This window comes from Mixophyes fleayi, chromosome 4 (genome assembly GCF_038048845.1).
Source record: "Mixophyes fleayi isolate aMixFle1 chromosome 4, aMixFle1.hap1, whole genome shotgun sequence".
Taxonomy (NCBI): Eukaryota; Metazoa; Chordata; class Amphibia; order Anura; family Limnodynastidae; genus Mixophyes; species Mixophyes fleayi.
Window position 1 is genome coordinate 43,337,517 of NC_134405.1, and position 72,089 is coordinate 43,409,605.

General features: G+C 42.9%; 2 protein-coding genes across 3 annotated transcripts; one reads left to right on the forward strand and one right to left on the reverse strand.

The window, feature by feature from the left end:
- Positions 1-3,362: 3,362 nt before the first annotated feature.
- On the reverse strand, positions 3,363-18,946 carry SPC24 (SPC24 component of NDC80 kinetochore complex). The gene is made up of 6 exons (XM_075206823.1): positions 18,762-18,946; positions 9,631-9,840; positions 9,393-9,537; positions 8,728-8,832; positions 5,305-5,381; positions 3,363-3,599 (listed from the first exon to the last, which is right to left on the reverse strand). Exons 2-6 carry the CDS (start codon positions 9,794-9,796, stop codon positions 3,493-3,495), a joined length of 600 nt encoding a protein of 199 aa, XP_075062924.1. The 5' UTR covers positions 9,797-9,840; positions 18,762-18,946; the 3' UTR covers positions 3,363-3,492.
- Positions 18,947-38,761: 19,815 nt separating this feature from the next.
- KEAP1 (kelch like ECH associated protein 1) lies at positions 38,762-54,926 on the forward strand. Of its 2 annotated transcripts, none has more exons than XM_075206824.1 (6): positions 38,762-38,867; positions 42,652-43,662; positions 47,876-48,561; positions 50,826-51,031; positions 51,660-51,836; positions 52,158-54,926. In XM_075206824.1, exons 2-6 carry the CDS (start codon positions 43,120-43,122, stop codon positions 52,385-52,387), a joined length of 1,842 nt encoding a protein of 613 aa, XP_075062925.1. In that variant the 5' UTR covers positions 38,762-38,867; positions 42,652-43,119; the 3' UTR covers positions 52,388-54,926. The 2 variants fall into 2 exon arrangements, with proteins under 2 accessions (XP_075062925.1, XP_075062926.1); XM_075206825.1 differs by having other exon boundaries at positions 38,763-38,867; positions 43,092-43,662.
- Positions 54,927-72,089: the final 17,163 nt, after the last annotated feature.

A 72,089-nucleotide genomic window follows, 5' to 3' on the forward strand; every position in this document is an offset into this window, starting at 1 on the left:
ACGTCATCACGGATCTTTGCACCAGGGTTCAAGCCCGAAAACAGGTGTATCTGGAGGTGTGGCCTACTGACTACTGAGTATAGGCCGAAATACCAGCATGCTCTTATTGTACCTTAGCTTGCCCCCTCCCCATTCCACCTCTCCAGGTGTTGGGGGTCACAAATGCAAATTATTTGAAACTCTGCATCCTACATTGTTTTACTGCGCCTGAGCAGTAAAAAAACAATTAATTTTACTACCCGAATGATGGACATACATCAAACTCTACATAAGCCACAGAATGTCTTTCAAATGAACATTCAGTCCTGAACAACACACCTGCCTGGGGCTTGAATGTGAAAGATATGCCAGATCTTACCTGTTATTGTACTTCCTTTATTAACACACCTTATGGAATACAATATAGGACAATCATGTCCAATAACCACACTGAACTTCCAGAACAGAGGAACTGATCATATATAAGTAAGGTCTTCTTTCACGCTGTGCAGTGGTATACAGTTCGTAAAACTGGACATCTAGTGGGCAGGACATCTTGTATGGCAACATTTTAGGCTGCTTCTTGAGCATGGATTTAAATCTGAACCCATTCTGCATACTAGCGCACGATTAAACCCTAAAATTGGGCTCAGCAGACATTTTGTTATATCCAGTGGTTCTTAAATCACTTCAGACCCAGGCTAGATTTTACTGGATCTCAGCCGTCCAGTGACAGCGTACACAGCCGCCTAAGGCCTGGCCCAGGTGTGACACACGGCAATCGGTGCCTAACAACTGCTTACCCCTTAGATCAGGGCCTGGCCAACCTGTGGCTCTCCAAGTGTTTGTGAAACTACAAGTCCCAGCATGCCCTGCCAGCTATAGACTGGCTTTCTACTGGCAAAGCATGCTGGGGTTTGTAGTTTTACAACACCCAGAGAGCCACCAGTTGGCCAGGCCTGCCTTAGATCAACGGACTTAAATACCAGCTGTAGAGGCTGTACTAGAGCGCACCAATGATTCCACAGATTGTTCTCAGGGAAGGAGATACTCTTATCTGCCATCCATGCTCCTGGTGTACCTACCATGAGACTGGAACGGACATAGCTGTAGGTGCAGGTAGCTGGACTCAATGTCTCCCATGCACTAATGTCATCGGGCGGAGCAGGGGCAAACGTAGGATTTGTAGAGGGAGGTTTCCACACCACGCCGCCAGTGGGCGTGACCAGCATGCATAGGGGTGTGGCTATAATTTTAGACAGTGTTTGGCTGCTCTCCAACTCTTCCTAGCCCCATAATATACACAGGCAATGCTGCGTGCACTACTATTAAGTGCACGCAGCTCTCCCTTTTCAAGCAGAGTCGTGTGAAGCGGGGGCAGGGTCCAGACACCTCAATTATACAGTGCCCCAGGCTTGGAGGGGGGTTTCCAGGCACTAGGAAATTCCCCTTGGTTTGCCTATAGGGAGGGGGGAGGGGAAGCTAAACTCTCCTGGCTTCAAAAAGACAAAGTACACCTTTAATTTTGAAGCAACACATCAGTACAAAGAACCCGACTACATATTAAAGAGGCGAGACACCCTAACTTCATGAGTGGCTTCTCCAGAGAGAAAATGTTGTGACTGTCTCACAAACAGTGACATGTCAGAGGATCCCTAATCTGCTGCTAGAGCTGAGGGGGTCACTCCTCCTCACAGCTCAGCCATTGGGGCTACATTGGTATGAGGACTCACAATGACCTACACTAATTACCTGGCAAATTTCAACATCTTACACCACTGCTTGAGCGGTCCTACACACCAGCCAATCCTAGTCATACACCTTTAGTTTACATCTACCTGGATTGTAAGTCAGGTAAGTGGAGCATGGGCTGGCTACAGAGACTTTGGCTCTGTGAGGAGTGGTGGTGGTGAGACTGCTTATTAGTTCTACTGCGAGCAGTCCTATGGCTCTCATATTCATTGAGGGATCTTTACCCTGTCTCCAAACAAACTCTGGATCACTGCATTCCACATGCGTCAATTAATTCTGCTTACTTGAGGTTCCCATACAGTTGTTCCTACATCAAGTGGCCATATCCCAATAACAGCAGGGAGAGAAGCAGGAGGCACATATATTTCCAATCAGGTCAGTCACCACCACAGGAGCTGCCTGCTCAAGCCGCTCGTCAAGGTGGGGCAGTATCTCCCTGAACAACATATTATTTGCCCGAGACAGACTTCCAACAGATCTGGAGATTGAATAAATATGTAACTCCTGAACAAGTCTACGACGCACATCAAAACGGGAAACACGTAACAGAGCAGTGTTCCAGTGACCCCGGGACCTACCTGGCTTGAGAAAAAAAGAAAAGAAAATCTTATCAATATAGGGCCACATGTTCGACAGTCACATGATCGACATTTATGTGGCTGAAACCATAATATAGACAGGGTTGGAAAGTCAACAATAATGACACTAACATTACAAGGTCAACAATTGAAATGTAGACCGTATTATTAGGCCAACAATATCCCTAACCCTAGAATACCGTCAACATTTGAATTGTCAACCTAATAATACTGTCTACATTTCAATTGTCAACCAAAATGAATGTCTAGCAATCAACCGCATAGACCAAAATATTGATGTGCTGGAACTTTCAGTAACTTAACAGTGAACCATACCCAGGACCAAGGGGTATATTTACTAATCTGCGGGTGTGAAAAAGTGGAGATGTTGCCTATAGCAACCATATTCTAGCTGTCATTTTGTATAATGTACTAAATAACTAGAATATGATTGGTTGCTATAGGCAACATCTCCACTTTTTCAAACCTGCAGTTTAGTAAATATACCCTAAAGTTTTTTGAAACATGGGAAAGTTCTATTAAAATCTTATCCAGAGCAAAGAAAACCTAGGTTCACGACATACCACCTGGTAAGATCTTCCAAACCTGGTGAATAAGCCCCTGGATCCTACTGTGAAGAATGATCCCTCAATGATTAGGGTGTGTGTGTGGGAGACTTCCTGGGTGGTCTTCCTAATCCTTGTCAGTAGTATGGTACGGTCATACTTCATGTCTGTGAACTCATTAAACACTTGTATCTAATAGATAGCCCTTCCTACCCAATATCTTTACCCTCTTCTACCTACCCTATCACCACCTAAACCCTCCCTCCTCTGCCACCCACTCAGCCAGCAAAACTTATTGTCCCCTTTGCTCCTATAGTCTCTACCTCTCCTTAAGAATGTAAGCTCTCACGGGCAGTGCCCTATATTATATCTTCCTGTCTGTCCAGTCTCCATCATCCTTGCTGTTCATGTCTTATGCGGATTTTTTTTTTTTCTGTATGAAAATTATGATGATGGTCGTTGTGTTAAGGAAAACACGCTATTCATCTTTTGTAAAAAAGTGGCATATTTTATTTGTTATATGACTGAACAACATCCTGTACATATTACATATAACACAATGCTTAAGCACCAATAAAAATAAAATAAAACAAAAACACACACAACTGGAGACTGTGTCACCACTCCGTGGACAAGAGGCTCCATAGGTAATCGCATATGAAAATTTGGGAGTGTTGGGTGCTGTCAATGCAGATGGGCTGAGCAATCTCTCCTCCGTAGTGGACTGAAATTTTAGTTCCCGTTAAGGAAATAGTATAGAATACAAAGTAAATGAAAGGTATGCATTATTGCTATTGTACTGTATTTTTGATTTACAGATAAATTTCCCTCACGTCTCCAATCTATGCTGTTTGGAACCCTGCTCCTTCCACTATCCAACTCTCACTCTGTGCTTCTGGAATTCCTCTGTTGCTTCCTCCCATCAGGACATGGTCCCTGTCATATGCAGCCATGTCCTCCGACAGGGTCAGCTCACTCCTCTATTGAAATACTCTGTACTGCTGTGAACATTTTGATGATCTGGGGCCTGATTCATTAAGAATATTAAATGAAGAGGATTCTTATTTCAGTCTCCTGGACAAAACCATGTTACAATGCAAGGGGTGCAAATTAGTATTCTGTTTTGCACATAAGTTAAATACTGACTGTTTTTTCATGTAGCACACAAATATCAACTTTAAATTTCAGTGTACAAATAAGCTATCAAGTATTTGTGTGCTACATGAAAAAACAGTCAGTGTTTGAGGAGAACTGTACTGGTTCTGTGGCTGCTCTATTTTGCTTCTGGTTAAAGTGTGGTTTGATTGCAAATAACACACAGCGTGACTATATGAACATGGTAACATTTTGTAAGCTGCTTTGAAAAGTGGAAACTTCATAGAGACTCCGGGGTATATTTACCAAGCTCTGAGTTTCCGGTGGGTTTGAAAAGTAGAGTTGTTGCCTATAGCAACCAATCAGATTCTAGCTATCATTTATTTAGTACATTCTACAAAATAACTAGAATCGGATTGGTTGCTATAGGCAACATCTCCACATTTTAAACCCGCTGTAAACTTGCAGCCTGATACATTTAACCCTTAACTTCAAATAGGAGCACAATTACAATCACCACATATCTCCTTACCCTCTCTAATCTCTTTCAGAGGTGCAGCGACACTACAAATCCAGGTATATCCCATTTCTTCACAGTTATGTCGCTTTCTGGAAATGCGGTTGTGTTTAATTCCTCATTTATGAATAATAACCTTACTCAGGGCTGATTTTCAGGGGGGGCAGTACCTTTGAGGACATAAATTCACCCCTAACATTATTAAGTATAATCAAAACGTTTGGTTAGCGCCTCACATCTGTTGGTAATAAGCATTAGTGTTCATTAATGCATTTGGATGACGACCGCAGATGGCCCCTTTATGCATGTGTGTTCATCTTCCAATGACAAAGGAAGCAATTCAGCCACACTGACCAAATGACTGGATCTCAGTCAATATAGCAATCTGTGTATGGCCAAATTGGACATGACTCCCGTCACACAGCACTCACCTTGAGAGGCGGGATTGGCCTCGCTTTATAACTGCAGACCCAGAATTATTTCCCAGATTTGAAAAGAAATCCACCAACTTGTTGTAGGAAGTGTCTCTAACATTTAGTGATTTGTCTTCACAAACCTGGTTCTATAATTCCCTGCGGAATAGTGTGAACACGGATAATGTCATAGGTGTGACTTGGACCTGTTGAACAAGTGAGAATACATCCATCTTCCCTCTGCCAGAGACTAACAGCACCTCGATGGTTACATCCATTCACCACACCCAAGTGTAGGGGAATGGGAGCCACAATGTCAATGCGTATGTAACCTATATATTGACGGACAGACAGAAAGACAACTCAGACAGACAATAGATGACCTGAGCCCAAGGAAAGGATACTGCCTTTGATGAGGGTTGAGTCACAATTGTAGTCCCAGTCTATCTTTGTTACAGAGTGGAAAAGTTTTGCCATATACCTGCAGAGAAAAACAGTTATTGTAGAACTACTCTCTTACGTGTATTTATTTAATGTATTATTAGTAGGAGTGATATCAATAACGTAAGTCACAAATTCGGTTTCTGTTTTGTTTGGGGTTTGTTTTTTTTGCTGTAAGTATTAAGACATTTTCTTCTTACAGCCTACCAGAGTCTACTGAACAGATTTAAATGCTCTCCGTACACAGCAATAATAACAGCGCTACCTAGAGGCTGCAAGAATGAACTGCTCCACATCAAGTTGCCTTTTGCATATTTTCTGCTTAACTGAAGGGAAGCTCATCTGTATTCCTATGGAAATAATACAGGACATATAGATGTATTTAATTAACAAACATCTTTTTTTTTTTTCTTAATCATTTACATCCTTAATAATCCAGTACCCCTCAGGTCAAGTATACCATATGGAAGATGGAAGAGTATGTCTGCACGCCAACTGTATCTCCCATCATTGAGATCAGCTACAGATCGCCAGAGAACATGGGACTCTGGCAGAGCATGCTGGCACTTATAGTGCCACTATTTGGAGAACCAATGGTTTACTTACTCTGATGCATACAGTGGGATACAGATCATTAGGCACGCAGTGTACTGTACACAATGAATGGACATAGAGTTGTTCCACAACAGCTGGAGAGTACACAGCAGACGGAACACATCAGTCGCCCTCCAATTGTTGTGGAACTCTAAGACCCAGCATTGCATGCCAACAGCTGGAAAGTATACAAAGGATAAGTGAGAGGGACGCTCAGTACGTAGGTGCAGACAGTAATGCACTATGGTACAATAAAATGCTAAACACGCTTTTTATCATATTATCAAACAAGTTAACCCGTGCATGATACTCATGCATTCTAGTCAAATAAAGCTACTTAAGGTGTTAAAAAGGTTCTTGTCATGCATTTTGGCCCTAGCCCAGGCCTCCTCAGGGGAAGAGCGTTACTTCCCGACGCAAGCGCCCTTTTTTAACGTGGTTTTGTCCACATGTCACCACCTCATCATTCTTCTCCATCACCTCATCCTTCATTTTCATCGCCACATCTATCCAGATGTCTATCCAGACACAGGGATCTCTCTCAGCGGTCCTGAGTATCACACTCCTCTCGCTCTGTCACCCCCGGCAACCACCAACCACTCCCCACTGTCACCCCCGGCAACCACCAACCACTCCCAACTGTCACTTCTCCTTCAAGAAATATATATTTATTTATTTTTAAATCTTTAAACACTTTTAACAATTAACAAATTAAATAAACAAATTAAAAACATCTTAGTATACCAAATTTCAGCCCTTTCTGAGTTTTTTTTTTCCACACACACACTAAGAATTTAGTAGGTCAGTGTATAACTCCGCCCAGCAGGTGGCGCTGCAGCTTGGGGTTTTTTTTCCACACACATACACACACATACACACACACACACACACACACAGACAGACTAACACACGCCACTAGGCATTTATATTATAGATACAACCAAACTGTGTGCCAGATATGCTGGTAAGAACAAAAGGAGAAAGTCAAATATTGTTCTCCAAGGAAGAGGCAGTTGCTGATGAAACTACATATAAGAAATATAGACTGACCCAATCATGAGAATATAAAGGCATATATAAGAAAGTAAAAAAATTAATAAAAAATGAACACACACTAAAACATGCTAAAGAAAAAGAAATTATTGCACAGTCATTAAAAAGTGTAAAAACAGGCTGGTGGTTATGTTGAAGGCCTATATAGAACTTTTTACTCTGTATTTAGTATTGGCAATACTTAGTCTGTTTTGTTTAATGTATTCAATAGTGATATTATGTGTGGCCTACAAGGGGAAGGTGTGCCTTTTGGAAGACGATACAAAGATTTCTATCAGGATTTGATTTCCAGCAAAGGGTAAAACGAACGTGTTATGATTTAGCGAAAGTATTGGAGTGGACTAAAATGTGGAATCTCAAACAGAATTCCTCAAAGTGTAAAATAACGAGAGCCACAAACATCTGAGAGCAGAATACAGAATGAATGGCGAGGTAGTGTCAGCATCAGAGGAACCTTGGAGATAAGAACGTAGTAGTGGCAAGCAGTGGTAAAGCCAGTAGAATACAGAATGAATGGCGAGGTAGTGTCAGCAGCAGCGGAACCTTGGAGATAAGAACGTAGTAGAGGCAAGCAGTGGTAAAGCCAGTAGAATACAGAATGAATGGCGAGGTAGTGTCAGCATCAGAGGAACCTTGGAGATAAGAACGTAGTAGAGGCAAGCAGTGGTAAAGCCAGTAGAATACAGAATGAATGGCGAGGTAGTGTCAGCAGCAGAGGAACCTTGGAGATAAGAACGTAGTAGAGGCAAGCAGTGGTAAAGCCAGTTGAATACTTGGTTGCATAGATAATTGAAGGATAACACAAGGAAGGTTTTCTGAGATTCTTTTTTGCTACGGGCCAAGGCTTTATTTTGTATTTCACCTCTTTAATCTACCTGAAATTTCTGTTCCCCATTTTAAATTCAACAAATTTTTGTGCAAGATCTTGGCAATTAATGACATTTAGTAGCCTTTAATAACCCCTCCTTGTGGGTATCATGGCTTACGTTTGACTAATAACCAAGTTACTCATCAAAACCCTTATTATTGCAGCTCTCATCTTAGAGGGGTTATTCACTTATGGATCTCCTTATGTACCCCCGTCCTCCCCATCCTCTGGGGGACCACACATGTGAAGGCAATGGTGAAAGAGGAGTCACAGGGACAAGGGAAGAGTAATATTAGTCCAAAAGTAGACAATAACTCTCAACAATTTTCCACTGACAAATCAATACCGCGGGTATACTCACAGTACAAAATAAAATCTCCCAGTTACATCAGCAATGTGTCCTCCCTTTTCTTCCTACTGACGTGTGTAAAGTCATTATATTCAATCTCCGCAGAGAACAGGGCTCTGTTTGTTCCCACTACACAGTAGACACGGCCAATGTGATGGGCTAAAATGACATTCCTGTGAATACAGCCTTATCAACGCATTAGTGAATGGCTCTGGTCTATACTGTACACTAAGCGTTACTTCCGGGCCTGTATTATACAATAACTAGGAGAGCAAGGTCTGTATTGTATACTAGCTACCAAACTGGTGTTTGGCTTGTATACTTGCCACCACAATGAGCTCTGCTAAATAAACCATAGAGAAAAATCACATTTTAAAATTAGCTTTATGACAAGAACTTTTTTTTCCTTTAATACTTTAATGACCATAGTGCATGGATGCCCTCTCATGAATATTGGCTTAGCTCAGAAAGCAGCTGACTCCACCGTGTGTAGAAGATAGATGCCAGAATAATCATACTCACAGTGCTGAGGGAATGACTACAGTGGTGTCCTCCCGAACTTCTTTCTCCAACTCAGCAATTTCCTCCTCCATGTTCTTCACCTCTTCTAGTTCCTTTTTTAGGAACGTGCTGATGTTCAGGAAAAAAAACTACATAACTACAAAAAAGCTTATATGGAAAGCAGAAAGAAACAATGACAAATCAAAAGTAGGACTTAAGATTTTAAAGGGATTATTCCATCTGTAACTACCACATGACATGCAGGTATGATCTTTTGACAGTCATGTTGAACACCAGATTAGTCTGTTTTTAGTCCGCTTAATATGAGTCGCCCAGATCTGGTTGTTCAACCGTTGGACCAAATGATTGGATTAAAGGAGGCCCCATGCAGTCAGCTGATGATGGCACACACACACATACACACAAGGCCACCAGATTTTTCAGCAAGGCAACTTAAAATCCAATGAGTACCAATAAGATTATGAATGGGCACGATTATTTTGTGGGCACGCGGAACATTAAACTATGCATATATGTGGCCAGATTCATTGAGACAATACAATACTGGCGTGCTGCTCTCTAGTTGACTTATTTTGAAATTCCGCCAACTGTAGTATTCGCTGAACCTTATTTAATTGAAAATAACAAACATTGCTCTGTGTATAATGGTAGTTGATAAAGGATATTTAATGCTAGTTTCTAAGGACTCATTCTTCTGGCATACATCCTGCAGCTCCAGCTCAATCTGCCTTAGTTTAGATGATGATTTCTGCATGGTTTCTTCTGTTTCGAGAAGTTTTTCTGCTACTTCTTCTTCCACAGACAGGATATCTAAAGATGAAAAAGAAATGCTAGGATTGATATTCACATAAAAAATAATGCTGTTTCAAGGAAAAGCACAACTGGGGGTCATAGAATAAGCACCTCTGACGAGATCTGCAGCCTGGTTTTCAGTCTCTGTAAGAGAGTCGATCACGGTCTCTTGCCAGTCCAGGCTCTTCTTCAGTGCGGCAGCGGCATTGTCCGACATTATGACCTTGACGATCTCCCGGCTCACCTCCACATACTCTTGCATCTGCTCCCGAAACATTTTATCTTGTAGGCGACTAAGATGATGGAATGGAATAAAATGGCCTAGAAAAAAACGAAACCAAAATGAACTTTAGTAACAACTTTAAACAGAACGATTACATGACAAAACAAATTTGTAGTAATGTACTTCAGAAACATAGCAATAAAATAGCAATAAAATAAAATAGCGATAAACAAAATGCAAAGTACATATTTTTGTGCAACAAAATCATTTTTCCATACTAAAGTCACTATAATGAACTCAACAACTGGAAAAGCTCTTAATTCCAGAAAGAGAAATTCTGCTTGAAATTGGCATTTGATAATTCAGGCACACACTGTTGCTGCCATTTGACAGAACGGTTGTGAATGCCTGAATTTCACTAGAAAACAAACCTTCAAGTGCAGTGATTGTTTCCATTGTTACAAATACTATTAAGGAAGGTCAGTTATTTACTGCCAATCTGTCAAATAGCAGAAAGTGTGTGCCCAAGTTATCAACAGCCAATTTCAGGCTTGAAGTCCTATTTCAAGTATATGGAGTTATTATAAAGTAAGATGCAGTACCCAGCATAATGATTTTAATTAGACAACATTATTCTTGAGTATAGCTAACCTTAAACAGTTTGCTTACAAGGCATGACTACAAACAGGGAATCCATTTACGTAAGGAAGGTAGAATATTAAACTAAAACAAAAAATGTTAAATCTCATATTAAATTTAAAATCTATTTATAAAATTATGCTAACAAATAAGTCACATATTGACTTCAATGAGTTCTAAAATTTCATAAATGGAAAGCTACCATTGTATTCTCTATCAAGCTAGTGGTAATGTCTAGCATACCTACCAAATTGCAATTGGCAGCAGGACAGGTGCATGGCCACCCGGTGAAGAGGTGCTGCCCATAATGATATCTCATACCCCCTACCATTCCCAACCATGGGACAAACTTGTCCGTGGACGGAACAGAGCCCTAAATTCGGGACTGTCCCGCTGAAATTGTGATGGTTGCGAGGTACGGCATAGTGAAATATTAGTCGAGAAAATTCTATGATAATCTTCTGCGTAAATTGTTATTACAAGATGCAGACAGTACAAAATAGTTATAAAGACATTAGTAGTCATGTATGTTAACTTTAAAAAAGCAATAAGAACACTGTTGATAACTGGGGGTGTAGTCATTATGATGGATGTTCTATAAAACATGTAAAATAAGTGGCAAGGACACAGACTCCGCACCAGAAAATGAAAGCAAAAAAAGACTGTCACCCAACCTGATGAAGGCGCATTCAATGACCACAAAGATTGCCAGTACATATTGTCACCTTTCAAAGCCCTTGATGGACAAGGAACACAGATTTTTCTATTTCTGTTTAGGCATTTGGAAAAGCAGCATATTAACAACATGTTAGTTATAGGGAACAATGATACTTAACCTAACAGAAATGTACTATTGAGCCACATGTCCTCCCTACTTAGCTCAGCTGTACCCTTTTCCCATCTGATTGTGAGCTCTTTCTTGTGAGCAGGGCCGTCCCTACCCTTTTATTTTTATATCTTCTTTTATTTTGTGTACCTTTTATGTCCATGTCTTACGTATGTCCTGCTTTCCCCACTGTCCAGCTCCGTGGTGCACCGTGGCGCCTTACAAATCAACAAGTGTAATAATGCTACGGTCACCAAGCACGTATTTACAAGTATGTACTTGTGCAGCGCCACATCTGGGGCTAGATTTACTCAACTGCGGGTTTGAAAAAGTGGAGATGTTGCCTATAGCAACCAATCAGATTCTAGTTGTCATTTATTTAGTACATTCTACAAAATGACAGCTAGAATCCGATTGGTTGTTATAGGCAACATCTCCACTTTCTCAAACCCGCAGTTTAGTAAATATACCCCCTGATCTTTAAAATCTTAAAGAGAGCCTGTCATCAGGTCACCCTGCTTTATTGTCAGATTTGTTAGCTATAGCTTGTAACACATATTTAAAATGCCTGTTGATGTGTTATTACAGATAGGTGCCTCTTTATTTGATTAAACGTAGGCTGGAAGGCTGTGTCAGCCAGTATCTATGTATGTAGCCAGTGTGGATTTGTTCTAAATATGGATTTCAGTGTTTCCCCCAGAAAATTTTACCAGCCTAGTGGCATCAACAAGAAGCTGGGTGGGGGCCTTTGCAATAATTAAATGTTGAAAACCTGTTACATGTTCTAAGTTGCAGCTAATCTGCATGCAGTCCAAGGACTGCATGCATGTAAATGGCCTCTACTCAAGTCTGCATGCGTAACATGTATATTACTTTTTTCCTGCACTGAAAAAAAAACAAGGACATGAACTGTTTAAAGAGGATTTAATATGTTTTAGCCTAAACACATGATCACACGTGATATATATTACAGAGTCCTCTGGATATAATCAGATCTGGTATACAATCTGATTTGAGTTGCTTTGCATTTCTGTATTACTCAAGTCTAGAAGCAAGCAGGCGCAAACAGCAATATGCACTGTGATGGGGACATATAAACACAGATGGAGAGGTCAGGAAGCATGCATTAAATACCTGTACATATATGATAGATGTAAACATACCAAGGGGAGGGAGCTGGGGGATAGGGGTGGCGTCAGGTCCCCATTGATGGGGACCAATCGGAGCTGTCGATCTCCCTTCACCTGTGTCACCTGGCCATGGCCTTGGTCACGCAGCAGCCGAAAGTCGCACTGACAGTTCCATATGGAACGCAAGCGCAGCGTGACTTTCCGCCGCGACACAGTGCCAGGCAGCAGGGGATATTTGCTGGGTGGAGCGGCCGACAAATAAAGTGTTGGGTGAACACTGAATTTGTTACAAGTGTATAGACAAATTTATATAGCATGGTAAGAGTTATGTTCTACATCAGACAAGAGTGTACAAGAATTTACTAATATCTTCCTCCTCTGTTTCATCTACAGATAAATATTTCACACTACCCCTGCACCAGCTATCTTTAAGGGATTAGATGCGCAATTTTGTCATTTAGATATATGATATACTTACTATCTATTTTTTAAAGAACTTTATTACTATCTTTGTAGTGATTAGTGGGGTTAATTCAAAGACAGTGATCACATGTCTCAGTGACCCTGCTTAACCAGACAGAGGCTGTATCAGCCAGTGCTTATGTATTTAGCCAGTGTGTATTTGCTACAAGTATATCAGATAGCATAGTAAGAGTAACACAAGAGGGGGACATTCTACCTGGAAACACTGCTACATGAGGACAACATTCAACAATCATCTGTGACCTCTGATATCCTCCACCTCATGCACAGGCCTTGTGCACTGCCCGGACACTACCTGCTAAACTGTTCGTCAACCTTGATTCTTGCAGCTGCAGTTATATTATGACTTGGTTTCATTTATGCAGTTGCTTGTATTCCCACCTTCAAACCACACTTGCTTCTCCGCTTACTCTGAATCTTTAACTGGCACCCCAGCTCCCCCATGCCCAGTTATCATACAGAGTCACATCAGTGCACCTTCTACTATGCCTTATGTTGTTTGCCTAATGTTAGGCCCTCTCCACTCCTGCCAATGTCACTGTCAAATATAACTATGTTTACTCACCCATCGCTCATCCGTCAGCGTGCGCCTCCTGATTTCAGGAGGCGCACGCTGTACAATGTTTTTTTTTTTTTTTTTACAAACCCTTTTACATTCTACAGCGTGTGCCTCCTTAAATCAACACCTTAATAGCAGCTATCAGTGTCACCCTGCAAACTGATGTCATTTTGGCAGGACGGGATGTTCATTTGTCGCCAACTTTTGAAGTCTGATTTTCAAGCAGTCGCCATTACAAGTCTGTCGGTAAGGCCAGTTTTGCTGTTATCAAGCGGTGCTATTTGGTGCCGGGGTTGTGGTAGTCGGTGTCACCGCTCTAACCAACATCTACTCTCTTTCAGCATCTCCCTACACCTCCCACCTTTCCCAGCTCCTAAAGTTACTTTCACCAGGCGCAACCTTGACATCATTGATCCTACCACATTCTCCTCCTCCATGGTCTCGCTCCTCTCCCCCTTCATCACTCTTTCTTGCCCCAATGTGGCCTTCACCTTCTATAATCATACCCTTGCCACTGCTCGATTCTGCCACCCCAGAAATCACCATCAAGCTGTGCCCCTCCCTGCCTCAACTGTGGTACTCCAAACTTACCTGCTAGCTTCAAAATTGCTAGAGTAGTGCAGAACGGCGCTGGAGATAGTCACACACTCCTGCTGACTTTTCATTTCAAATTCATACTCGCCTCTCACAGTTCTGCCCTATCACTCTCAAAACAATCCTTCTTTAAGGCTCTCATTTCCTCCCAATCCTCCAACCCCCATCGCCTTTTTGCCACATTCAACTCCCTCCTCTTCCCTCCCCCTCATCGCTCTCTGCTGTCGTCTTTGCTACCCATTTCAGCTCGAAAATATGTCATGACATCTCCTCCCATCAGTCCCTTCTTCCCCTCTCTCTCTCCCTACTTTGTCCCTCCTCCCCCCTTCCTAACCCACCCTTCTTTTCCTTCACTTTGGTATCTGCAGAAGAAGTCTGCACCCTTCTCTCCTCCTCACCCCCCTCCAACTGCCCACATGACCCCATCCCCTCTCTCTTGAGGCCTGCTCCCACCTCCTCTCCTCCAGAACTATACCATCCTCCTTGATCCACTCCAATCCAGTTTTCGCTACCTCCACTCAAACTGCTTCCACTAAGGTCACTAATGAACTCCTCTTCGCTAAATCTAAAGGTCACTACTCCCTTCTTATCCTTCTCGACCCTCTGCTGCCTTCGCTACCATTGACCACTTCCTCCTTTCACAAACTATTAAATCTATAGGCCTCTGTAATACTGTCCTGGTTTTCCTCTTACCTTACCAACAGCTCCTTTTCAGTCTCTACACATGACTCCACATCCCCCCTTCCCATACCTGTCGAAAGTTCCCCAAGAACCGTTCTTGGACCCCCTGCTCTTCTCTCTTTACACCTCCTCTCTTGGTGATCTCATCCACTCTTTTGAACTCCAGTACCACCTCTATGCTGATGAATCTATCTTACATCTCCCTGACCTCTCCACTTCCCTTATGTCTCATGTCTCCTGGCCATGTCATCTTGGATGTTCAGACTCTTTTTTAAACTCAATATTTCCAAGACTGATCTAATAGTCTTCCCCCCCCCTGCCAGGGCTCTCCCACCTCCACGCTCTTTATTTCTGTTAATACTACACTCCTTTCTGTTCTTCAAGTCCGATGCCTTGGTGTCACACATTCTGTCACTCTCAAAATCCTGCTACATCCACCTTCAACATATATCCAAAATATGGCCCTCTCTCACCACGGAAGCCAACAAAACGCTTATTCACTCGCCTGAAATCGCTCACCTTGATTACTGTAATATCTTTCTCTTTGACCTACCTGACTCTAACCTTGCCCCTCTTAAGTCTATCCTCAATTCTGCTGCACACCTTATTTTTCTCTCCCGCCACTCTGTCTCTGCTGTCCCTCTCTGCAAGTCACTACCTACTTTGTCCCCCCCTCCCCCATGGGGCCTACAGAATTACATTTTAATTCCTCACCTTCAAAGCTCTCAATCAGTCCCTCCCCCACATCTCTAAGCTCATCGCTATCTACAGTTCTTGCTGCCCACTCCGCCCTGCCAATTATCACCGCCTCACTACTTCATTGATTATCCCTTCTCACTCCTGCCTCCAGGGCTTTGTCTGGGCCACTCTCCAGCTGTAGAACAATTCCCCATCAGGTTAACCTCTAATCTCCAAGGCTTCAAGCATACCCTTAAGACTAATTTCTTTATTTAAGACTATCAGCCTTCCTCCTAATGCCTTTGTATCGACAATCACCCCCATTCCCCCAGTCGGTACCACCCTATTTGTGTGTCTCCCTTTCCTTTAGGATGTAAGCTCTCATGAATAGGGTGAGAAATGTAACTCTTTCTTTATCAGAAAACTCCACTCCAGCCACACGCCCCTGACTGAGATACGGGATAAGCCCGGCATTCCCAGAAAGGGAAAAGAGGGCGTCATGGGAGTCGTCATGAACTACTACAGCAATCTCTACCCCCTTTAAGACCATCAACACAGAAGCGGCTAAAACATTCCTGTCAGGTATCACTAACACTATTGATCCTGCAGGTATAGAAGCAATGGACACCCCCCTGGCGTTGGGGTAGCTGCACTCTGCTGCTAGATCCATTAGGCCCGGTAGAACCCCGGACAGTGATGGTCTCCTAGCGGAGTTTTACGTAGCGCTATGGGACCTCATTGACCCGGACCTGCTAGAGGAGGAGATGGTGGTGGAGGGCAGAATGCAAACCGATCACAATCCTGTATAGGTGCAAGGGGGAGAGATGCGACCTTAAGAATTGGCGGCCCTTTTCTCTCCTGAGCGTGGGCTACAAAATCCTCGCCAAGGTACTAGTCAACAGGCTAAAGGTTGTCATTGGGCAGATTGTTCATCTGAATCAGACTTGTGGCATTTCAGGTCGCAGGATTGCAGACAGTCTTGCGCTGCTGAGGGACACGTCAATTACATCAAAGATCGCCATGCACATGTGGCCCTGGTCAGTCTTGATCAGGAGAAGGTCTTTAAACGTGTTTTTCATGATTTAATGAGTAGGGTTTTGTGCAGGTTTGGATTGGCGATATGTTTTGTTCTTATGTTAACCTGATGTACCTTGACATTTACAGCTTGGTGATGGTGAACAGCTGGAAGACTGACCCCTTTTCCGTAATGTCTGGGGTCAGAGGCTGTCCTCTTTCACCTCTTCTTTGATTTTGTTGTATAGAGCTCTTCGCAATGTGCCCAAACTTGGCCACCTCTTGATGCTGTCTGCAAAACCATCATGAGGACAGTCTTCCACTTGATCTGGGGCTCCAAGATGTACAGAGTGAAGCGGTCGGTTATGTACAAGGAGCCCCTCAAAGGTGGGAAAGGGATCCCGGATATCCCCACCATGCTGCGAGCCTTCTTTGTTTGTAACTGCATCCGCAGAACTCTTATTGAAAAGAACATTTGTTCTGCTGGGATGTCCATGTCTCGCTTTTTCCTCCTGCCTCTTTGGAGGACCCTTGGTTGGGACAAGTGGGACAGGTCCTTCCCTTACAACTGGACTACACCTTGGTTTTACCTGGATGTTAGACAATTTGTGAGGGAGCACCATCTGGAGAGAATTAAACCAGACTTGTGGAAGTCAAAAACTGTCCACAAGCTCATAAGAGCGAAATACATTATGGAGTCTGTTCTAGGGCTCCCTGTTGCTACAGCCAAGCATGTGTGGGAGAATGTGACCTCTAAGAGGCTGACTAATAGACACAAAGACATTGCATGGATGACTATCCAGGGGGGTCTGCCTCTCAGGACATTCATGCACTCCCGGAACCTGTGCAGATATGTTCACTGCCCCTTCTGCATCATCAGAAGGGAAACAGCACAGCATATCTTTTGGGACTGCCCCACTGCACAGGCACTGTTGGATGCCTTGGAACATGAACTTAAGGACAGTGTGCCCAGAACTTGCCTTTCATATCATTCTGTATTTTATGGATTATTTCCTGGGATCCACACCATGGGGCAATCCAGGAGTCTTATGAACTGTTTTAAGGATGCTATGTGGCTTGCCAGGAATCGCCTTATTTTGAAGCGGGAGAAGATGACCAGGACTGTCGCAGGCTGATCCACATCCTGCTAAGAGACTATAACACCATAGACAGTCCTGAGGAGAAAGACGATTAACTTTTTGTCTCCGTCTTCTCTCCCACCCTATGTGTGTTTTTCATCATTACAACCTTTGGCGTGTGCTTCCCTTCCCCCTCTAACCCATTCCCTATCACTGTTTTAAGTGTTATTGAATGTCATGCCTTATTTATGCACCCTTCCCATATTTGTGTCTGTCCTGAATAAAGCTTCGGGCTTATGACTTCCCTACCGCTCTCATCTACCGTCCCCTCACATCCATTGTTTACTTGAAACGTTATATCGTTTAAGTTTGCATGGTTAGTGTAGTACTTGCTGTATAGTTTAGGATGTCATATCATGTACTTTATGCCTTGTATTATACTAAATGTATTAATGATTATGTTTTACGGTGTACTGCGTACACTTGAATGCAATGTATTGTGTGCTCTTTGTTTTTTTGTACCTTTATACAAATAAAGTTACTTTTTCAATCAAAAAATGTGTTTTGGATCACTGCTTTCTGTAGCATATGTCATATGGCGCTGCGGACCTTTTGGGGCTCCTTTTAAATAATAATAATAATTATATATATATATATATATATATATATATATATATAGAGAGAGAGAGAGAGTTTATTTTTTTTACTTCTTACTGAGATGAAGGATATTTGCAGCATCTCAGGTTGCACCACCCCCCTGTCATAGCACATAAACAGCCTATTACAATCACATTTATTGCTAACCACTTGGTGCACAAGTAAAGTGGGGGTTATAACCAACACAGTGGAGGCAGTGTATGGCTACACCAACACACAGCCTAAATTCACAAAGTGCTACAGACATCACTGTGGCAAAGAGCATTGCCATAATGATACCATTAAGTGCTTACTGAAATGTTAAGCTCATTATTGGTCCTTTGTATAGACAACGTCAAACTGTGTTAGTACTTCCCAATCTATATAACTGATCAATGTGCATTTTGTTTTCTATTACAAATCCCTAAACAAAACAAATATAACACAACAGCAGCCATCCCGCCCATCCACCGACAGCTTAGATCCGCCCCTTTATCAGTGACAGACACTCTCTCTACAATGCGTCAGCCAATCACCACTTTACTCCTCGCATCCTGGTACCCATGGTAACCGCATTCTACTTACTATCCAATCACACCGCAGCTATAGCTCCAGTTTGGGATTTGAATTATCCCGCCGAATGCTCGCGCTAGTAAGACCGTTATAAACGCTACGCTAAGCGGCGCTACCTCTCCGTTACCTTATTCTCCTTTACCGAATCGGGGGGGGTGGCTGGTAAATACACGGACAGTGAACGGTATGTAGTCAGCTGAAGTCAGCGTGTCTCTCCAACCTGGAAGCCCGCCTTCGCCTGAGAGGAGGAGGGAGCAGGCACCGCCTCCCCCTCTGTACCAGGGCTGGACTACGCGTCCGGAACCAATAACGTCGGAGTGTGAGGGTAGACTGACGACGGCCCGACGTAACTAGCTTCGCGAATAACGGTTTTGGCTCGAATAACTGTCAGTTCCTGACATAATATACTGGCTGATATCACAGAAATATAAAACCCAACATTTATGCCTATACAAGCCGCAAATGATAAATACGACAGGTTGAATGACATGCTGGCAGCAGCTGAATACGTCTATATAAAAGAGCAACACATATTCGTCGAAAATATTAATAATTGGGGCCAATATTTATTTTTTTAATTTTATTTTGTTTTAAACGTCCAAAAATCAGTGATAGGCAATTTTATACACATCAGCATGGATGGACGTCTATCCCCCAAAAAGAGCAGCACATTACCCTTTCAGTAATAAGTTAAAACAAAACATTTTAATCAAAGAGAGAGTCCCCTATCTGTGATAACATATGAGCAGGCATTTTCAACAAGTGCTACAAGATACAACAAACACATCTGACACAGTAGGGGCCACAGGTGCTGGTTTTTGCACATACGTGCCATTCCGGGAGACTCCCACATTTCGGGTGAGTCTCATGGAGAATACGGCAATCTCCCACGTCTAGTGAAGTGGGCACAATTAGGGCCGAAATGCTGTGATTCTCCGGACAGCGTGACAGAGGGCAGAGGAGGGGGACCAGCGTGACAGAGGAGGGGGACAGTGTGAGAGGGGGCACAGAAGGGGGGCAGAGGAGGGGGACAGAGGGCAGAGGAGGGGGACAGCGTGACAGAGGAGGGGGACAGTGTGAGAGGGGGCACAGAAGGGGGGCAGAGGAGGGGGACAGAGGGCAGAGGAGGGGGACAGCGTGATGGAGGGGAACAGTGTGAGAGGGGGCACAGGAGGGGGACAGAGGGCAGAGGAGGGGGACAGCGTGACAGAGGAGGGGGACAGCGTGACGGAGGGGAACAGTGTGAGAGGGGGCACAGAAGGGGGACAGAGGGCAGAGGAGGGGGACAGCGTGACAGAGGGCAGAGGAGGGGGACAGCGTGACAGAGGAGGGGGACAGCGTGACGGAGGGGAACAGTGTGAGAGGGGGGACAGCGTGGCAGAGGAGGGGGACAGCGTGACAGAGGGCAGAGGAGGGGGACAGCGTGACCGAGGGCAGAGGAGGGGGACAGCGTGACAGAGGGCAGAGGAGGGGGAACAGCGTGACAGCAGGCAGAGGAGGGGGAACAGCGTGGCAGAGGAGGGGGACCAGCGTGGCAGAGGAGGGGGACAGCGTGACAGGGCAGAGGAGGGGGACAGCGTGGCAGAGGAGGTGGAACAGCGTGGCAGAGGAGGGGGACAGTGTGGCAGAGGGCAGAGGAGGGGACAGCGTGAGAGAGGGCAGAGTATCTGGATGCAGAGGGGGCAGAGTGAGAGAGGGCAGAGTATCTGGATGCAGAGGGGGCAGTGTGTCTGGATGCAGAGGGGGCAGAGTGAGAGAGGGCAGTGTGTCTGGGTGCAGAGGGGAAGAGTGTCTGGATGCAGAAGGGTATTTTTGCATACAACTAAATAAGTATGTCTGTCCTGACCTAAATACTTATTACATTTTTTTGACCCAACTACTTCTAAAACAGGACTGCTCGGTAATTAATTTGAAGGGGTGCCTTGAAAAAATTATGGAGACTCTAAGGGTGCCGCAAACTGCAAAAGTTTGGGAACCACTGCCTTACTGCAATCAAAATGTTGTCAAAAAGATTGCACTACAAAGCCACATTGAAGCAAAAAGTTATTATGTATGCAGAAGAACATGGAAATAGAGCTGCAAGTCGATATTTTGACATTAGTGAGGTAAATGTTCATTGTTGGAGAAATTATCTCAATTCTATCTAATCAAAGGTTTTTTTTCTGTTGGTACTGAAATTAGTAATCACCTAAGAATCGATGGCGTCTTCGAACCGATGGAATGCGGTATTTAAATATCTGACAGCTGTGGATCACCAGGAATTGGAGCAGGGTGTGATATGAGAGGGGTGTGCCTAGCGCTGTTGAATCATCCATTTATCACCATTGCTATACAAAACTGGTGAAATGGAGATACCTTCCGACTTCCTGACTCAAGAGACAGTTGGGAGTTTTTGCATTTGCGATGCAAACGTTTAAATAAAATCGGAGAGAAAACAAAATTCAGACACTTATGAAATATACATGCTGAATGTTATAAGGAATGCCTAACTATAAACATTTCACTGACAAATATTATTGACATGTTTATAATAATGCAAAAATGTCCTGAAAAGTAATTGTAAGGAGGTTCAGGAAAACTATGAATTATTTGTTTTAAATAAGATACCTCCCAACTTTTTAAGTTACTAAAATGCGACAAGATGCATGCTGCCGCTTTGCACATGTATGGGCGTAACCCCCCCCCCCCCACGTCGTGGCCAGCCATTCTGTGCGCTGGGCCGCCCCCAATCTACCTCCAAACAACAGGCATGGCACCTGCTAGATCCATAGTCACTTGCTGAAAAGCATCCCTCGGCTACTGGCAAAGGAGAGCACAAGCATTTGGGTGTCCAAAGTCAGACGCTTCAATGTTTTTTCCCTCATGTTGTGCCTGAAAGCCCTATGAATCCACAAGTTGAATGTGTTCTCAGAACAGCCTCTTCACTTTTTCCTGGCTACCCTATACATCTGCCCCATGGCACATTCCCCACCTAGGGGTAAATGTATCAAGCTGAGAGTTTCCCGGCGAGTTTGAAAAGCCAATCAGATTCTAGCTATCATTTCTTTACTACATTCTAAAAAATGCTAGCTAGAATCTGGTTGCTATAGGCAACATCTCCACTTTTCAAACCTGCCGGAAAACTCTCAGGTTGATACATTTACCCCCTAATCTCTAAAAGGTTGCTGCCAGCTTGGCACTTTATGTCTACCAAAGTTGGGTCAGAGTGTGGAGCTTCCTCCTCTGGCCTTCACTCTCCTCTAGCTTGGGATTTATCACTTTGGGACAAAGGTCTGTCTGGATGGCATCTGTCAATGGTAGGTCATAGAGTTCTTGTTTTTGGCACCCCGCTAGTTCTTGTAGCACAAGTCAAGCATTGTCTAGAATCTGGTTTTCTCAGCTGCCATATGACTTGACCAACCTGGGTTCTAGTGATCTCTGATAGCAGCAATTTCTTTTTAATGTAAAATAAACTGTTACAAGCGACAACAAATAAATCTGACAATTCAATGGGATGCCACGTAAAACACACCTCAAACCGTTCCACTCAGTTGGAGTACAAGAACACGGAACAACACAATACCTTCAGAATCTCACTACGGTAACAATTCATACATTCATTACTAAAATAACAGAGAACAGCCACCCTCTTATGGAATAGTTTGTACTATATCCAAAATGGTGAAGACAAATCACAAGAAAAAAAAGTATAAAGAGTACAATAACAACCTGTCTCAAAATTCTTTACCATGTGTGGCTGGATGACTTATAAATAACTTATTGTATACATTTATTGAAATTAATAGTGCAGGGCACCAATTTATGTAATTGCAAATTTACTGTTTTTTTTTTTAGATTGTGTTGTATTTCGCTATGGGAGATGTATTTATTTCTGAGACAGTGCCAGGGGAGGAAATTGGATTTGCGTAACTTTTCAGGGGGAAGCCTCAAGCTATTTGATTCCTTTAATGTGAAGTGATCTACACGTCTTTTTAGCCTGAAAGCATAGCAGGGAGTTTTTACCTGTTATCTTGCATTATAAAAGTGAAAGGAAACATCTGAACAATGTGATTTAGAAACATCTGAACAATGTGATATCACAGATTAGCGTAAATTTTGCTACGTATAAATTTCATTTAAAATCCAAGTTTAAAGAACATCTCACATCCTGATGTTAATCTTTGAATGAAATTACTTTTTGGGTCTTGTCGAAAAAGTGGGCTGGTTTACTTCTTGCCAGGCTGTGTCCAAAACTGTATAAAAACAAGCACTGTTTGACCATGTAGCAGCATACCATCTGTAATTTTGGAGATCACTAGTACTTTAAACTAGTGTATGTAACTGTCCTTATTAGGACACTTGAGCTAATAAACATCAACTTTTCCAACATGACTTTAAACAACTTGAACATTCTGATGCTTAGAATCTAGACATGTTGTAAAGACTGAATTACCACAAAAAGGACAGCTAAATATCCGACAGGTGGGCTAAAATGTGTGACAGCACAAAATGCTGGGAGTGAGGATTCGCCTCACTTAACATGGTGACAGAGAGATTGGCGGTTTTAAAGCGGCAATGCCAGGACCCGGCAGCAAACCCTAATGCTATCCCAAGCCCTAAACGTAAGCGTTTTTAAAATTATCTATCCATGGGCTCTTGGCATTACCGCTTTAAAACCAAAAATTTAAACATCGGAAATGTAGTCATCACAATAATGACCACTACCAGCTTCAAGAGCCTGCTTTGATGCCTACTTACCTGCTGTAATTCCTGTGACCACAAATCAGACCAAATCTAATCCGTTATCCGGCTGTTCTGAGGTTGGGACCCTGCATCCAGTACCAATGCTCTGCCCGTTACCCTGCAGCTCTGGTCAGTGTGATAGGCTAGGAGGAACCATCCACAGCAACCCTGATCTGAAGGCAAGAGGTCAGGGGTACCAGCCAGGTGTACTAGAAAGGGGATACCCTAGCAGCGAGAGTTACCCAGAAGGACGCGGTTCTAGGTGCCACTAAGGAGCCTAGTGGTGGCAGCAGCAAAAGCCCCTCCTACTGCAGTTAGAGGGTGCATTTGGGATAAAGAAAAGGGGATGGTGGCAAGGCAAGCCCAGCCGGTCCCCAGCAACACAAGAGACAGGGTGGCATAGGAGTCCATCCTGTCCCACCATGCATTAATAAATTAAGCAAGAATCACACAGCTCGTATCCACACAAAAATGAGAGAGACCATATGCTGAACTCAGATATGCAGTTAATGCTGCATGACCTCTCTGCATCATGTGTAGGAGGTCACATGATGAGGAGGAAGTCACATGATGCAGATGTCTGCTACTTCGGGGAAAGAATAAGATCAATTTCATTCCTATACAATGCTTTATAACCATCGAGGTTCACTTTTGGCCCCAGCTCTTATTTACTAGGCAAATAAGGATCTGGGGCTGCAGGTGAAGGCTTGGCTGGCCACCTATTGCCCATCATTGCCTTAGATAGTGGAAGATGCAGATCCCCCAACAGCACAAAATAGTGATGTGAGATGCCTGTGAAGGAAGTGAGCTGTCAACTGATGAAGAAACTACAAAATGCAGTTCTGTATGAAATGAAGTTCATACATCCAACTCCTAGTAGACAGACAAAAAGCACAAGGGAAACGCTGATACATTATATACATATGTGAAAAAGTGCAGACCATGGACATGTTTCAGAACACGATGCAAAACAGAGGTGAACATGGGGCAAAAAAAACTGTCTTCGCTTCTGCTTCTGTCCTGCATTTTACATTATTTTTTCAGAACAATGATGAGCTGCATCTCTTCTCCATCAATCGAAATAAACATGATTCAGCGTGGGTTGAGGAAAAACGTAAATGTGCAATTATACCTGAATTTGGATAATAACCTGTGTGTTACTGAGCTAAATTATATCCATAAATGAGCCGCGTAATATGATGGCACTATATAAACAATAAATAATCTGATTTGATTATCCTTTACTTAATTTATCCAGTATGTTTTCGGTACTGTATGTATTTTGCATCACTCTGTAACAGTGGGAGGCCATAACTTTGGTAATTGGCTTATAGTCATCTAGGCAACAACAATGCTCTACAATCTGAGGTTAGTGACTTCAATCTCACATCAAGCATAACTAACATATTACTCTATTTGTCAGGAATTATTGTGTTTGTATGGCAGATTTTGATTGGTGGCTTCCAATGGCAGGAACAGTCTCATGGTCTGGCAGTATGTTTAATTTTTTTTTATCATCACTTACTGCAGCGATATAAAATCATTATATTCAGCTTCATTGGCGATCCCGGCACGGAGCCTGTCTGGGGCACGAAAAAACCTTGCGCTTGGAGCAGCCGTGTCATGTAAGAAAAGGTGTGATTTTAAATGGGAACCCTTGTATGCTAACAGTGAGGCTGTCAGGTCATAGGAGACTCATACAACAGGGTAAGTCATGGATTGTGTTAGCACAGGACCTGATGCAATCCCACTATTTTTTTCCCCCTTTCAACACTGTCTAAAGCCTCATTAACATTATCTGTTTTAATGCACTTATCTAGTGAGTAGCGTCTTTTACATGTGTAAGTTGAAAATCAGGATAGACCTGAATAATGTATTTTATCTTACTGCTTTATATATACAAATTAAAATTTTTGGTTTTTAGTGCGTATTTCGGAAGGTTGTCTCACATACAAATAATATAACATTTACAGTTACTTTAAGATATAGGGGCACATTTATCAATATTCACATAAAGTGAAAAGTAGTTTTCAATCCTTATCGCAATGATAAGAATTGAACTATTTCTCACATTTATGTACAGCCCTGCACAGAAACAGCAGTTCCGAAAAACTGCTGTTTCAGTGATAAAAAAAATCATACTTATCCCCCTCTTCGGAAGCGCTGTCTCCGGGTCTTCTCTTCACTCTTCAATTGCGCATGTCCAGTTCCAAGAACTGGACATGCGCACACAGATCCCCTCTCTGTCTCTGCAACGATAGTTGCAGAGAGAGCGCGCTGAGTGACAGGGAGGGATCATGTGATCCCTCCACACATGCGCTGTCCAGCTCTGCTCTTCGGAGAAGAGCTGACTGCATTAGATTTCTTCAATTCCGATGATGTACGCCAGCTGGCGTACATTAACATGACAAGTTCCCGAAAAAAATGTTTTTTCGGGACTTGTTAGATTGCGGCCAGGAGCAGTCACCATTCTGTTGTATGGTGACTGCTCGCAAAAACGATCTGAAGTGAAAAGCAGTCATTTTCATCAGTCATCAGTGCGATGGGACTTTAATAAATTTGCGTTGGACACTTTCTGGACCAAATTACACAGTAAGTGCACGATAGTGCAATACCGTTTTTTCTTAAATATGCCCCTTGGACTTTTCTAAGCTGCATTTGTCAAGAGTTTGCATTTTAACTGCTCTTTTATATGGTTTTTCAATTTGTATGCATTAAAAATACAAAAATAACTGGCAAATATGTTGACATGTTTAAACTGTGTAATACAATTAAACCAATGCAGAAGCATATTGAAGCCCATTTTCCTCATGGGAGGGTCATTGTCACAATGCTGGTCTATTCACTGCAGTTCAGTTGCCGATAGAGCTAATTGCAAGCAGAGTCAGTATAGTGAGCAATTCGAGTGTCCCAAATATAAATTGGTAGCAGATGTTCAGACATTAACTGGATAGTCAGATGTTGGCCAGATTGCATGTCAGTAGGTAAGCAGGTAGTAAGTAATGCAGGAGAAACAGGTTCAGGTACCAAGAGCTGAGCAAACACAATTTTTAAACAAAGACTTCAGTCAGGGAGTGCCTATTATTGGTCCAAACCAGAGATAGGATCCAAGATGGATTCTTATGAGATAGTAATGGCTGTCTTGGATAAAGGCAAGTACAATAACAGTTGTCACCTCTGGTGGCTGGGTGTGAAATTGTATGAGACTTTTTGTAACAGTAGAAGTGTGGGTGCATTAACTTGGCATTGGGATTCTCCAGCTTTATGCCCCTCATCAGTCCTAATCTGCATCAGTGCACATATCTCCTCAGGGTATCCTTTACTATCTCAGACTCTGCATCCCTGAGTTTGGTGGCTGAACATACAGAGAAACAGGTTAATGGTGGAACATCATAGCAGATCAATACAGTTCACAGTTAAGTTGGTATAATTATGCGTGCCAGACCATCTTGCTATTAAAAATCACTCTATATCAACACCTTGTGTACAAAGGTTTAATTTGCAAAAAAAAAATAAGCAACAATAGCACTGTCTGGTATTGCTATGGGCTTCACTAAGCCTATGACAAATTACACTTTCCATCACAGTATAATGTTTTGTGTGTGATAGGATTGGAGGAAGTTCTGCTTTGCAACTGCAGTTGACGGGGCTGGCAATTTCTTTTTTACGTTTACGTGCTTGCCGAATGGCAGTCACATCTAGTTGCCTGACATTCTTCTTTATTATCACCACTCAATACAACTTTGCAAGCTGTTTCTGTTGTCTAATGTCATTTAATTATGCGAGGCTATGTCAACAAAATCTGTAAACACAGACTGGTAAGTATTGCACTCAGACAAATGTTTGCCACCAATTTCTTTTTAACAGGGGATATGTGACAACAGGTCCAACATGGGATATGTGACAACAGGCAATATATGACAACAGAGGATATGTGACAATATAATATACGTGTGAATGGCCCGTGGGTATTAGCATAGGGATCAGTTCCTTTTCTTACAACACAATGACCAACTTTTTCAATGAAGATTATACTCTGGTGCTACTGTCAAGTAACTGTGTATGACTATTTGTATTTTGATGTCTGCTCAAATGTATGAACACTTGAGGAAAGACTAGTTATATATAACAAATCTTATACATTCCCATTTGGCCATTTGAGGTGTTAGGAGGTAACTGCTGGTCCTCTCGGCAAAAACAGGCGGCTGCCTCTCGCACATAGAGATGGCGTGGAGGCGGCACCTGACAGGAAAATATATCTATTTAGCAAGTGTGAATATTAGTATTTTAATGTTGGGGGTGGAGGGAGGCCTAATTCTAAAACTTGTGTGCTACTGATTTAACACTGGGGCTAGTTGGAGTTTTCTAAATCTCATGTACCCATTTTTTTCTTCCAAATAGGGCCTCCAACATTCCAGGATCCAGACAACCAGCAAATGAGCTAAAGTAACCAGCAGCTACAAGTGGTGAAAGTGACAAGAACAGGTAGGAGAGAGCAGGACAGTCTGCCAACTGTTCTGAATCTGGAGGGACAGTCCCAAATTTGGGTGACTGTTTCACTTAGGAGAGTTGGGAGGTATGTCCCGCTTCACCGTGTACTGCTCGTGAAGGCAGAACTGTGTGCACCTATCAGTAGTGCACACAGTATTGCCTGTGTATTTGTCTAAAATGATAGCTATGCTACATCATAGGATCATAGGGGGTTACCCTGTCTAAAGTGCCCAGGCCCCCCCAGAGCCTTAATCCAGCTCTGGGCTTGGGCATAAAAATATATATATGCATTAAGCAACACTAAAATTGCTTCTTTTTACATAGATAAATATATATTGTACAAAAAACCCTTGAAGGATGGGCCACCACTTGTGGGCCAGTGCTGTGTGCTTTCTCCCCCGGGCTAAAGTCTGCCAGCCCTCCCCTGGTGTGTGTGTGTGTGTGTGTGTGTGTGTGTGTATATGTGTATATGTGTATGTATATATATATATATATATATATATATATATATATATATATATATATATATATATATATTAAGTTAAATATAGATACATACAATGCACAGTGCATTTCTATATATTTTATTGATAGATAGATTCAAGTTTTATTTTATTTTTTTTCTTAAGGTTTCAGCACCCTGTACTTTGTTCTATGTTAACAACCTGAAAAACAATTTTCATATATGTTTCTGTTAAAGCACTTTATAAATAAAGTAATCAGCAACTGTTTGTATTTTTGTCTTCAGTGGTCAGTAAAATCACATACCTCTCAATTGTCCCAATTCCGTCTGGACAGTTCTGATTTTAGGGGACTATCCTGATCAGCCAGGAGCTTGTCTCGGCATGATGGACGGCTGGAACGTATTTCCACTCTTCACTGTACATACATGCTGTGTGAACCAGTTAGTGGTGCACTCTTTATATAAGTGAAGATAGGAGGGAGTTGTCGGTGGTTGTAGGAATGCCCTCCATGGTGCTGACCATGCCCACCAACCACTGGCCACACCCACACATCACTGGCCACACCTCCGGTGGGACGGCACTTCTCACAATAGCCCCTTTGTCATTTTCAGCCTCAGGCCCCTGTGGCCCTTACACTGGCCCTGCACAGAGCCAAGGTGCGCTTTGAAGGAACAAGAGACTGTAGATGCAGAAGACATCAGGCCAGGTTTGTCAAATACTTTGTAATTGCAGACAAAAATGTAGAACAATTGTAAAGTCGATTTCTTTACGTAAAGGTAGCAGTTAAAAATATATTAACATTGGGTGCGTAAATTCCCTACAGGTTAGGCAAGAGGCCTGAAGCGCATCTCTGTGATTAGAAAGTGAATGGACCTGTACACACATTCTTTCTGACAAGCATTTGCTTTGCGTTGTGACAATTACAATGTTGCTTTCAGCATTCACAGTAGTTTAAACTCTGTAAAATATAATGGAGTTCTATGGAAACTGGAAACACTGGTCAAAGCACAGTGCAAAAAACATAGTGCTGCAGTGAGGCTGGTTAATGAACAAATCTCAAAGCAGCAAAGTCAAATGAGCTACAGTTCAGCAAGCGTTGTTTTTAAATGGCTGTTTGTATTTAGCCAAAAATTTGCATATCAAACAGAAGGCAGCAGAAACAAATAAGTGATCCATAAATCATGTTGTCTATTGAAAAAAAGAAAAATGGTGTTAATATCGTCTTTAAGTATGCAATATCCAGCAGAATATCTGTTAAGGAATGAGCAAAGCGGGGCAATGTCAGCAGGTTAGTAGAGAGATTAGTAAACTATCAATCGGTAACTGATTAACTAAAAGAAAAAATAGTTTGGGAACTCTTGACATGTGGAGTAGCACAAATTTGATAAGTGAAGAATAAACTTAATGGGCCTGATTCATTAAGGAAAGGAAAGCAAAATAAAATGAGTAATTTTTCACGTTGGCAAAACCATGTTGCATTGGAGGGGAAGGAAAATGTAAAATGTAGGGAGATATTGATAGTTGTGGTAGAACATGTCCTAGATCGACTTTAATTTTCAGTGTACAAATAAAGCTATCAAGTATTTGTGTTCTACATGAGAAAAAAAAAACAGACAGTATTTAACTTATGCGCAAAACAATAAACTAATTTGCAACCCTTGCATTGTAACATGGTTTGTCCAGGAGAAAAGTTGATCAATTTTTTGCCTCATTTCCTTAATAAATCCCAATGTATTTATCACAACATTTCTATAGCTATTTCATTATGTCAATGTATGTCGTTGGGCAAATAGTTATATAGCACATAATTATGAAATTGCATTAACTTATTAATAAAAAAATATATAAATCTTTCTGGAAACAGGAGACATTTTGTAGCAACTCATGATAAGCAACCAAATCCTGCTAGCTACATCAAGACTGAACTGCCCTTGTCATCTCTGTACATTCCAGCCTGTTCTGCAAGAGGTGAAAACAGGCAGGACAAGATGACTCAGCGATTCATTCCTCTGTGTTCTATGCACAGAAACTTCTTTATAACTCACCTTCTGTCTAATACCCAGGGGGTGATTCCTGGAACTTGAGTACAAAATACTAAATATGCAGGGAGAGTTTATGAGCAACAGGGAAGTTACAGTATAATATATAGCATTAAAAGGAAGGCATGTGGCATAATAGAATGAGTTATATACAGGGGGAGGGCTTGATAATTATAGCCCGGGGGGTAAGACATAGTAGCCCACTATGGGACTGGCCCAGTAGGCGGAAGCCCCCCTACCCCCCAGCCCAGCCTGCCCCTGGTTATATGGAGCAGTAGTAGGTCGTTATAGGGAGAGGTTATTATGACATAAATTATGTATTAATGTTTTTTACATGCCTTGGATATAAAAAAAAAAAATATTGTCATTTTCTACCGTCATACCTTTCCACCACTTAGACAGGGGCGCACGCCCGACCAACAAAAATCAAAAACCACGAGAGAGAGCTGCTGCAGCTCAGTTTCGGCAGCGCTGTCCTATACAGCAGCCGCGGCGCTGCCATAGAAGCGTCCGTGGCGGTGCTGTATACAATACAGCACCGCCGCGGACGCTTCTTTGACAGCGCCGCGGCTGCTGTATTGGACAGTGCCGATATGGTGGGCACTGAGTTAGCATGGGGGGGGGGGTTTCTGGAGACTCAGAAACCCCCCCTGCGTGCGCCACTGTTAGACTTAGTGGGGCTGATGCAGAGTTGGCTGCAACTGCGTCTCAAATCGCAGGCGCAATTTTTGTACAATTAAAAGAGGGCAATTGCGACCATATGCAAAGCAGAAATTATGTTAAGGTACGTGCCGATCGCCAACAGTAGCATATGCGTCTGGTTTATGCCAGACACTTATCATGCACTTACGTCCCACTTGTAACAATGCTTTTAACCATTTTTGAATGTGCAACAAACGCATTTGCTATTAGGCATCAATAAAACTCCTAAACATCTCTAATACAGCAGAAACAATTCCCCGTCTTGTGTGCGTAAGAAAAATACGTTTTGCTTAAAGACGCACAATAACAAATATATTCCAACGAAGAAATCAGCATAAGTGAAGTATTCACAATCAATCACAAGCTGGGAACCATTATCGTCATCATCATCATCCACTATTTGCATCTGCCCCTGACTACCCTCAAATAATACAAGTTTCTTATGGTTTATATGTGTCTGTGTCTCAGTCTACATCTGTTCGTAATTGTGTAAACGCGCCGTTACTGTGCTAGGCATACGCTAGAACTTACGCCGCAACTATCCAGCTATGCATTGAATACTTGTCTTTTAATTACAAAAGGATATGTATTATTTCACAGACAACATCAGGCAACACTGTTGCACTTAACTGATAGATGCCTCTACTGCAGAAAATGGTATCACACAGCCGTAATGATAAATCAGTCACAATCTGAAATCTCTACTGGCATAAGTTGAAATTTAAGTCGGACTAGTTTTTAACATGCATCCACGTGGGTGGCTCATTTACTTTCATGGTAGAATATATATAACAACGCTCTCTTGGATGATTAAACTTGGAAGTGTCCATCGTCCATTATATTTTAAAATGTTTTAATTACTGGTTTTGTCTTTATTTCTAACAATACCAATTTGAAATCTCTCCCATAGCAATGACTTTTGAAGTACAGTATAGCTTAACCAATGAAAATAACTCCTCTCTGCTATTGTTTGAGGTGCATAAATATTAATAATACAATTCTCTACATTGTTAACTGTGATGTCCATTTGTAGCGACCCAGTTTACCTTAGGCCTTCACATTACAGGCTTCTAGTTGATGGCTGCACGCACCCCGGTTACCACCATGTTCTCACCCTACTTAAAGAGTGTGCATACCAAAGCGGGTATAGCATGAAAACAAAGTAGCTCTGTTCAAATTAGCTCTGTGTTCTCCTTCCTTTCTCTGTGTGGTCGGGGGCTGGCTGGGCTGGGGGCAGGGAGGCGTCTCCCCCCCTCCCCCGACCCCCCGGGCCGGTCCCATAGTGGTCATTCTTGTTTTGTGATAACTATACTGCAGTTGCACCCGCCGTTTGTGTCACTTTTTCTTCAGTAGGTCCTCACCCTCAATCCCGATTAATGACAAATTTGCTCACTTAATCCAAATGAGAGAATATGGGTTCCAATCTGTGGGGAATATGGGGGCACCTGGGGTCTTACCTGTGGAAAGTGTCTCCCCCTCCTTTTGTAACAAAAGTAATAAACACCTTCAATAATATCAGTAACACACAAAATTCCATCATAACTGTCAAGGCCAAAATGATGGTCCAGGGGTCCTGCTACAGGCATATATCAAATGTGTGTTTATGAGAATGAATTTGATTTCTTCTCTCTTGTATGACATTCTGTATATAACTGAGGCATTTTAAGCTGTTTTTCTGCAATTTTGTCCCATTGAAAAACACATTTTTATTTTTTTATTATCATTATATAGCACCAACATATCATGTAGTGCTGTACAGAAAATATCTAATCTGTCACATCATTCCCTGACCCATTGGGGCTTACAGTCTAAATGATCTACCACAAAAACTCTCTAGGGTCCATTTTGTCAGCAGATAATTACCCTACCAGTATGTTTTTGGAATGTGGGAGGAAACCCAGAGTAAACACACGAAAACATGGGGAGAACATATAATCTCCATTCAGGTGGAGCATACTTGCCAACTTTGTACTGTTTCCCTTTGGAAGATCCCAGAGGGGAGGTAGGGTGAATCGTATAATTTTGGTGACGCCCCCACAACACAATGGCATGGAAGCTCCATTTTGCAGCGAGGCGCTGGGCCAAATTGACACGATTCACGAGAATTGCATCATGGAGGTTCTTACCCTGCCCACTTCACTAGGAAGTGGGCCGATGCGGGAGAAAGCTGCTCTCCCGGGAGTCCAGGACATCTACCCAGAATTCGGGAGTCTCCATGACATCCGGGAGAGTGGGCAAGTATGAGGTAGGGTCCTCGATGGAATCAAACCCATAACCCCAGCACTGGTTGAAGAAGGCTCTCATCTTCTAATGAGAAGTTGTTCTACTTTTTCTTTTCATTACCACAGGAATCCTCCAAGACTTTATTTTACCCACCAGTGAATATGGATGGGACTCAGGGGTGCACTTGGGGAGGGATAGGACGGTTTCCAGTTACCCAGAAAGCACCCCTTCTCTAATCATGGAATCTCTGTTAGTATGTATATTTAATAAACTATATCACCTTGACTGCTGTCCTTCATCATCATACTGTGGCCCCTCCTTCATCACACTATGACCCCCTCCTTCATCACCACACTGTGCCCTCCTTCATCACACTATTGCGCCTTCATCTCACTGTTTCCCCTTTATTACACTTTGCCACCTTTATCAAACAACCCCACCATCACCCTGTTCCCCCGACATCACACTGTTGCCCCTTCAACACACTGCTCCCCCTCCATTCTTTACTTACCCTTTCGTGACTTTCTTTTCTTCTGTCGTCTGGCTCCTCTATGCGTGGCTCTTCACTGACTGTGTCGGGATGTAATGATGTCACGCCCCACTGTCAGTGAGAAGGGAGGATGGAGGTGGGAGCTAGCGCTGCCATCAGTGGTGAATGCAGCCGGCAGTATTTTATTTTTACTGGGCCGGTGGACTGGACAAGCAGAGAAGTCAGACTGAGCAGAGGGTATCTCTGACATGGCACCACCTATTTTTCTTACCCTCTTACTGCGTTCCACCAGCCCTACATAAGAGATGCTCAAAACATGAATCGCTGTAACCAACTCCGGGGGGACACTGTCAGAAAGAAGGACTTACCTGCGTTGGATCGCTGGTCAGATGAGTGCCATCCTCTTGACCTCTTCACAGGCTCGGCATCCATGGGGCACCATTCTACACAGCTGGAAGGAGTGTGATAAGGTTGGAATGAGGAGAGACAGTGTGGACTGGAGACATGAAACTAATCATTGCAGAAATCTTAAAACCGTCAGCTTCTAGCACCCATAACTGTCCTTCACCATTTATCTCAACTGAACCTCCTCACTGGGTCCAGCAGCTGAATTACGATGGTATTCAGTAGATCTTGTAAACAACCCTGTGCTTGGTATGATGACGGCACTATCATGCAATGTCACACTGCCCTCACACATTTTATCTGTTTTACATTTGTGAGAAGAAGATTATGTAGAAGGTAAGACTGATCTAGTGCACAGGCATCACTAACAGCTTTCCAAATATCATATTCACATTCACTCTGCATTTCAGTTGCTTATCCTATAGGCACATCAGGATTATATTACATGTGTCAATTTAAAGCTTTTAATTATGTTGGTGAAACTTTGCCTACTAATGTGCTTTCCCTCAGAAGTACAGCTGGGAGGCAGAGCCGTCTTAAAACATGGGCACGTTGGGCATTTGCCCGGAGGCCCCACAAGCATAGGAGCCCCATAGTCTTGCCAACTTTTCATTATATTTTTTCAGATTTATTCAGAACCTTCAAACCCTCTTTATTAAAAAATTTAGGTGGACTAATCACCTCAGTATCAGCTGTTATCTGTACGTGCGATCTTGCTGTTGCGAATACTGAATATCTTGATCTTGATGAAAACAACGTACACGTACTAATTGTACATAAGTGGGTGAGTGGTTGTAGGACTACAAGTTCCAGCATCACCTGGCATTCAGGGCCCACTGGGACCCGAAGTGTCACATAAAACATACTGTAAAATAAATATAAACGCTATGAAAAAGAAAAAATATTTAAGTAGCAACAATTTTTTGTTCATTTAATTCCACAGTTATCCTCTTCTTTCATCTTTTAATCCACAAGGAAGAAAAAAAAAAACACATTGACACTAGCCTGCTCCTTGCAGAGCCCCGAGTAACAGACCAGGGGATAAATGTATTATGGTCTGGTTTTGTCAACTCGCGGGAGTTCGGCGAGTTGACAGCTAAAATTTAAGGCGGCGCTGGTTGTAAAGGCAAACTTGCCTTTACAAGTCAGTGCCGCTTTAAATTTTAGCTGTCAACTCGCCGAACTCCCGCGAGTTGACAAAACCGGACCATAATACATTTACCCCCAGGTGTCAACTAACCAATGCAAAGCGTGAGAAAGAAGGAAAGATGGTTACAATTACCATGATATGAGATCCAGTATTTTGGTACAATTTCATGGTAGTTTATGACTTAATTAAGTGGTTCTTTGACCATATTGTTGTAAAAAAAAAGATTGTTTAGTAATAATTAACAACAAGGTCAGCAGGATATGCAATGATTATGTTGCTTTAGTTTCTTGTTATATAATTTTCAATCATTTTATACTAACTTTTTTTGTTCACATCAATGGGTTTCAAGGGTGATGCAGCATTGGAAGTGACAAGAATGAGAGACTTTTGGCACTAGTTTTGAAATACCTTTTAGGTAGATATATATTTATGTATGCATGCGTGGGATTTAAAAAAAAGACCAAACCTTTGTTACAGTACACCTTGAAGAAAGCGGCATATTCTGAAACATTGGATTAAATAAGCAGAAACAGTAGTATTCAGTGTTCTAGTAATTACTGAATGTATTTATCTTTTGGAGGTTGCAACCAATTGGTTTACAGGATATGTTTTGAAATTAAGAAACAAGCTGGGAAATTTGACACACAGATATAGGTGAATATTTATTTTCAGGTATATGATATATAAAATTCATTGGTCTGTTTGTCTGTCCGGTTATGCATTTATGCATTTAAAAACACCTGGACTGATTGGGATGACCAACGTGAGGTGGTCCAGTCGGATCCTGGCCAGGTTTTAATGGGGTTAGGGTCTCGGTTGGATCTCCTGTTGCTGTATGCTGGGCAGAACTTTGACCCGGGGATCCTGTTCTGAGCCTGTATTCAGGCACCCCTGCACCGATTGGGTTGAAACCAACGTGAGGTGGTCCAGTCGGATCCTGGCCAGGTTTTAGGGGGGTTTAGATCCTGGCCAGACCTCCCGTTGGTGTAAGCTGGCCTGATTTTTGACCCGGGAACCCTGTTCTGAGCTGAGCCTTCCACTGGATGGATTTGGACGAAAACTTCACAGACTGGTAACATTGGATCCCAGAAGACATACTTGGAGGTTTATGTCCCGGTCAGACCTCCCGTTGGTGTACACTGTGCAGAGCTTTGACCCTGTTGTGGGCCTTCCACTGGATGGATTTAGATGACATTTAATATAAAAACAAAAACAACACTGGGCAGTAACCTCATGGGTGTGTTGGAAGAGCTGCTAAGCTGCTAATTATTTTTTTAAAGGTTGACAGTTACATCAAACTCATTGATAACTTAACTTAAAGATTTAAGCCTGGGCAACGCTGGGTACTTCAGCTAGAAATATTATATTGAACATATGGGTACACAGTATAATACTAAGTTGAGTGTGCAGGTGACAAAAAGTTATTCCCAGGCTTATGTATAATGTTGAGTGCTATCCCCCAGCTATGTGTATAGAGCCTATATTATAACAGATATAAAATGCTATGTGCAGGTATATGTATAAGTGACTAGTTACCAGCAGTGTCTATAATACATTGCACAGACATAATGGTGCTATGTGCAGGTATATGTGACTAGTTACCAGCAGTGTCTATAATACCTTGCACAGACATAATGGTGCTATGTGCAGGTATATGTACATGTGACTAGTTACCAGTAGTGTCTATAATACATTGCACAGACATAATGGTGCTATGTGCAGGTATATGTGACTATTTACCAGCAGTGTCTATAATACCTTGCACAGACATAATGGTGCTATGTGCAGGTATATGTACATGTGACTAGTTACCAGCAGTGTCTATAATACCTTGCACAGACATAATGGTGCTATGTGCAGGTATATGTACATGTGACTAGTTACCAGCAGTGTCTATAATATATTGCACAGACATAAAGGTGCTATGTGCAGGTATATGTACATGTGACTAGTTACCAGCAGTGTCTATAATACCTTGCACAGACATAAAGGTGCTATGTGCAGGTATATGTACATGTGACTAGTTACCAGCAGTATCTATAATACATTGCACAGACATAATGGTGCTATGTGCAGATATATGTACATGTGACTAGTTACCAGCAGTGTCTATAATACATTGCACAGACATAAAGGTGCTATGTGCAGGTATATGTATATGTGACTAGTTACCAGCAGTGTCTATAATACCTTGCACAGACATAATGGTGCTATGTGCAGGTATATGTGACTAGTTACCAGCAGTGTCTATAATACATTACACAGACATAATGGTGCTATGTGCAGGTATATGTACATGTGACTAGTTACCAGCAGTGTCTATAATACCTTGCACAGACATAATGGTGCTATGTGCAGGTATATGTACATGTGACTAGTTACCAGCAGTGTCTATAATACCTTGCACAGACATAATGGTGCTATGTGCAGGTATATGTACATGTGACTAGTTACCAGCAGTGTCTATAATACATTGCACAGACATAATGGTGCTATGTGCAGATATATGTACATGTGACTAGTTACCAGCAGTGTCTATAATACCTTGCACAGACATAAAGGTGCTATGTGCAGGTATATGTACATGTGACTAGTTACCAGCAGTGTCTATAATACATTGCACAGACATAATGGTGCTATGTGCAGGTATATGTGACTATTTACCAGCAGTGTCTATAATACCTTGCACAGACATAAAGGGGCTATGTGCAGGTATATGTACATGTGACTAGTTACCAGCAGTGTCTATAATACATTGCACAGACATAAAGGTGCTATGTGCAGGTATATGTACATGTGACTAGTTACCAGCAGTGTCTATAATACCTTGCACAGACATAATGGTGCTATGTGCAGGTATATGTACATGTGACTAGTTACCAGCAGTGTCTATAATACCTTGCACAGACATAATGGTGCTATGTGCAGGTATATGTACATGTGACTAGTTACCAGCAGTGTCTATAATACCTTGCACAGACATAAACGTGCTATGTGCAGGTATATGTACATGTGACTAGTTACCAGCAGTGTCTATAATACCTTGCACAGACATAATGGTGCTATGTGCAGGTATATGTACATGTGACTAGTTACCAGCAGTGTCTATAATACCTTGCACAGACATAAACGTGCTATGTGCAGGTATATGTACATGTGACTAGTTACCAGCAGTGTCTATAATACCTCGCACAGACATAAACGTGCTATGTGCAGGTATACGTATTATAATGCAGGCAGCAGGGTAAAGGGGAATATACTCCGCTGTATTACAGAACAGACACAGACACAGACACGTCTCCTGAGAATCAGCTGCTCAGTTTGTACTTTCACTTCCCTGAACGTTCCGAGGCCCGTGCGCCTCAACCAATCAGAGCGGCCCATTGTACAACCAGGTCGTGTGACGCTTCGTCTCCGCCCAGGTGTAGGTCGTGACGTAGAAGCTCCGCCCCCGACCTCTTGTTGTGACGCTGCTGGGTCCTGCTGCTTAGTCATTGTGACTGCTCCGGAATATGGCGGGGGCGACGGACGGGAGAACTGGGGGCCGGTAAGAGCCGTGTTATGGGAGCTGGGCCGGTGACCTCTGCCCAAGTGGGAAGTAGGAATACGCTGAAGGGTAGACATGGGGGGAGAGGGGGAGGTGGTACTGGTAACAGATGGAGAGCAGAGAACGGTCTACGTGTAGGAGGGCGGAAGTATTAAGGCAATAGGGCTGGCAGGGCAGACTGTGTGTGTGTGTGTGTGTATGTATGTGTGTGTATATATGTGTGTATATATATATATATATATATATATATATATATATATATATATTTGTCTATGTGTTTGTATGTAAGAGTCTGGCTGGGGAGCCATTGGACGGGGCAGCCTGGCTGTGGGGGCATTGGACGGGGCAGGCTGGCTGTGGGGGCATTGGACGGGGCAGGCTGGCAGTGGGGGCATTGGACGGGGCAGGCTGGCAGTGGGGGCATTGGACGGGGCAGGCTGGCTTTGACAGGGCAGCCTGGTTGTGGAGGCATTGGACGGGGCAGGCTGGCTGTGGAGGCATTGGACGGGGCAGTCTGGAACATGGAGGTTGTGATATAGTAGGCTATGACACAGCTAGTTGTCATTTGGGGCATGGGTCAAGGGAGGGACTGGTAAGGTGGGCTATGTCAGAGCAAGCAGTGGAGGAGCTGACGGTCATTTTTTGTTGGAATGGCTAGTAAAATAGGCTATGACATTTGATTGTGTAGTAGCATTGCTGCCACACAGCACTGGGGCCATGGGTTCATATTGGCCAGCGCACTATGTGACATTTTTATGCTCTCCCTGTGTTTGTGTGGGTTTCCTCCTAGTTGTTTACTTCTCCCAGTCCAAAAACACACTGGTAGGTTAAATGCCTGCTGATGAATAGGACCTGTGTGTGTGTCTGTATTTAGACTGTAAGCACCAGCGGGACTGGGATTTATGTGAATGATTAAAATATTCCCTTTAAAAAGCTTTGCATTATAAATGTAACAATATATTAGTTTAGTAGAGCTGAGTTGTGGATGATAACAAACATCTTATGGACAGATAAAAACTGATCATACTTACCTGATTCATCATAATGGGGTTGTAAAACAGATGAAGTAATTCAGCCAAGTGCAAGTATACATAACAATGGATACTTTACATCAGGTCCAATATAGTAGGTAATCTCAGGTACTATCTTTCAGTGTTGGATTGTGATATCTTTGGTGATTTGGGTTTAATTAACTTATGAATATTATTTGAATATCACCTTTTCCCCATGTTTCAGTGTAATGTTTGGGTAAGCTCACTACAGCTAGCTGTCCATCATGTGGCGTCCCGTGCCAGGTACTTGTGTCCGTCTCTTCTTCAGCACTGATGCGTGGCTCGTTGTTTTTGGAGTCCGCTTTTGAATTTCTACTATATAAGGTTAAAATGTCTGATGTCAGGGTCTCTAGGAGACAGTAACTCAATGGGTGTAAATGGAAAAGGAAGCAAGATAGAGCTGCTGTGTCACCCTGAGGACATCATGTTGTGGTTTATGGTGTGTTGGGGAATCCAGCTGTCCAGAGAGCTGCAGGTGGGAGAGAGAAGTCTCCTATTTACAGTAAGTGGTCAGTGAGCATATGAAGTTATGGGTTGTGTGGATAGAGAAGAGTCTGAGATGGGTGTATGAAGAGAGTAGCTGTGATATTAGCCGGTCCTAAACTTATCACCTGGAGTTAGGTTATTACTAACACGTATATTGGCTGATAGACATTTTTCCATGTGACTTGAAGTTTGTTCAGCTGCAATGAAATAGTAGTTGACAAGTGGTAGGTTTAACAGTGTTGGTGAGGATTTTACGGTTCAAACCAACCATTTTTAATGAAACATTGGGCAAGGGCCACGTTGTAATGTTACATACACCATGCCATGTAATTGTTATAGCTAGTATGTACATAATATGAAATTGTATATACATTTGTAATGTAATTGTTATTGATAGTATGTGCCGCATTGCGCCTGTTAATTTATTTATAACCATTATAACATATTCTGCAATCAAATCATCCCTTCCTATTCCATGTAGTCGTTACTACCTGTACAAACAGTTCCAGCTGTGTATACACCGCTACACCATACCATGTAGGAGTTACCAGCTGTGTATACACCGCTACACCATACCATGTAGGAGTTACCAGCTCTGTATACACCGCTACACCATACCATGTAGGAGTTACCAGCTGTGTATACACTGCTACACCATACCATGTAGGAGTTACCAGCTCTGTATACACCGCTACACCATATCATGTAGGAGTTACCAGCTGTGTATACACCGCTACACCATACCATGTAGGAGTTACCAGCTCTGTATACACCGCTACACCATATCATGTAGGAGTTACCAGCTGTGTATACACCGCTACACCATACCATGTAGGAGTTACCAGCTGTGTATACACCGCTACACCATACCATGTAGGAGTTACCAGCTCTGTATACACCGCTACACCATACCATGTAGGAGTTACCAGCTCTGTATACACCGCTACACCATACCATGTAGGAGTTACCAGCTCTGTATACACCGCTACACCATACCATGTAGGAGTTACCAGCTCTGTATACACCGCTACACCATATCATGTAGGATTTACCAGCTGTGTATACACCGCTACACCATATCATGTAGGAGTTACCAGCTGTGTATACAACACTACACCATACCATGTAGGAGTTACCAGCTGTGTATACACTGCTACACCATACCATGTAGGAGTTACCAGCTCTGTATACACCGCTACACCATACCATGTAGGAGTTACCAGCTGTGTATACACTTCTACACCATACCATGTAGGAGTTACCAGCTGTGTATACACCGCTACACCATACCATGTAGGAGTTACCAGCTGTGTATACACCGCTACACCATACCATGTAGGAGTTACCAGCTGTGTATACACCGCTACACCATACCATGTAGGAGTTACCAGCTGTGTATACACCGCTACACCATACCATGTAGGAGTTACCAGCTCTGTATACACCGCTACACCATATCATGTAGGAGTTACCAGCTCTGTATACACCGCTACACCATATCATGTAGGAGTTACCAGCTCTGTATACACCGCTACACCATATCATGTAGGAGTTACCAGCTCTGTATACACCGCTACACCATATCATGTAGGAGTTACCAGCTCTGTATACACCGCTACACCATACCATGTAGGAGTTACCAGCTGTGTATACACCGCTACACCATATCATGTAGGAGTTACCAGCTCTGTATACACCATATCGTGTAGGAGTTACCAGCTCACACGAGAAGTGATTCGGCAGATAAAATGCTCCGTGTCTGCGACACCAGCCTAATATGTACATCTAGGAGGAGAAAAGAAACACGATTGTAACATTCTGGAGTGTCCTCAAGGTTTAGACAAGATGTAATGTTCAGAATAAATCCAGTTTTAATACAAGGGGTCACAGCCCCAACTGCTTGACTGGAATCTAAGGGGTCCTGCAAATGTAGTTGGACAAACAGTAATGGAGTGTAAACACACTTGTGACTACTGCAGGTCGGTCATAACAATAACTCAATGATAAAAATAATGGGCAGGAGAGTTGGTCGGTACCTGTGTCAGCTACGTATGTTATGGTTTATGCTTTACATAGTACCGTGTGCATTGACACCTGTACATAAACAGCAACAATTGGGAAAGAAACTGACTGCGCAGTACATGTGCGTTGCTAGTAAACTGTGTGCAAAATAAAAACATAACTTGGTATATTTACATATGACGTCACTAACAGGATTTTGTGTTGTGTCTTGATTCTCTTTACAGATATCAAACAAAAAATGAACTAGAAGTTAGTTTCTTGGACTTCCTTTAGCTGGATGCTCTCCATCTGGAGTATATGTAACTGTCTGGGGTAGTCTCCCTAGCCTCCCTTTATTGGACAATCTAAGAATATCTCCCATGGAACAAACAACCTTTTTTGTTTTTTTAAGTTACATTGTTTCAGGCTTTAAACATGAAACCATTGAAAAACAAACAATGAATCCTTAATTGGCAATGGAATAATTTCTCATTGGATTACAATTGATTTTAATAAGTTTTTAACCATCTTCACTAGATGTAATCCCAGGATGATTTTATCTGGATAACTGGTTTAATGGGGATTATTTTGTCATTTTGTTCAAATTGAAAATTCTCTTTTTTTTTTAAAAACAAATAAAAAGCCCAAACAACTTTTTCACCCTCTTTCCCTGTATAATGTGCAGATAAGGATTGATTGGAAGTGTGGCGGGGATGTATGCCACAGAGTGCCAGGCCGAAGTGACCCCCTCAAATAACAATGGCAACCGCAAGTTTCACTATTCGCTGGCGGACCATACCAACCAAGCGTTCAAGATCATGAACGAGCTGAGGCTGGGGCAGCTGCTGTGTGACGTGACCCTCAGAGTGGAGTACGATGAGATAAAGACGGACTTTGTGGCACATAAAGTTGTGCTGGCTTCCAGCAGCCCCGTCTTTAGAGCCATGTTTACCAATGGGCTCAAGGAGTGTGGCATGGAAATAGTACCCATTAAAGGTATTCATCCCAAAGTCATGGAGCGGCTTCTGGAGTTTGCCTACACGGCCAGCATCTCCGTGGGGGAAAAGTGCGTCATCCACGTGATGAATGGGGCGGTCATGTATCAGATGGACAGCGTGGTCAAGGCCTGCTGCGACTTTCTCATCCAGCAGCTGGACCCAAGTAATGCCATTGGCATTGCCAGCTTTGCCGAGCAAATTAGCTGTCAGGAGCTGCACCAGAAGGCTCGGGAGTATATATACATGCACTTTGGAGAGGTAAGACTATGGTAGTAAGAGTGGCACAAACCGAATTTAGAAACAGATAATGGTGATCATCGTGTGTCCTAGTCACATGACGTACTGTGTATACTGGTTGACCTTTGTGCCTCCATCTTTACTCTTCACACCTCGCACAACTGGTGGGCTGTATAAGATTTTAGTTTAGGAACAGATCATTGATTTCCACACTGGTGTGACAGGCCACGTGTTTTCTCGTCGGAATCTGTTATCTGTTCTTTGGTTGTGAGGGCGAAGCACTTTTTAAATGGGGGAAAAAAATCAATTAATTTGATAGCTATTGACATGTTTTTAGCACTGCTGCCGTACAGCGTTTAGGTTGTGGGTTCGATTCTAACCAGTACCCCCCCATCTGTGTTTGATATCTGCTGGGAATTATCGCTTCATTTTGCGTTCAAGATTCCATTTGTTTTGCTCAAACTATTCCTGAATTCAAAGAAATTGCCTTTCCGTTGGAAAAGTGTGGGGTTTGGAGAGCAGAAAAGATAGGTGCGAACAACCAGCCCTTCTCTAAAACTTGTGTTGGGGTAATCAGGAAATTGGGTCTCCTGAGGGTAAATGTATCAAGCTGTGAGCTTCTGGCGGGTTTGAAAAGTAGAGATGTTGCCTATAGCAACCAATCAGATTCCAGCTTTCATTTTGTAGAATGTACTAAATAAATGATCGCTAGAATCTGATTGGTTTTTCTATCCCACCGGAAAACTCTCAGGTTGATACATTTACCCCCTGGAGTGGAAGCTTTGCCACTTCAGTGGTCCCAGTGTCCGTGAAACTGTTGTCTACTATGCCAAAGTAGTAAAAATGAAATAAACTCCAAGATAATTTTCAGATAGGTTAGTTTTTAATAAAGTTTTTTTATTGGAGAAACCTTCTTGAGGGTTCTGTCCATCCAGTGGACCAGCGAGGTTAGATTAAACTTATGTTTAAACATAGGTTTGATAAAACCTTCTTCCAAAGTGAGGCCAAAGAGGCAATCTCTGGGACACAGTGTGGGGGCCGCTGTCACTGTAAAGGAAATACAACTTCATATCTCCTTCCAAAATATGTACACCACAGGGCAGGACCAAAGCATTTGCCAAAAGGTGCCTGAAAGGGTGTAGTAGTTAGCTGTGCAGCCCTATTGGAGTGACATGAACTCTGTGCAAGACGTAAAAGTGCACCTGTTGGTCTCCCTCGTGCCACCGAGCATCACACTCCAACCTTCATTAGAAATGTCCCCCAAGTCAACCTCCCACTTAACTCCAGGGGGTCTAAGCCCTCCGCCGGCAGCAGCTGGGGCATAGAATGCAGAGATCACTCTGCATGAGCCCTGTGTTCTCAGGAGACCCTTAACGGGAGTCTACCAAGTATGGCCTGCCTTGTACAATTTGGGAGGTGAGGGCATGGTGAAGGTGTAGGTACCTGTAGAATTGACAATTAGATAATGAATAGTCAGCCCTCAACTGATCAAATAATTTCAAACCGTTATCCACATATACCTGACCGAGGGTATTAATCCCCATCCACCGGCCCCTGGAAGCTAAGCTAACTCTGGACGATCATCATTGAACCATAATGGGGTGTCAGGATCTCTTCCCTCTCTGTCTAAAAAGTATTTTGAGCAGGTAGAGTTTAATTGAATAACACATCCGTCAAACCATTGTTTACCATGTTATTAAATATAAAATCTTTTAAATATATCTAAAATATTGATAGATTTTTATTTATTACATTTGTGTCGCCTCCCTCCATGTGGTGACAGGTTCAGGTGATAATTGATTGCAGTAATATGGATGTGAGAAGTTTGAATTGATAATCCTACAGGAACAGACACTGCTGTTTATTAACATTTGTTTATGCGTCCTCAATATATTTTGCAGCTATTTACAATAAATGAGACAAGTAGAATGCATTGATTCTCGTACAAGGAAGGACAATTAAAAGATAAAGTTGATGTGTAACAGGAGAGCCAACCAAGAGTCTTTTCTCATAAGCCCTGGCACTCAAGGGGTTAAGGCTTCCTTCAGGTATTTGTGTGCTGGAAGGGTCTAGCTATGGTTAAACTTAAACCGGAGACAAACAATGTGTTCACTATTGCAGCAGGTTCCCTCTCACAGATGTGCGTAACGTCCTGTATAAGGATAGTGTGCACTGAGCTTTATATATCTTGTCACATGTTTCGTGGTCCTTTTTAATTGCTAAAATGCTTTAACCATAGGACAAAATAAACCAAAGTGCCGCATGTAGAAACGCTCCTCGCTGATTAGTTTAAGCCATAGAGGAGGCTAAACAGAGAAGTGTTACTTAATGAACAAGGTTTGTTGTGACATTTACATAGTTGCGCTTCTTGGGCCTGATTCGTTAAAGAACTAAGGCAAGAAATTTCTTACTTAAGTCTCCTGGACAAAACCATGTTAAAATGCAAATATCAACTTTAAATTTCAGTGTACAAATAAGCTATCAAGTATTTGTGTGCTACATGAAAATACAGTCAATATTTAACTTATGTGCAAAATAGAAAACTAATTTTCACCCCTTGCATTGTAACATGTAAGAAATTTCTTGCCTAAGTTCTTTAATGAATCGGGGCCCCTTGAGATTTTCTTTTTCTGCCCCTCCGCACACCTAGACACACTTGTAGTGCGTATCACCAAGAGCTGTTGTGTGTCTTGAAGTGTCGGGGGCAGACCATCCCACTGCTTGTAGGACTAGTACACATTAATATTTTAATTGATGCTTGGATTTCATGCCTTTTTGTATTCTTCACCACTTCTGTGTAGTTACTCGGGTTGCTTAGTGAGTGTTGTGACTGCTCTATACATAACTCCTGCAACTTGTGTTGTGGATCGTAGCTCTATGGAACACTCATCGCCGTAGTCTCTAGTTTCTTTCCAAGAACTGAGCATGAGAAGTTAGGAGACTTCTTATCACCCCATCTGTAATGTGATACCAGTGATTTTCTACTCCTTCGCTCTAGCTCTGAGGAAGCTGCTGGGACATTTCTTGTAGTGTGTGCTTTGCCCTGTTAGCACATAAAATGCTACACAATTAAGGCATAGTTGTGCGTGTTAATTGCATGTTGCCGACAAGTTGAAAGGCACAAGCAGATAAGTCCGACATTGCACCACTAGAATCCTGTTTATTTAAAGCACGTCTAAGAGAAATGCCATTTGAATCTGTTTTTGGCAAACCAAGTAGTTCTTCTGTTCTAAACAATCCACCCTAAACAGGGGAAAAAGCAAAAAGAACTTCTGTTTGGAATTATGTGAGTAAATAAAGGTCTCCCCAAGCATTAGATGGGATCTCATTCTGATATAGGTATAACCACCGGATTGGGGGGTGCAGACAAGTGACATTCTCTTATTTTATTTATCGCAACAATCGGCCAAAACTACACTTTTGCTTTGAGTGCACTGACCCTTTATTGCCCCCTCAGTGATGTTAAAGGCACCGCCTCCTAGTCCCAAAGGATGTCCATGTGTGACCTGTGATTTGTGGCCCTGTTATTGTTTTTGGGCTCGGGCTCCCTTTTTCTGAACATGTTTACACTATGACTGATGTGTTGACTCATGTTCCAGTGAACTCCCTCCCTTCTCAGTAAGTGAGTGGCTGCACAGAACGTGTTGAGCGGTGCAACTGCATGTTTACAGAGCAAATCACACGTCCTTGTGTCTTGCTGAGTCATTGCCTTCTCCTGGGCTGGAATGTGCTCTCTCGCCGGGTTCGGTTATGAAAAGATCACACCAGGAAAAAAACAAGATTGACAGACTGTGGTTCTGCACTGTCATGCTGCCTAGCTTTTTTTATTTTCAGTGGCAGTAAACATAATTATCTGTGTCTGATAATGACCATAGTATGAATAATGACACACTGCAGGCATTGTTATTATCAACTAAAATAGATGCAGCTTATCAGGCCTAATAGCTGTCGCTCCTGAATGGGGGACTCCCAGTGATGCTAATCCTACAGGACGCTGTAACTGTGACTAAGGGTTCCTGTAGGCCAGGGTTATTAGCCACCCAAATATGCAAATGAGGTTACACTCAGGGGTCCGTAGCTGCAAGATTGAGATATTAGTTGCTGTGTACCAATTGCTCACTTTAGATTCTATTGCCATTGATACCAAGCCTGCTATAATTATATATTTGTGTGTGTCTCCTTCTCTCACTGGCTGTGACTGTGTCCTCACACTGTTCTTTTGTCTGTTGCTCAGGTGTCCAAGCAGGAGGAGTTTTTCAACCTGTCCCGTTGTCAGCTGGTAAATCTCATCAGTCGGGACGACCTGAACGTACGCTGTGAATCTGAAGTCTTCCACGCTTGTATAAACTGGGTGAAGTGTGACTGTGAGAACCGGCGGCCATACATCCAGGCGCTGCTGCGTGCCGTGCGCTGCCACTCGCTTACCCCAAACTTCCTCCAACTACAGCTCCAGCGCTGTGAGATCCTCCGCGGAGACACCAGCTGCCAGGACTATCTGTCCAAGATCTTCCAGGACCTCACTCTCCACAAGCCCACCAGGCTTCAACAAGGGAGAATCCCCAATATCCCGCAGTTCATCTATGTGGCTGGAGGCTACTACCGTCATTCGCTCAACTTCCTGGAGGCGTACAACCCGATGGAGGGGGAGTGGCTTAGCTTGGCTCCCTTAGAGATGCCACGTAGCGGACTCGCCGGATGCGTTGTTGGGGGTCTGTTTTATGCAGTGGGAGGCCGCAATAATGCCCCTGACTGCAATCAGGACTCTGACGCCATGGACTGCTACAATCCCATGAACAACCAGTGGTCGCCTTGTGCGTCTTTGAGCGTGCCCAGGAACAGGGTGGGTGCTGGCGTCATAGATGGACAGATTTACGCAGTGGGTGGATCTCACGGGTGCCTACATCACAACAGCGTGGAGAGGTGGGTGCAACCAACACGGCTCTTTTTATAACCCCTTGTACCCCATGTCCTGTGATACCACTTTTTGATTATTAGATAACGGGAGGATGGAGTGTTTAAAGTTGTCCACCTGGCTTCAGGTAATAGGTGGGACCCTTGTCTGATATATATGGGGAGGAGCAGGGCATCTGATTAAGGAGGGGTTGTCTAAAGTCCACTAACAAGTAACATGTCACGTGTCGTCAGAGGAAGGCTTATAAAAGAGAACCGTAGACTGCACTGTGCTACCCAGGCAAAATCTCCAGCTGTGTAAAGAGGTCCAAACCTGTTTGAAAAAAAATAAAATAAATTGCGAAACTTTTATTAGTAGCTGTACTTGCCTAAAGTAAATAAAATGAAAGTCCTTCCTGAAACAAGAATCATTCACATGATGCGATAAAATAGCACAGCTTGGAAAACATTACCAAAAAGTAGTCATTTTATTACTCTGTTTTGGAAACGTATGCATCCATAACTGCAGGTTAATGGCATAGACAGAGCCGTATGTCCCACTTGCTAACAGCTGATTCATCAGGTCTATTTATCAGTGCAAGATATGGTTTTATGTGGTTATAGGACGTCGTATGAATGTACATTACACAAACCTTGCATCCTGTGCCATTCATTCAGGTTATGTTATTATCAGTGCATAGTCCATAAAGGTGGGGTAACACCTGCTGTGTACCGTGTGTGTACCGTGTGTGTGGTGACCTCTTGCAGGCTACTGATCCACATAGTCCTTATTAGCAAAAAAATGTCCCTGTCATTGCCCTGTACCTTTATCAGCGCTGGGGGGAAGCTTGCATACTGTGTTCCTATGGGTGTCATGTGATGCATCACATGACTTGTTTCTGCCACTTTGTCAGTGTGAAAGATCTTTGTAGAATCCACCTTCAGTTCTGAGGTACTATTAAGAAACTTAATGCTGAAATACTGTTTAAACCTGAGCTGAAAATCAAGATCAATTCTGCCAGATCACAGCCTGGATTATCTATATTGCCATTTTTGTATTTATTTTTGCAGCAACTATGAAATAGATTTGAGATCTCACCGGAAAAACACATGGACATATATTTATTTTTAAGTTTCCTAATTAGAAAAACATCCCACCCTTCTCTATATGGGGTTTGCTGTTCCGGGAATTTTGTGTATGGCTGGGTAGAAACCTCCACAACCTAACAAGGGTGCATACCCTGTTTCCTGTGCCAGCCATTTCAGTGTAACATGGAAAATGCTAGGATGGTTGTAACAGACTCGCTGTGTTCTTGGATGTCTGGAAAGTGTTTGCATAACCCGGCTACCTGTTCATTTGCAAGTCTTTATATTCGGTAATCATTGCCAGACAGTACACGTCCTTTCCAAGCACGTGTTGTGTATATAATTGGTCCAGTGCCACTCTCCCATTAACCCACTGTTCTTGTGGACGTGTTTCCAGTGTCAGGTTCTCTCTAAGCAAGTCTTGTGTGAACAATGTGCAAGCTAGCGGCCCTCTTCTCTCTCTCTCTGATTGTTTTGTGCTTCCTCTTATATTTCCTGTTTCGTTTCACTGTTTAAAAAAAAAAAAAAAAAAAAAGTTCAGTAAAACGTAACTAATTTTCCACAGCAAATCTCTTCTTTCCAGCATTTTGTATTGACAAAAGTTGCATTATTACTGTACTCCTTTGGTCATGGTAAAATTAAATCTAGAAAAATGCACTCCAGTGCTCAGATCGCCTTGGTCAATCTCGCTGGCACATGTGTACTCCTGGGTTTTAATGTTGTTTCTCAGTGTAAAGTTCCTTTTGTTATGTACAGTAAATGTGTAGTACCAGGTATAAATCCTTTAGTGTGCCCAGTGTCTGTGTGTAGAATTGTATATTGCACCACCCTGTACCCGCCATGCTGTAGCTGCAGTTGGAGACCTCATTAGGTATAATATACCAGATTCCGCCCCATACGTAAGAGCTGGGAATTACTAGAGCTGGTTCCTGCCATGTAGGGTTTTCCGGCACAGCATTCTGTAATTGTGGCACGAGCCATGATTCTACATTATCGGGTCACCCGGTCTTCCTGTGAATATGGACACGCATCTCTGATGCTGTATTTGTTTTTGTTTCTTTTTTATGTTGGAATGGATCGATCATTATATCTGCCTTATTTCCTGTTTTGAATACAAACGTTGTCCTTTCTCTGGGTCCAAAGCTGCCATTTGATGCCTCTGCCAGCCGGAGCAAGTCTCACTCTTGTGCGCGTTTTCTTTCCCACAGATACGATCCTGAGAGAGATCAATGGCAGGTTGTTGCTCCAATGAAGACTCGGCGGATTGGAGTGGGCGTGGCTGTGCTGAACCGGCTCCTCTATGCAGTTGGTGGATTTGACGGGACGAACCGACTGAGCTCGGCCGAGTGTTATTACCCCGAGACGGACAAGTGGAAGGACATCGCGCCCATGAACGTGGTGCGCAGTGGTGCAGGTGAGTTCAGTGCGATCAGTGAGTGGATGGATGGAAGGCTCAGCTGGGACTTATAGTTCAGTGCATGAGATTTTTAGGAGTGACTTCAGTTCTGTACGGTGTGAGGAAAAATAAGCAGAAATTGTGGCTGCTGACACTTCTAGTAATAGAGTGAGGCTTCAATAATTTGGTATTCCAAAATATATATAGAAAGATATGGTGTATAAAATAAAATGCAGATTTTAAACATTTGGTGAGTAGCTGGTCTTTTTAGGTGATTATGTAAAATTATTGTTATTAATATTTATTTATATGGCACTAACATACTCCGTAACGCTTCCCTCGCACACGCTTTGTATTCTTTAAGTTAGTCTTCGCTGCCTTGGCAGATTACCCTGTGGCTATAGATAAAGCGGAACGGTCGGCAGCTCAGTAAAGGGCTCCAACCTTCCAATGTTTCCCTAAAGCCTGGCTCCGGCACGCGTATTAGGGTAACCTTTGAACTCTTGGCATGTCTCAGGGCCGTTTGTAAAAATGATCTTATTAACCACGCTACAGTATATTAAAATGCGTGACAAAAATACGTTGGAATTTTTTTTTATACATGTTCTTGTATTAATGTGTACACATACTTGTCTCATGTTTGCAGGGGCGTGTGCGGTTGATACAAGCGTGTATGCCATGGGAGGCTATGATGGGAGGGACCAGCTGAACAGCGTGGAGAGATACGATGTGGAAAAAGACCACTGGAGCTTTGTGGCACCCATGGGACACCGTCGGAGCGCTCTCGGGGTCACTGTCCATCAAGGAAGGATCTATGTACTAGGTAACTGCGGAGGAGAGGGAGGCTGGGTAGACTATTTAGGCTGTCATGAAACCTTGGAACCAGAGTGGAGAAGATTACAAGCTTAGAACACTTTAAACATCACTACAGTTTTAGTCCAGCTTTGAGTTCTGTATGTTTACAGTCCCTATCGGCCTGGCAGCGTCCCCGGGACACGAGCATTGAGATGTTTAATGAATGTTTTGGCTGTATGTCTTCTGGTAGATGTTATGTTCCAACGTCATTATCATCTCCCTTATTTTGATATAGTCTTAAGCTCACTTGACTAGCAGATGTAATTAGTCTCCCTTTCCTGTCCTTCAGGCGGATACGACGGCAACACGTTCTTGGACATTGTGGAGTGTTATGACCCCGCCCAGGACGTGTGGACAGAGGTGACGCGGATGATGTCTGGGCGCAGTGGCGTGGGGGTGGCCATCACAATGGAGCCCTGCCGAAAAACTCAGTGCGGGGTCCTCTTCCCACAAAAAGATGAGAGCCCCCAGGACAGTCACAAAGGCGGATGCATCTTCTCCTCAAGCTGCAAGAAGTAGGAGGGGGTCCTTTGTTCCACCGAACTGCTCAGTGTTACCGAAGATGTTTTGAGTTATTTCTTTATTCTGCATCGGGAGGTGAAGCGGTGTTTCTACAGTACGAGGTGCCATGGAAGTGTAATATACCTTCTTTATTATGTGACTCCTCCTCTCCTACGCGGGAGATAATCCACTCTACACATCTACCTGCCACAAGTTTAAGATGGACACCCATATAGTATACAGTTAGTTATAGCATACCTCCCTTCCTTTACAATCCCGAATGTCGGGACAGAATAAGCCCCGCCCCCGTTCTGGACAAACTCCACGCACAACTGGGCATATTATGGCAAAACTCCACCCACTTTCCTGTTAAGCACCACCCCTTTTGCGGCCCTCAAATCGGGATGTCCCTCCAAAATCGGGACCATTGGAGGTATGGTTTAGGTTTTCTTAGGGTATAGATATTTTTTTATTTTTTTTCAATAGAGCAATAGATAGCACTGTACTAAAAGTAATTTTGGGCTGGAACATATAACTATATAGTTTAAAGTGCAATGGTTAATGTTTTCTATAATTTATGTACTGCTGTAATTTGAGGAGAGAGAGAGAACCTTTCTGTTAAATTATTATTCCAGAAATCTGATTTGTGTTTTCCAGTTGTAATACTTGTCCTCATGTCCAGGACAACGAATTCTTACACTGGTATAATGTAACATTCAATTGAACTGTTGTTTATGTGGGAAAAAAGAGGCCATTCTCCTGCTCTAAATAATATTAACATCAATTTAACATTTTGAGTCTCTAATGGTTTAAGTATTTTGCGATAGCGCATGTCAGTCAAAAATAATTGGTCTTTGAAGGTAAACTAGTGTACAAATACTTTAAATATTGAAGTAACATTACAGTTTTTAAGCTTTATAATTTTATCTAGAGGGGAAAAAGAAAATACACTATTATTGGTCTGAAGATAATAGTTCAACGAGAGACTTGGTCAATGGCTATTAATGTGGAGCATGGGAACCAACATCTAATGAAATAATTCGACTACAAAAGTCTCATGTATTATCTCAATCTATCATCAAAATAGAGGTTTCAAATTCTCTCAGGACAGGTTTTTTTTTATTCAGTTGTTGGCATAATAAAATACCCTGAAAGAGTCGTTGAAAATGAGAGAGAGATAACTGCTATTTGATGGCATGTCGTTAGCATACTTAGATAAGGTATAACCCTACAGTACAACAACATGCTATTCAGCATTACGGTTGCACTTTAAAATCACGCCCCTTAAGTCGTTAACCTTCTCACATTGTGAATGTCGCCTTTTTGAAGTATGTGATTACAAAAATCGAAGTATTCTTGTTAGATGTTATAGGTGAATGTATATATATTTGACATTATTTAATTTTATTTTATGTATGTTCATGACAAAGATGTGTTGCTTTTTACAGGCACGGCTTAGATCCATAATAAAGCTTTGCTACGAGCAGAATGTAGGGGGATGGGGGGGATGTTTATAGGAGGAAAAAAAATCCCTAAATGGACAGCTGTGAAAATGGCGAATGTCTATTCTATGGGTGAATCATAACTAGTCCCACCGAATATAAAATTGTAGCCATCGTTCTCTGCTGTGCTTGTCCAGTTATCCCTCCACCAATCAGATGTTCTCCCCCGGTACAGCGCTCTTCAGGTCTCCTGTTCATGCTGACATTTCATTTGTGGCGAAGATGATCTTGTACTGGGGGGAGTGTTCCTATTGGAACTACATCCATACCTATATGAAAGTGATGAGCACCGTCTTGAACGGGTCATGCCAGCCATATAACAACAACGTATCCTTGTTCATATGTACATTTATTTCTCCTATGTGTACACTGGGGTATTGCAATTCTTTTGTAGTAACTTTTTTTTGTTGATATTTAGGGACAAAATAGTCTTAAGGTGCCCATACCTGGTCAGGTCCAGCCATTCATCTCCACCTATGTCAATTTTATTGTGGCCAGATCTGCCGTCTCCCTGGTGGTTCACCAATTGTGCCAAATGGCCAGATCGGACATAACCACAAGGAGCTTCCTTATTCCAGACAGCTGTTGACACCGTTTTATATATTTTCCATCCTATCCATTAAAATCTGGATTAGATCGTACAGGAATATGGCCAACTAGACCTGTCTGTGCACATATGGGCACATTTTAGGTATGGTTGGAGCAGCTGTAAACCGAGGTAGAGCTTACATAGATGTGACATCCATGGACATCGTCTACTGGTAAACCCATACCTAGATACTATGGAGGTTTTCTACAGATGTTGTTCACCATAAGAACGTTTATACAGAACTGTATCTAATGTACATATTTACAGATATATAGCACTTCTTATTTTAACAAGTTACATTTTGTTTTTCCTTGAGCTACAATGCTGCTTTTCATACGATGTGTATATAGGTCTCTCTGTATACTGACACACACTGCCTGTGTCACTTGTGTATTGTACAGCTCTATTTTATTGGCAACGTTCACCTGTAATTTAACTCTGTTTTCAATATAAACTTGTCATTTAATGAATGCCTCTTTTTTTTTTAAAATTTATTTATACACTTGTGTGACTTCATAAGAGCTCATTTTCGTTTTCATTCTAAATAACACGGCTTATACTGCAGCCACTGCCATTAGTGAAGGCCATTGACATCACTGAGGAAACTGTGTGTCATGCTGAAGTGATATCATCACAACTGATAGGCTGATTGTTGGTTCAGCTCACAAATCCTTGTTCTAGAACTCTAATTATGTCCCTGGATCCGCTTCACAACCAGTCATTGTTCAGTTAATGATGCATGTCCCAACAATTTTTACTTTTTGTTTCCAAATGACATATATTATTACTAAAAATGTAAAATGACTAGAAAAGCAATGACTTTTGCAGTATAATCTTAAAATATGATTACTAGTTCACTTGTGTTTGCAAAAGATCATGGAGCTCAAACCATGTTTGGCTAAGCATCAAAAAGGTTCACATCCAGAACTATGTACAAGATGACTACAAATATGTCAGAGAAAGATGTGATTACTGAGGAAAGTATTTCTTCCTATGCACTGCAGGCTTCCTGCTTGTGTAATACTATAGAAGTATCATAGCCAGGGCGTACTGCTCTGCTCATACCCAGAACCGGGAGATACAGATTCTGGGTATGAGCAGAGTGATTTTGCTCAATATCGGCAGATACCTGTCTTGATGAATCAGGCTCTCTGTGTCTAAAATGATTATAAAATGATAATGGCTTGTTCTCTGTTCCATGCCAAGTATAAATACAATGTCAAGGTATGGAAACGTTCATGTATAGTGTTACAGTATATGCTGTCATATGTGATCAGCTGCCAATGATATGAGTTGGATCACATATGGCTAAGTGGTTAGCACTTCTGCCTTACAGCACTGGGGTCATGAGTTCAATTCCCGACCATGGCCTTATCTGTGAGGAGTTTGTATGTTCTCCCCGTGTTTGCGTGGGTCTCCTCCGGGTTTCCTCCCACACTCCAAAAACATACAGGTAGGTTAATTGGCTGCTAACAAACTGACCTGTGTGTGTGTGTGTGATGCCCTCTGACAGAATTAACCCTTGTGTGTGTGTGTGTCCTCCTGCTGCTGTCTTGTGGTTACTTACAGGACAAGCCCATCTCCGTGTCGTAGGGAATATAGATTGTAAGCTGGGGCAGGGACTGATGTGAATGATTACATACTTTCTGTAGAGTGTTACCGTAATATGTCAACGCTACACAAATGACTTACTAAATATTCATGAACAACACCACAAGCAGCATTTTCCACCGTCAACCAGTTTCAGCTGTTGTTGCTTTCTTGTGGTAGAATGGTCCTGCATCCCTCCTGCACAAGTTCAGACGTTGGTAATATTAGTACATGGAACTGTATCATGCAGCTAGACATGGCTGATATGTCACATCCACCTCCCTAGGCCTGACCGACCTGTGGATCTCCAGGTTTTGTGATACGACAAGTCCCAGCATGTCTTGCCAGCTGGCTGTCTACTGGCAAAGCATTCTGGGGCTTGTAGTTTCACAACATCTGTAGAGCCAAAGGTAATGTAGAGCCACAGGTTAGTTAGGCCTGTATATATCCATCATAATGGAAAAGCGCTATTCAAAGAACCAGCAGTGGTGCAACAATGGCTTGAGAACATGGGTGCTCACTGCAACCAACATAACTGGTTTAAAAGTGTAGCTATCCCATAATTAAAACAAATAGCCAAGTTCATTACTATCATAGGATGTTCATTTTTTCAATGATTATGGCAGCCTGCGATCAATATCTATGGAGCTGACTATCCTGACTAACAAGATGATGGAGCTACAGACAGTCTGGTATCTGATTCTGACCTCTGCTTTGAACTCTTGGCTACTCAAGAGCCCAGACACTTGTATTGGACTTTGACTACTCCCTGGAGGGTGACCGACTGCAGTGCAGATATAGGACCATTTTTTTCCTTCTGGCCTGTGTGAGTACCTGCGTTTCTTGTACACTTTATCTATCATTTCAACTGTGTCTCACGTTTTCAGTGCCAGTGACATCCTCAGAATAAGCCTCTACTACAACGTGCATCCTCTGTATAAGCCTCTACGGCAATGTGCCTGAATCCTGGCATCTAAGTACCGGTGAGCACCTATCGTTCTAAGGGAAAGGGGACTGCTATAGGTAACGATTAGCCCCAGGATTTTAATGTCTGGCATCACGTGCGAGTAAAGTGGGGGTGAGTGAATTCAGATGTGAAATTAAGAGCATCTCCAAGACACAATATTGGTAGACTTGAAAAGACAAATAAAAGTTACACTGTCCATGCTATTCACAGGCATCAGGGCAAGTGGAAAGACAGCATAGAATTTTGAAGAATAAAATTTTATGCACTGAGAGAGATTAACAGCAAATAGGCTCAATGCCTAGGTCATGTGATAAGAGTGGCAGAAAACAGGATAGTGATGAAGGTATACGCAGGTACACAGGAGGACGACAACGTCGAAGAGGTAGGCCCAGTACTAGGTGACGGATGATGATGAGATGGTTTACAGTCAGAAATTGGATTATCGGAGCAAGAAATGGGATTGGGCTATAATTGTTAAGGAGGCCAGGACCCGTGATGTGTTGTAGCACCAAGGAGAGAGAGAGTTATGCAAATAGACAGTCTTGATATAGCAGTCTAGTATTTTCCCCTGGGTATCATCCCAATGATCATAAGCAGTGGGATAGGCTCATCCAGGATATGTGAGACGGGGAGGTACACAACCTAACAAGGTGCATATCGAGTTTCTGTGCTTCTACCTTTAGACATGGTCACGAGTAGTAATAAGCATGATACAGTCCCAAACTTGAATGACAGTAATGTTGCCAATTTTCCCACCTTCCAGTGACTGGTTCTTGGATAAAGTCCTACCTCAAGAATGGCGGAGGTCAGATTGTGACGGAGCTCCTGCAACAGAGCCAGCCTGTTTTGCGTACCGCTACACCACCCAAACAAGCACCCATTACAGCAGTCTGCACTCTCCTGCCCAGTGGTGCCATCCTACCTGCAACGGGGAGGGAGTGGAAGTGTACAGCTGCCCCCCTTAGAAGCGCACAATGTAAATTTGCTAAATTGTGCAGACCCATCAATACTTTTATAAAAGAAACTGCACAGGATATACAGCGGAACTTCTGATCTCTGCTGGAGGATGTGTGGGAACGTGGGCTTTGTCTACAATAGTTGGTGGCAATTTCCCTTTAACTGCGATTATGGGTCCAGGCTGCTGATCTCCTGAACCAGATTTTTGGCACCCGGGTGACCCTTGACCCCCTTGGTCATGCTATTTTGCTTCCCCTTGAAATCACTTTCGAAACAGAAAGACAAATTGGTACAACATGTTTGCACGGCGGCTCGGCTGCTCAGTGGACAGCTGGTGACCATCATAGCCAAATTTTACCCGAAGACCAGCAACAGGGTGTAAAGGTGAACCGTGCACCTTCGTGCAGCTGCCTAGTGGTCACCTCAGGGCCATCTTTTCCGATGGGCAGGTGCCCGGGGGTCCCACAGGTAAGGGGGCCCCATAGACAGGGCTCTAAAGTAAAATAAATAATCCTGCAAAAAAAAATAAAAATCCTGCAAATATATCTATATCTATCTACCTATATAGATAGATATAGAGATATATAGATAGATAGATATAGAGATATATAGATGGATATATAGATAGATATAGATAAAGATATAGATAGATATAGATATATAGATATATAGATAGATATATATAGATATATAGATAGATATATATATATATATATATATATATATATATATAGATATATGATAGATAGAGATATATAGATAGATAGATATATATGATACACATATATAGAGGTAGGGGCCCCTCAGCACTGCTTTGCCCGGGGGCCCATAATGTTGTTAAGGTGGCCCTGGGTCACCTACTTAAAGGAACAACCTGATCTCCAACAGTCCATCAGCCACTTGCAACCTGTTACAGGGGCTCCCTCTGGGGTTAATTTCATGGAATTCTCTCTTACTAACTTCTTTAGGGAAGCAGGACATTCTAAAGGGATGGCCTATGAGGCCCAAGTGGTATGGGAGGTGGCTTTATTATACCAAAGAGAAGCCTCCAAGTCCCCACAGGGAGCCCTTGATGTCCACCTGACAACTACAGGTCCTCCAAAGTACAGAAGACATGGGGGTAAATGTATCAAGCTGAGAGTTTTCCGGCGGGTTTGAAAAACCAATCAGATTCTAGCTATCACTTATTTAGTACATTCTACAAAATGACAGCTAGAATGTGATTGGTTGCTATAGGCTACATCTCCACTTTTCAAACCCGCTGGGAAACTCTCAGCTTGATAGAAATACATATTTGTCAACCCAGGGCATTCTCAAGAATATATGGCTTTACTATGTTTTATAAATGGCTCTCTGCTTAGAGATAAAATCAGCGCCTGGGAAGTTTTGTAAAATGCAGTCAAGGTCTCTGTCTGATTCATGTCAGAAGAAAGGTGAACATCTGCACAGCAAGCATTAGTTGGCCGCCGCGTAATTTCTATTGAATCAGGTAGCTGGAGTGAGCCCCGCAACAGGAGGGAGGCTTTAGGAACAGGTTCTGCCTGCTATTAGCGAACTTGGGGGATATAAGGCCATGGACGGGTGCTAACTTGTCCTAGTGTTAGAGTGCTGGGGGTAAATGTATGAAAGTCCGATTTCTTCAACTCGCCGGAAATCGGTGACTTTGCAGCTAAAATTTAGCGGCGATGGCTTGTAAACTTTCATACATTTACCCCCTGGACTGTTATTGTACACTCTTTACAAGTTTGAAATCCAGGAGGGGAGTAAAATCAGGTAACATTCGTCTGCTGCTGCTTGTATGTGTCCCGATGTTAGCATACACTTCAACAAGGTAGAGGAATTATTGTGTCAGTTGCTGTGAATCTCCTGGAAGTTATTCATCAATCTTGTTGTGAGCTCAGTTTCCTACTACTCATTGGTAACTAGTTACCCAAGAAGGGGAATGATTAAACCAGGTTACCGCTTAGACACAACAGAACAGAGTGAAACCTGCTGAAATTGTCCCTCAGGATAGTCCTATCCCATGGTATCAACACACTCTTCTGTCCCCACTAATGGTATCATCACACTCTTCTGCCCCCACTAATGGTATCAACACACTCTTCTGCCCCCACTAATGGTATCAACACACTCTTCTGCCCCCACTAATGGTATCATCACACTCTTCTGTCCCCACTAATGGTATCAAAACACTCTTCTGCCCCCACTAATGGTATCATCACACTCTTCTGTCCCCACTAATGGTATCATCACACTCTTCTGCCCCCACTAATGGTATCATCACACTCTTCTGCCCCCACTAATGGTATCAACACACTCTTCTGCCCCCACTAATGGTATCATCACACTCTTCTGCCCCCACTAATGGTATCATCACACTCTTCTGCCCCCACTAATGGTATCATCACACTCTTCTGCCCCCCCTATCTCTAAAACAACTATCTGGGGAGTTGTATACGTATTTGGGGATCTAGGGTGGGACCAAGTACCACCAAAACAATACCTAATGAGTCGTTTGAACATCAAGCTGTTCGCTGTCTTCGAGCCTTTGTCTTCCAAGAAATTTCCCAAGTCAGATTCTCACCTGCTTCTGACCTAGAAGATGACTCTGGGGACAGAGGTCTTGTTTCTGGTCACTGTTGAGGGAGTCAACATAATTTTCGGTCTGAAGGTATCTTAAATGCCCCCTGAAGTGCACTTTAAGCTGTCATTGTAAGATAGGGAAGGGTTGTATTCCTTTTTATATACAGTATTCATGTTTTGATGCATGTGCAGTTTAAAAGTGGGTACAAGCAAATCAGGATCTGTATAATTCATACGAATATAACATATAATGCAACATACCTAACACGAAGTTACCCAAAGTAGAATGATCACCAGTTAAAAATAAATGAGAGAACGCGACAGAGATAAATAAAAAAAATACACATTGTACACCTGCAACATAAACCCGCCCTGGAGGCTGATATTAAATAAATTAATAATAAATACGTTTATTAAATTAAGAAATAAATTAACTAATAAATTCATTCAGGTAAATCTTGCTTGTCTCTGTTGCTGTGTTGTGTCTGGCTGCTATTTCTTGCTGTGGCCAGCAGAGGGTGTAGAGTATTTTAAACAAGTGACTGATTTTCAGTTTATCCATTAATGTTAAGTACTGGGAAACATGGGAACAACTACAGGTGTAGTAGAAATAGCAGCTGCTACAAACCCCATTAAGGGCCCTCAGCTACCACCTGTGCTGCTCTGGGCCCTGCTCTGCACTCCAGCGCAGTGTCCAAGTTCACCAGCAAACCTTTGAAGCCCCAGGAGGCTGCACTCTTCAGAAGACATTCTAGAGCTCCACAATGAAATTCTGTTCTGCTGTTCCCTTCCTCTCTGAGCAGTGAGTGTAGGGTGGTGTGCTGTGCAGAGTAAAAAGAAGTGGTCAGCACGCTAAGGTAAGTGAGGGGTAGACAGGAAAGGAAAGGGGGTCCTTCCCTAGACACTGTTTAATGCCTGGATGCTGCAATACAGCTCTTTTGAGGATTCAGCATCCTACATTTCAGACCTCTTCTGGTTCCTTGATTTCAGGTCTTTATTATGAATATGGATGACCAGTGTATAACCTGGTCCTTACTACACAGAAGGATATCCACCCTGCCTCCGGCAGGGGCAAACGCAGGAATTGTAGAGGAAGGTTTCCACACCATGTGGGCGTGACCAGTGTGCATGGGGGGTGTGGCTATAATTTTAGACAGTGCTTGGCTGCTCTCCAACTCTTCCTATCCCCATAATATACATGGGCAATGCTGCGTGCACTACTGTTAGGTGCACACAGCTCTCCCTCTTCAAGCAGAGCCGTGTTAAACGGGGGCAGGGTCCAGCCACCTCAATTATGGAGTGCCCCAGGCTTGGAGGGGGGTTTGCTAGTGCCTGGAAATGTTTAGAAACAACTATGTGCAAATTAATCAAAATGGGATACAGGATCAGGGGCCTAACATACTGGCTTTAATACTCTCTTGGTTTAATATCTGGGAGAGGGCTTTTGATGAATTATGTTGATTCAATATATAATTAAGTTAATTCAATATATCATGTAGTTTCACATACGGCACACCTGTGCTCAGTGTTGTGGTGTGGGGTACCCCTGCTTGATCCAACTTATTTATAGATTAATAGATTAACTAGGTGTGCAAAGCTGTTGTGGTGTGCAATGATTTTTACTATAGTCACCAAACTGGGCTCATCTTCATCTACGTGGCAGTAGCTTGAGCTCAGCTTTGTAGTGGTAACTAATCTGGTTGTTTGATCAAAGAACTGTGAATTCAATAAACAAATTGCACGGCTGGTATTTCATCATGTGGTTGGTAGGTTTCATTAATACACTGTGACAATTTTTCTTTCACAGGAAATGCAGCAAAAAACTATTTTGTCTTTATGATTTTCATGCAAATATATTCATTTGTATATAGTTGTCATCCTCTGTTAGTCTGGTGGGTGGTCAAATGAGTAGATCTTTGTTTATCTCTTTCAACTTTACTCTCTGCCACAGTTTCATTGACTCAACACATCATTGTTCTGAAACGTCTCCAGGTATGGTTCTTGGTCACACTCGGGACCCTAGAGTGAGCACACATGGTCACACATCTCAGCCTACATAGAGAATCCACTACCTTCATTCTCTTCCACCAAGTCTGATCCTCAAAACCCGACCCTCCAAACTACTGATCCCCACGCCAAAGAACCACCACCCAGAAACATTTCCCACACAAACCCGGTCCTGATCCTGAGGCCTACAGCCTGAGGCTTACCCCTGCACGATCCACCTGCCACAGACCACTGCACTGGAGGATCACTCGGATGGTTAGATCTGCCAGTTCCTGCTGATCAGACCATGTCTCCTGCCTCTGCCACCCTCACCCTCCCTGACCTCTGAACTTATCCGTTGACCATCCTCATTCTGGACTGCCTCTCCCTCTGTTCCCATCACCCTCTACCCTTCATCCTCTAGCCTCTGCATTATCATGGTCAGCTGCATTCATCCTCTTCTGTCTGTCTGGTTACTGTAACCATTGTTTAATCCTGTATATCCTTTTAAATCAGAAAATTAGAAGAAACGGCACTAACAAAATTATTGACACACCAGACGTAATATTTGGTAGCACGTCCTTTGGTCAAAATAACTGTAATCAACCACATCCTACAGCCATGGATGAGCTTCCTGCACCTCACCAACGCATGATTTCTAGAGGGGGGGTTTCCAAGCCACACTGCCAGAGTGGGCATGACCATCATGCAATTGGCGTAGCTATCATTTTAGCCAGTGCTAGACCGTTCTCCAACCCCTTCCCATCCACTTCAAATACATGGGCAATGCAGCACGCAGTTCTCCTTCACAAGCAGAGTAGGACAGAGTCTTGGCTGAGAAAGAAAAAAAAACAGATTCAGGACAGTTGGCTCACTGCCCTGCTATCTCCTACCTGTTCTTGCTGCTTTCACTACCCGCAACCACCCCTGCATTAAATTAATAGTCCCATCACCCATAAATTAATTGACAACACCATTACTCCGCTTTTACATTAAATAACTTCCACCATCATTTATAATAGACTCAAACATCATCCCACCAATAAATTATTAGTTCCCACCCATCGTTAAATGATTAACCCCTCACTCCCCATTAAGTGCATGCCTGGGGAGAATAATGAAATCCCCCTTGAAAACCGGCTAAATGCCTCTTTTGCCACCTAACATACCGAGACATTCACAGCTAACAGTGTGTGGGCATAGTTGGTATAACAAGTGTTGTGCACAGTGACATCAGAGTGCTGTGCCAAGTCTGAATGCCCCATGAGTTTAAGTGACTTAAACCCTAATGTTGCCAAATCTCAGACCACTGATGACAAAACCTTCCCAAGTGAATTATAATTATAACTAGGGATGTGCACCGGCGACTTTTGGTGTCTCGTGTTTTGGATTCGGATTTTCGCGATGTTTTGGGTTCGGATTTGTTTCGCAAAACACCTGCCGAAGGGTTTTGGTTCGGATTTAAGGTTTTGGATTCGGATTTTTTTTTAAAAAAGCATAAAAAGTTCAAAAATCAAGTTTTTGGGCTTATTTTCACTCCTACGCTATTATTAACCTCAATAACATTCATTAACAAGCATTTCCACTAATTTACAGTGTATTCTGAACACCTCACAATATAGTTATTAGTCCAAAACGTTGCAACGAGGTATCTTTCTGGACTGCATAGTGGAGTGTTCCTCACAATATAATAAGAAAACCATCAACTGGTCTTAATCGCACCAAAAAATGTACCTGGACTGCGTAGAGGAGTGGTCACCACAATATAAATTAAAAACCCTGAACTTGTATGATTCGCACCAATAAATGTATCTGGACTGCGTAGAGGAGTGGGTCACCACAATATAATAAGAAAACCATCAACTGGTCTTAATCGCACCAAAAAATGTACCCGGACTGCGTAGAGGAGTGGTCACCACAATATAATTAATAAAAAACCCTCCACGGCTCTGAATTCCCCCCAAAAAAATTCTGGACTGTGTAGTGGGGTGGCCCCGTTACTAAATTTGTTACCGGGGCCACAATACCTCCATCAACCCTATAAATCCCACTCCACTGATGGCGGACACCGGGCGCACGTCTAACACCAACATTGCAGTTACAGCCGCAGTTATACGCTTTGCAATAGGGTGACTACTATCGTATTTTGTGGTCATGGCAAACGACTGTTGGACGATCAATTATTTTGTGAAAGACTTAGCGGTCTTACGACTTCCCCTCTGGGAAGATGACCGACTAACAGCAGCAACAGCAGCAGTGGCAGTAGTAGGCGTACCGCTGCAGGATTCCTCGGATGAATCCCGTATTGGAGAGGACTCAGTCTGGCTGCTGACTTGGGCTGCAGGACTCAATCTGATGGAGATCGTGGAGGAAGTTGACGAGGAGGGTGTTGCTGGTGTGTATCCAACTGGACCACGGGATTTAGGTGTCCCTGTACCGATGACGGTCCTAGCCCCAGTTCCTGAACTAACCACTGAACTATGAAGGTTATTCAGGTGACGTATAAGGGAGGATGTCCCTAGGTGGGCAAGATCCTTACCCCTGCTTATTTGAGCTTTACATAAGCTACATATGGCCATACATTGGTTGTCTGGATTTGGATAAAAATAACTCCAGACCGAAGAGGTGCATTTTTTGGTCTTCTGACCAGGCATGACGATGGGCTTTTTCATCCCATGGACATCAGCTGTTTCCCCCCCTGGTGCCTCATTTACAATAACCACATCACCATCAAGTTCCTCCACAGCGCCAGCTACATCATCAATAACCTCCTCCCGAGCCACCTCTTCCCGTACAGTGATGGGAAGGTCAGGCTTGACAACCACCAACACCCTTGGACTCGCCTTGGGGATTTGTGATAATTTCTCTTTAGAAGGCAGAGTTGTTTGCTGTTTTGTTGCTGACAGCATAACTCTCTTCAATTTTTTGTAGGGGGGGGGGGGAGGAGGAGGAGGGCTAAGATCCTTGGGTGAAGATGGACCACTAGTCATGAACACGGGCCAGGGCCTAAGCCGTTCCTTGCCACTACGTGTCGTAAATGGCATATTGCCAACTTTACGTTTCTCCTCAGATGATTTTAAGTTTCTCTTTTTGCTTTTTTTTGAGAACTTGGGCTTTTTGGATTTTACATGCCCTGTACTAGGAGATTGGGCATCGGGCTTGGAAGACGACGTTGATGGCATTTCATCGTCTATGTCATGACTAGTGGCAGCAGCTTCAGCATTAGGAGGAAGTGGGTCTTGATCTTTCCCTACTTTATCCTCCAAATTTTTGCTCTCCATTATATGTAGCACAAGATACTGCACAATGTGTGAACTTGGTAATATTGCAGTACCAATGGGCTTATACTGCAGGATTGGTTTGGCAAATTTTGTTGTAATTAAATTTTTTTTAAATTAGTTTTTTGTATATTTTTTTTATTAACTTTTTTTAAATTTTTTAAACACTTGGGAATATTGGGGAAATAACTATGCCCTTAGAAGCACAGAGCACGGGACACAGGACCACTGGACTGAACAGGACACAGCACACAGGACCCAGCAGCACCACTGAACTCAAAATTGACAGAGCACAGCACACAGCACCACTGGACTGATACTGCAGAATGTGTGAACTTTGTAATATTGCAGCAGTACCACTGGACTTTTACTGCTGAATGTGTGAACTTGGTAATATTGCAGTACCAATGGGCTTATACTGCAGGATTGGTTTGGCAAATTTTGTTGTAATTAAAAAAAAAAATTAATTTTTTTTTTGTATTTTTTTTTATAACTTTTTTTTAATTTTTTAAACACTTGGGAATAATGGGGAAATAACTATGCCCTTAGATGCACAGACCACAGGACACAGCACGACTGGACTGAACAGGACACAGCACAGGACCCAGCAGCACCACTGAACTCAAAATTAACAGAGCACAGCACACAGCACCACTGGACTGATACTGCAGAACAGAACACAGCACAGCACAGCACAGAACTAAACAGCACAGCACGAGATCTACCAGAACAGAGGACCACCTAACACATCCTCCCTCTACCCTGATCAATGCCCGAGTGAAGATGGCGGCGACTAGCGGGGAATTTATAGGTTCCGAGTATCGCGAGATCCGACAACGGGATTATGACTCGGAGCCTCGCTTTCAAGTTTTCATTTGGCGCCAATACCCGGATCTGTCTGTTCGGGTGGGCTCGGATTCAGGAAATCCGAGTGCGCTCATCTCTAATTATAACATATTATAGAGTTGTGTATACACAGAACGACAGGTGCAGAAATACATCTGCTGACACTTACATAAGCACACCTATCTTATGCACATATTCAACTATGCATTGTCACCCACTATTAAGCGATTAACGCCCACCCCAGCATTAAATTATTAACCTAAGTCTCTACACACATTACATTAACCACTCCTGCCCCCAAATGTACCTTCTTTCATTCTACATTTCACAGGCCAACTCTATCTTTCATCCTGCAATCATACGTGGGGCTGTGCGCATGCCAGGCGGTGCCAGCCGCACGTGTAACATGATGCCACAGGGAGAGAGGAATGGATCTGTATGGTAGCTAGTCAGAGGGGAGGAGGGACCACCATGACGGTCAGACTCTCTATTCCTGGGCCAGAGGGAAGTCTCTGGGCAATTGGGAGCCCCCCATAAGCGCACACCTGCTTTCCCTGTGCAAACTGCTCCGGTTTTCCCAGATTTGAAGGTGCGTTAACCCAGCTGCTGTTTTCAGATCTCCTCACAGGTGTTCTATGGGATATAGATCTGGACTCATTGCTGGCCAGTGTCTTGTCTTGAACCATCCCTTGGTGTTGTGTTTGGGCTATTGTTCTGATGGAAGACCCATGACCTTCTACGGAGATCCAGCTTTCTGACACTGGATACAACATTGCAGTACAAAATGGCCTGGTGGTGATTTCCAGATTTCATTATGCTGTGCACACATTCAAAGCACCCAGTGCCAGATGCAGCACGGCAACCCCAAAACACCCCTGACCCTCCTCCATGTTTGTCTGTAGGGAAGGTGTTATTTTGTTTGAAAGCTTAATTTTGCTTACTGTAAACACAGGGATGACGTGCGCTCTCATCTGTCCACAGGACGTCCTCCCAGAAGGAAATTGCCTTGTTCAGGTGTACTGCGGTGACTGTCTTGGTCACAACCTTGACCTTTTCTTGTCCCATTAATGCGCTCTCTCTGACTTCTCCAACTCTCCATTCTCACTCTCTGATCACATCTCCTCTCCTTCAATCTTTCCTCATTTCCTGCGCCCCTCCCCACACAATCTTGGTGCTCTTGATCCTACTAATTTGACCTCTTCACTTGAAATTCTACTCTCCCCCTTATCAACCCTGGCCTGCCCCAACTAAGCGGCCTCCCCTACGACCACACCCTCACCACTGCTCTTGACTCTGCTGTACCCATCTCTTCTGTCCACCTTCTCCGGTCTAAACCCCAAACCTGGCACTCCAAATTTACCCAGTTCCTTCAAAAATACACACGTACAGCTGAACGCCAATGGAGGAAATCTGGTTCCTTGGCAGACTTCCATGATTTAAAGTTCATCACCTCATCTTACAGTTTTTCCTCTCCCTCGGTAAACAATTATTCTTCAAGTCTCTCATCTCTTCACAGTCCTTCAATGCCCGCTTTCAACACAGTCCTTTGCCCCTCCCCTCTGATCCTCCCTTATCGCCACTGACTTTGCTTCCTTTTTCACTTCCAAAATTGAGACTATCAGATACAAAATCTCCTTCCATCATTCTTCTGCCACCCCTACCACACCACCCTCTTCTCCCTCCAGCCACCACCTTTTAGGCTCCTTCTGCCCCACTACAGGTGATGAAGTGCATTCTCTTATATTATCTTCTCCACCCTCGACCTACCCCCTGGATCCTATCCAGTCACACCTCCTTCACTCCATCTCCCCCACTGCCTGCTCTCATCTTGCTCAATTCTTTAATCTGTCCCTCTCCACTGGAGTTATCCCCTGATTCTTTAAATGTGCTCGTGTTTCACCCATTCTTAAAAAACCCAATCTTGACCCCACTTAACTTTCTAACTACCGCCCCATATCCCTTCTCCCTTTTGCCTCCAAAATACTTGAGCGGCTTGTCTACAATCGTCTCAGCAGCTACCTCTCTGACAACTCCGTCCTTGATCCTCTCCAATCTGGCCTCCGTCCTATCCTCTCCAAAGAAATTGCCTTCAATAAAGTGACCAATGATCTTCATTCAGCCAAATCCAGAGGCCATTTCTCCCTGCTTATCTTCCTGGACCACTCTGCGGCTTTCTATCTTCCTCGACCACTCTGCACCAAGGATCACCCTCTCCTACTCCACACCTTGCACACCATTGGCCTTTCTGGCACCGTTTTGTGGTTCACCTCCTACCTCACCAGCCGCTTCTTCTCTGTTTCTACCTCTGGTTCCTCTATTCCCCCATCCATCCTTCCAGTACGAGTCTCACAGGGTTCTTTTCTCTGCACACCTCCCTGGGTGAACTGATCATCATCATCATCATCATCAACATTTATTTATATAGCGCCAGCAAATTCCGTAGCGCTTTACAATTGGGAACAAACATTAATAAGACAATACTGGGTAATACATACAGACAGAGAGGTAAGAGAACCCTGCTCGCAAGCTTACAATCTATATCAGAACTCATCAGTTCCTTCGACCTCCATCATCACCTCTATGCAGACAACACTCAACTCTATCTCTCATCTTCTTATCTGTCCCCTTTTCTATTCTATCTGGGGTCCAGTAACCTCTCTGCAATATTCTCCTGGATGTCCTTACACTTTCTAAAACTTAACATGTCCAAAACTGGAATTCATTGTCATTCCTCCATCCAGAGTGTCCTCCCTTACCCTCCAGACCTCTCTATCACTGTTGACAACACCACTATCTCCTCTGTTCCCCAACTCCGCTGCCTGAGTGTCATTCTTGACCCCTCCCTTTCCTTTACCCCTCACATTCAATCCCTTGACCAATCCTCTCACTTCCAGCTCTTTAACATTGCCCGTTTCAGACCCTTCCTCTCCCAGGATGCCACCAAAACTCTTACCCACTCATTAATCATTTATCTATTACTGCAACCTTCTCCTTTCTGGCTTCCCCTGCTCCCATCTCGCTTCTCTTCGATCTATAATTAAAGCTGCAGCTAGGCTTATCGTCCTCTCTTGTCACTGCACATCTGTCTACCCTTTCCTCCAAACCTTACACTGGCTCCCCTTTCCCTACAGAATCCTCATCAAACTCCTCACCTTCACATACAAGGTCCTCTCCAACTCCACTGCTCCCTACATCTCTAACCTCATCTCCTCCCGTCTGGTAACCACATCTCACTCCATTATCCAAGATTTCTCCCATGCTGCCCCCCACTACAGGAATGATCTCCCTCGTTCTATCAGACTATCCCCTAGCCTGCATAGCTTCAAACGGTCATTGAAAACCCACCTGTTTAGAAAAGCCTACCAGTCCTCCACTTAACCATTTCACCATGTAGTATACTTCACCCTCTTTCATCCTCCATCTCTCTCACCCTTGCTTCTTGCCCTCAGATCCCCTTACATTGGCTCACCCCATGTGTCAACTGTTTGCCTGCCCCTTTCCCTTTAGATTGTAAGGTCTAGGGCCCACTTCCCTCATGTTCTCATTACCTATAACTTTTGCTCACCAGCTGCACTGCGCACCTCCTCCTTGTGCTCTCTGCCCATTGTCTCCACTCCTCCATTGTCTTTCCACCTCTTTCAGTAACTCTAAACCAGTTAGTTGTGCCCACATTAATGGGAACAGTTTTCAGCCTGCATTGATTATACCCCTTGCACTCCAGTAGTTGTGTTGAGAGTTGTAGTGTTATTTGTTTACTGTTATACCATTCACCGTCTTGTTGTTTGCCCTCTCTACGGCGCTGCAGACCTCATGTGGTGCCCTATAAATAAGGGTTAATAATTATTGTGGAAAACTTCAGTCTGGCTTACTTATGTCTCTCGCTCAGCAGTGGGGCCTCCTACCCATTGCATTGACTTGGCGAGGGATGGTGCCTGAGGGTCAGCTTGAACCTGTTGGCAGTTGATTGAGGTGATTTCTCCACCGTTCTCAGTTCTGCACTGCAATCTTTGATCATTGCTTCTGACCACAGGCAACCTATCAAGTGTTGCCTATAACTATTGCTATTCTTCATAAATCAATACATCCTGTACCGGGAAGACCCCCAGTGTGTGAAGTTGAACTTGTTTCCCCATCAGAACCCAGGATATGTCCGAGTGTGGCCACCAGGGTCTATTACCGCAAACTGCACAACGTAAGTGCACAGTTCATCCTCATTGCAGTATTAACACAAAACAGCAGAATGAGTCCTTTTGCCTATTCAAGCTTGTTTAATTAATTGTTTTTATATGAAAAGTACCTGATGGAGAATCACCAGATTGAGATCTAATTATTTCTAACTACTTCTAAAAGGTGCCAATAATTCTGTCTGCAGGAAATGGTACATTACTAGAAACAACGTGCCAGTGTTTTTGGCCATGACTGTAATTAGAGACAGTGGGACACTACGTGTTTGCTGGACACCAGTGACTGTGCTTGTCACAGATATGCAGGTTTTTACATCCTCAAAACCTCTCATCCATATTAAATTTTAATAGTAAATTCTGTGCACATTGTTTCCATAGAATTTCGGAAAGGAGAACAGAGAAACTCGCACGTAAGTACCTTAACCAAACATCCTGCAAGAGCAGCAGGAAGAATGTCTTCAGATTTTTCCATTCCTTGTCCTCATCATCTTGTAGTTTCCACTGAAACAGGGTCTGGAACAATCCATCTAGAACGTAGGAAGGGATAAGTCCTCAGGATGTGAGAAGCTTTTCCCATTACAACCTGGTAATATATTTTAGATGGGGTCATCAGTTATAAAATACTACAAAAATTTTAAAAAAAGAAACAAATACATATAAAAAAAACTTTTGTCTTTATGGTACTTACAGTGATAAAAATTATCCAGCTTATTCATTGAGAGCTCATGTCGTTGCACTTTTCATCCACTATTGCCTGAAAAATGCATTCAAATTAGGACGAATGGATTTTTATGGGCTTGTTCACACCACTGTGTTCTAAAACTTTATTCAGATCATTGTTAACAGAGTTATGGACAAATGTTTAGCCTTGTGTGATATCAGCCGTAAACTGGTCATACATGTTAACATCCATTTTAATAATCAAGAACACAATAAAATCATGTGTGTGTGTGACAACAGAGTAATACGTCTAGCTGTAGATGTCTGAGTCAATCGATCGATAAATGCTCAGGCTGAAAATAGTAATCTGAATTGAATTTTTTTGAAGTTTGTGTATTCTAATTATACAACTAAAGTCTATTTGTATTGTGAAGCCACCTTTTGTTCTTCATTTATTTGACTGTGTTAAAAAAAAAAATAATAAAAAATTTACCTGACTTCTGCTTCTTGCGGGCATGTGAATAACTGCTACTAACAGCAACTGTGTAGGTGCTTCAGTTAAACTGCTGCATATAAAT

Excerpts from the sequence above, each read along its gene's own strand:
- SPC24 (XM_075206823.1), bottom strand. The coding sequence starts at position 9,796 with ATGTTTCGGGAGCAGATGCAAGAGTATGTGGAGGTGAGCCGGGAGATC. Across the intron at positions 5,382-8,727 it reads GTAGTCATTCCCTCAGCACT|GTATATGGCAAAACTTTTCC; the intron begins GTGAGTATGATT and ends TTTTCTCTGCAG. Across the intron at positions 3,600-5,304 it reads CTCAACCCTCATCAAAGGCA|TCCACTACGGAGGAGAGATT; the intron begins GTATCCTTTCCT and ends CTAAAATTTCAG.
- KEAP1 (XM_075206824.1), top strand. The coding sequence starts at position 43,120 with ATGTATGCCACAGAGTGCCAGGCCGAAGTGACCCCCTCAAATAACAAT. Across the intron at positions 48,562-50,825 it reads CATCACAACAGCGTGGAGAG|ATACGATCCTGAGAGAGATC; the intron begins GTGGGTGCAACC and ends TCTTTCCCACAG. Across the intron at positions 51,837-52,157 it reads AGGAAGGATCTATGTACTAG|GCGGATACGACGGCAACACG; the intron begins GTAACTGCGGAG and ends CCTGTCCTTCAG.